The 72,089-nt window shown below is 41.3% G+C and overlaps 1 protein-coding gene across 1 annotated transcript; it reads right to left on the bottom strand.

Moving 5' to 3' along the window:
* Positions 1-13,170: 13,170 nt before the first annotated feature.
* SLC35B4 (solute carrier family 35 member B4) lies at positions 13,171-47,640 on the bottom strand. Its single transcript, XM_055307390.1, has 10 exons — positions 46,735-47,640; positions 41,904-42,017; positions 29,666-29,768; positions 28,259-28,308; positions 25,907-25,988; positions 25,627-25,687; positions 23,769-23,878; positions 22,269-22,344; positions 19,457-19,532; positions 13,171-18,608 (listed from the first exon to the last, which is right to left on the bottom strand). The coding sequence occupies exons 1-10, from the start codon at positions 46,809-46,811 to the stop codon at positions 18,362-18,364; spliced, it is 996 nt and encodes a 331-aa protein (XP_055163365.1). The 5' UTR covers positions 46,812-47,640; the 3' UTR covers positions 13,171-18,361.
* Positions 47,641-72,089: the final 24,449 nt, after the last annotated feature.

Genomic DNA, 72,089 nt, shown 5'->3' with positions numbered 1-72,089 from the left:
GAAGGTGAGACCGCCGCCTGGTCCTTGTTGGCTCCTTCCATCCCTGGGGCCACAGGCAAAGGAGAGGATCGTGGTCACTGTGAGGGGGAATTCGGAACCCGTCCTGGTCCTTACATGTCCAGAGGCTCAAGTTCATGGAAGGCGGCACCACCGGTACAGGTAGGAGAGGTGCCAGGCACTTGAGGATCGAAGGTTGGGGTCATTCCACCAGGCAAAGCCCCTTGAGGAGCTGAGGGGCAGACAGAGGGCAGAGGGAACATGGCATGGAAGGCCAACTAAGAAAGTTGTTTTTTTTTTTAATTTTTTTTTTATTTATTTATGATAGTCACACACAGAGAGAGAGAGAGAGAGAGAGAGAGAGAGAGAGAGAGAGAGAGGCAGAGACATAGGCAGAGGGAGAAGCAGGCTCCATGCACCAGGAGCCCGACGTGGGATTCGATCCCGGGTCTCCAGGATCGCACCCTGGGCCAAAGGCAGGCGCTAAACCGCTGCGCCACCCAGGGATCCCTAAGAAAGTTGTTAACACCAACTATGGCCTCACAGACAACTGCTACAATGCATTGTTATGAATGGATTAGTGCATTGACATTAGCAAATTAATTTTATTAGCAGTGACAGATCCCTCCCCCTTTGCATTTTCCGTAAGACATATGACAGTTGGCTTAATTTTTGGTTTCAGGTTACAGGATAGCAAAGGGAATTGTGACTGAAAAGGGTGGCGTGTTTGGATGAGGTGACCTATCACATTAGGCAGAAGCATGCTGCCTCACTCCACTGCCTGGACGTTAGATACTATTTAATAGTCCAGCCACGGGCCCGACTATGCTGGCCTGCCCCTGTAATTCTGATCTCTCCCCCGTGGCAGAGGGTTTGGGAGTCTTGCAATGTACATTCCCCAGAATATTCACCAGCAGTAATGGGGGACAGTTTCCTCGAACAACATGTACTTGGTGTGACATGGGAGGCAGAAATGAGAGGCATATAATCGATCCTCTGCAACAGCAGGCAGACAAGAGGGCTTTTGCAGATGTGTCATTGTATAATGGCTTCTAGATGCTTTCCTTGAGGACTTCCTCGAGTGGCTGAACTAGTCCCACTAGTGGCCTACCTCCTGTGAAAAATAAGCCATTAGATTAGGTTATGGTGGTCTGGGTCTCCATTACACACAGTTAAGCCTAATCCTGATAACACCTGTATAAAAGGGATGACAGGTTTTCATTTTCTGATACAATTACATATGCAAACATATCTACAGAGACCAATATTTTCTAGAATCAAAATTTGAGCAATACTGTAACATTGATTCTTGTGTGAAAGAGGGATATTGGACAATCCAGTGGATAATGGATGGTGCATTAAACTCCATTTGTGCCAGATAGTGAATCATTGAAAATGAAAACTCTTGTAATGATCCTTGTATAATGGTTGAAGGTTTATGATCAAAGTATAATTCAGGGATGGCACGTATCCAGGTAGATGAGATAACATAATTTAAATGCTTTCTGAGATGGGCCTTGGAGAAACTAGAAGAATGGTTAATGCGTACATTAAACATTCTGTAAATTACAGCTACTTAAGCAAATTGTTGATAAAGGCTTTGTGATTTAATTACCTAAGTTTCCATCTTGCGTATTTGATCTTCTTGATTAACCCAGAAGCCATGGGTTAAGCCATGGATTCAGATACCAGGAATACTGGGTATATTTGGATGTGTGAACATTTAAGAACCAGCCCCGTTTCAGGGTGCTGTTTTGCTATTAACTTCCTGGGTTTTATATTCTTGCTTGCATTACAGAACAGGTCATAAGTTCTCAGAGAAAAGGTAGAAAAGAAGTTGTGAATTCAAAGACGCATGTTAACATCATGGCAAAAAAAACAATTCAAGACTAATCACTGACTTTTAGCATATAGAGATCTACACCAAACGGTCTCTGAGATTTTAGTGCTGGCACAACACTGTGATTAAGACTGTAGATTCTGGGATCAGCCTACATGGGTTCAAATACCAGCTCCTTTGCTTATGATTAACTGGGCCATTAGTTCCTCTGTGCCTCAGTTTCCTGGCCTGTGAAACTAAGATAATTTTCTAACTTCAATGACTTTTCATGAGGATTAGGTGGAGCACAGTGCCTCATACATGGTAAATATAGGTTTACTATTAGTACCATGTCACCTCATTTAATTGCTGGGATGAAATCCATTCTCATAACCACGTTAAAGACTCCAGGAAATTGATGCTTGGTCTTCATGAAAGGAATATGTTCATGCAGTAAACTTCATTTGAAGCTATTATGGGAAATAATAAAACTCTAATAATTTTCACCAGAAGCTCCCTTAGCTTCAGAATGCATCTGTGTACCAGAGTCACGTGCAATAATGAAGCCAGATGCTAAATTTTTGACATGCTGATTAAGAAAAAATCAGACATGAACATAATTTTAATGATGGGACGATTTTATTAAGTTAATTTGCAGATAAAGAACATCACTGAAAAACTCTCAACAAGTACTTGCATGGCCAGATGTGCTTTCTTTTTCTTTGAAGAAGTTTTGACATTAATACACACTTAATTCATTGATCTGTGCTTATCTTTGATGGTTGCTTGAATGACGAATAGAAGCCAGGGACAAAGAAATTGGATCTTTTCTGTCTTCCACCTATATGCTCGAGCCCTTATTAATGAGAGAAATCTCAGGCTGAGACACTGCTGTGTTATCTGCAATTACACTTCCATACGCTGGGGTCACAAGCTGCCCTGGAGAAGACTGCTCCACGGGGGAGATAGAAAATTTGCTAAGGCATTGAACTAAACCATGATGTAGTCTCCTGGAGGGTTCTCTACGTTTTGGAGGCTTGCAGTTCACATTGTAGAATTCCCCCCCTCTGTTCCTGTATGACTTGAGTGTGAAGGGGTTTCAGAAGCAGCCAAGGCTGGTCCAGCATAGGCTCAGGGCCAGTTGAGAACATCAAGCCTCATCCTTCCAATACAGTTGTGCTGTGATTTTTTTTAAAGAGATGAATTTTACTTATCCTATATTTAAATACAAAATCTCCCATTTGTTTTTTTCTTTCAGGGTCCTGGATCTACGGGCTACTGGATAACATTAAACATAGATTAGGTGTAGCCAACTGCTTGGAAAGACGCTTTCATATTAAGATTTATGTAAAAGCAAAAAAAAAAAAAAAGATTTATGTAAAAGCAACAGACTGTAGATAAAGAGAACTGGCCATTGCAGTATTACCAAAAAAATCAACATGTTTTTATTAAAGAAGATTTGAGAGATTGGCTATAGCAACTTACTGCCTGAGCCTCTAAAACCTCCAAAAGTAGACAGATCTTCCTTAAATTTCTAAAGAAGAAACAGACTTGTATGTAGCCTGAGAAGTGGGTTACGATTGATCCAGCTGCTAGGCATTAGGAAGACAGGTTGCTTACGATGTTTGTAGTGAAAGGCACTACCGCCACTATCCAAGGCGAAAATTGGAGAGCTTTTGAAACAGTACACGAGCACTTGAAAGGTAATGGTGATGGGAAACACCTGCAAGAAATTTATCACTTTTATTAAGAAACAATGTACAGATTCAAGATAAAAACCAGGTGTCTGATAAGTTGTTTCAGAAGGTAGAAAATTACTCTTCATAAGAAATCATGGTAAAAAGACCCATTCGGTTTGGCAAAACAGTTTATTACAAAATTTCCCTTTCCTCCTGAACTTTCGGCTCAGATAACTCAGAAGGCTGGAAATCAGTGTTGGTATTTATAAGCTTGAAATCTGAATATGAACTCATGTCTTTAAGCTGGCCTACTGCACACCCTACTGCACCCTACTGCCTTCTCCTCCCCCAATCTTTGTTCTTAAAGTATGATACTGAAGGAAGAGCAAAGAGGCTGGAAAAATCAAACTCCCCCTGTCCCTTCCCACCTCTCCTCCACAGAATTCATTCAGAAGTCCCACTTTATAAATCATCCCTTTTATTGGAGGATGAGGCCATTCTCTAGATGAGAGCAACTAGCACAGAAATGATCTGTGCTTGCAAGTGATGCGTAGACGTTTTCATTGTGCTGAGGAACAACCATTGCTTCTCCCCTTGGTTCACGGGCATTTTCTCACATGTCAAAAGATATAAATAATTCAAGAAGCCAACAAATTATTACATTTTTTTTCTTAAAAAGTATGAGTCTTCTTTTAAATGGAGACCAAGCTTCCCCCCACCCCAACCCCGCCAACCTCTGGTACACTTGCAGCCTGCCTTCCTTGATTCAAACTGAGGATTATTTGGTAGAATGGCTAGCAATTTAAATAGGTAAATCTCAGAGGAGGTGTCTCAAAATGGTACTGAGAATAGACAGACAATGAACTCCAGGCATCAGCCAATACCAGCTCTGAAGATGTAAGCTTCACCCTGGGCAGCCTACTTCAAAAACTGGAGAGTCTTTAATGCTACCCTGAGAGGCATCTTCCTGCACCAAGCATCAAAAGACACAAGGTGCTAAATACAGAATGCTCTTCCCCCCGCAACACCACTGGCAATCAGAGAGCAATCTCTTGCGTGTGTCCTCCATTCCTTCCCAGAAATGTTAGAAGTCTTGTAAATGAGTCTCAGAAATGTTTCCTCTTATTGTTTCCTTGCCAAACAGCTAATGGAGAGCGGGAACAGGTATCAGGAACCAATAAAAAGTTTCTCAGAAACTTGATGGAGTAAGAATCTGGGAAAAAGTTCACTTGTTCCATTAATGCAAGTCAGACACTGGGCTGGGGCTGGGGCTGGCACTACAGCACTGAGTAAGACTGGTCCCTGGTGCCTCCTTTCTCTGCAGTGTCTATTGGCAGGAAGCTGCTGGAAAGAGAGCACAATACAGTCTCCACCCTAGCTTGGTACATAATGAACATATCCCAACACTTATGACCACTTTTTACTTACAAATATTGTTCATACTCATGTTGAAACATCGATCAATAATAAGGTGTTAATGGATTTTATCTACATTGACAGTTGTTTCAACCTAAGAATGAACACACAGGTGAGATCTACTTTTCAGAATAAAGCTATTGAGACCAAAATGCTTTGTTCCTCAAACGGCAGAATTACTCATGATTCTATTTACTCCAGGCTGAAGAGAAACAAACTACAATAGTGTAGGATCTTGATTTCTAACCTATATGATAGAGATCTTTTCAATGTGTATCTGTGCATTTGCCCAGGTCTTTGCCATGTTCCTCTGCAGGGGCCAAGGGCAGGCCGCCCATAACGTAGCACAATGGCATAGTCATTAATTTGAATTGAAGCTACTTGGGGAACCATAGGTCCAAGGACACTCAGACCCTCTCCTGTCCTCCTGAAGCAGAAAATAAATCTCCCATATGAAAGGTACTCTCTCTGTACTGAGAGCTAAAAAGATATCCTCATTACCAGAGAAAAGGATTTTGAAGCCAAGAAAGCTATGGAAACAAACTTTGTTACTTTTCCTTTACTAATCTACTACCTCAGCCCAAATTCCACTTAGAATTCCCTAATAAAACTCCCAAATATCCATTTTCTTTATGCTGTCAATTTCTCACAGATTTACTGTCTCTGTCTAAAATGCACAAAAACTCCCCACCTTGCTCATTTATTTACATCTCAGTTTCATTATTGGGTCTGTGTGCACAAAATAAGATGTTACTTTCTCCTGTTAATTTTCTCCTATAGATTTCGTAGTCCAGCCAGAAGAACCTTGGAAAGAAGAAAAATATCTTCCTCATCTTCAATTGGCCTAGTTGGCAGGTTACACTTCCACTGGATATTTGCCGTGAAAAGTTCTGCAGCTTTGAGATCTTGGGACATCGGACAGATAGCTGGTAGAAGGTGAGATTTCTTACCACACCAGCTCCCAGAATCTCTGTCAACAGAGTCCAATGGAGTGAGAGTGGTGACAACCTTAATTTCTCTAAATTTAGATTAGGAGAAAATATTGTGGAACTAGTTCCTTGGGCTTGCTACTCTTGGTTTTACGGATTTATTTCCTCCAAGAGATTGTCACTCTTTTCCTTTGTGTCTTTTGTGTCATCATAAAAAGGAATTACCAAACCTTGAGGAAGGTTCATACTTTTGCACCACAGCAAAACCACAAAACCACAAAAACTCCCCACCAATTTACATTTCCACCAACAATACATGAGAGTTCCCTTTTCCCCACATCCTAACACTTTTTGTCTTTTTTATTTTAGCATTCTAGCAGGTCTAAGGTGATATCTCATTTCAGTTTTGCATTTTCTTTATGATTAGTGAGGTTGTGCATCTTTTCACGTATCTGTTGGCCATCTGAATGTCTTCTTTGGAAAAAACCGTTCAAGTCCTCTGCCCATTTTTACATTAGATTTTTTGGCGTGTGTGTGTGTGTGTGTGTGTGTGTATGTAAAGTTGTATAATGAGCTCTTTATATATTTTCGATATTCATCCCTTATCAGGTATATCATTTGCAAATATCTTCTCCTATTCAGTAGGTTGAACTTTTTGTTTTATTGATGGTTTCCTTCACTATACAGAAGCTTTTGAAGCTTTTTATTTTGATAAATAAAAATTAATTTTAATTTTGTTTTTGTTTCCCTTGCCTGGGGAGTCAGATCTAGAAAAATGTTGTTAAGGCCAACATCTAAGAGATTACTGTCTTAATATTTTAAGGAGTTTTACTGCTTTGGGTCTCATAATTAAGGCTCCAAACCATTTTGAGTTTATTTTTGTGTATGGTGTAAGGATGTTGTCCAGTTTCATTCTTTTGTATATACCTGTCCAGTCTTCCCAACACTGCTTACTGAAGAGACTGTCACTTCCCCATTGTATATCCTTGCTTCCTCTGTTTTAACTGACCATATATGCATGGGTTTATTTCTGGGCTCTCTATTCTGTTCCAATGATCTGTGTCTACTTTTGTGTCAGTAGCGTATTGTTTTGATTACTCCATCTTTGTAGTGTATCTTGAGTTTGGGATTGTGATACCACCAGGTTTGTTCCTTCTCAAGATTGCTGTGGTTATTTGGGGTTTTGTGTGGTTCCATACAAATTTAACTGTTATTTGTTCCAGTTCTGTGAAAAATGTTATTGATATTTTGATGAGGATTGCATTAAATCTATATACTGCTTTGGGTAGTATGGACGTTTTAACAATATTAGTTCTTCCATTTTATGAGCATGGAGTATCTTTCCATTTGTTGTGTCATCTTTCATTTTTTTCAATATTCTATAGTTTTAGAGTACTAGTCGAGGTATTTTATTCCTTTTGGTACAATTATAGGTAGGATTGTTTTCTTTCTCTTTTTGCTATTTATTAGTGTACAGAAATGAAAGATTCCTGTATATTAGTTTTACATCCTGAGACATAAATGAATTCATTTATCAGTTCTAATGGTTTTTTTGGTGGAATCTTTAGGGTTTCTATATATAGTCTTCTCCAAATACTGAAAGTTTTACTTCTTCCTTACCAATCTGGATGCTTTTTTATACCTTTTTCTTGTCTGATTGCTGTGGCTAGGACTTCCAGTATTATGTTGAATAAAAGTGGCTAGAGCAGACTGACATTCTTGTCTTGTCTCAGGTTTTAGAGGAAAACCTGTTAGCTGAAAGCTTTTCCTCATTGAGTATGTCAGTTGTTTGTCATAATAGCCTTTGTTATGCTGAGATAGATTTCCTCTAAACCCACTTTGTTAAATCTTGTCAAATGCTTTTTCTGCATCTCTTGAGATGGTCATATGGTTTTTATCCTTCATTTAAAAAAAAAAAAAGATTAGAGAGAATGCAAGCAATGGGATGGGCAGAGGAAGGCAGAGAATCCCCAACAGATTCCCCACTAAGCATGGAACCCTCAACACAGTGCTCAATCCCAGGACCCCAAGATCATGACGTGAGCCAAAATTAAGAGTCAGACACTTAACCAACTGAGCTACCGAGGTGCCCCATCCTTCATTTTGTTGATGTGATGTAACACATTGATTGATTTGCAAATATTGAACCATACTTGCATCCCTAGAGTAAATCCCATATGATAATGAATGATTCTTTTAATGTATTGTTGGATTCAGTTTAATATTTTGTTGAGGATTTTTCAATCTGTGTTTATCAGAGACATTCGCCTATAGTTGTAGCGTCTTTGATTTTGTTATGAAGGTGATTGCTGGCCTTTAAAATGAATTGGTAAGATTTCCTTCCTATTTTTAAGAATAGTTTTACAAAACAAGATTAACCCCTATTTACTTATTTTTAGGATTTGTTTATTTTATAGAGTATGCAAGTGGCAGTGAGGCAGTGTGAGAGGGAGAGAAGCAGACTCCCTGCTGAGCAGAGAGCCTGATGCAGGGCTTGACCCGAGGACCCCAAGATCATGACTTAAGTGGAAACCAACGACTGGAGCTTAAATGACTGAGCCACCCAGGTCTCTTAACTCTTCTTTAAATGTTTGACAGAATTCATCTGTTAAGACATCAGTTCCTAGACTTTTTTAAGATTTAATTTATTTATTCATGAGAGACACATAGGGAGGCAGAGGGAGAAGCAGGCTTTTGAGGATTTTTTTAATTACTCATTCAGTTTCACTACCAGTAACTGGCCTGTTCAGATTTTTTTATTTCTTCCTGATTCATTTTTTGGAAGATTGTATACATCTAGGAATTTATACAGATTGCCCAATTTGTTGGCATATATTTTTTGTACCCTCTTATAATCCTTTGTAATGTTGTGATGTCAGTTGTTACTTCTTTTGATTTTAATTTCAGTCCTTTTTTTGCTTATCAATTATGTTTAGCTTTTCAAAGAACCAGCTCTTGGTTTCCTTGATCTTTTTTATTATTTTTACTGTTTCACTTATTTCCACTCGTTTATTATTTCCTTCATTCTACTAACTTTGGGCTTTGTTAATATTCTTTTTCTAATTCCTTTATATGTTGTTAGATTATTTGAAATTTTTGTTTCTTGAGGTAGGCCTCTAATGCTATACATTTCCCTCTTAGAAGTGTTTTATTGTGTCCCAAAGATTTTGGACTGTTATGTTTTCATTTTCATTTGTCTCCATTTTTTCATTTCATTTTTTTATTTATTCATTGGCCCACTGGTTAGTAACATGTTTAGGTTCCATGTGCTTGTTTTTTCCATCCTTGTAATTTCTAGTTTCATACCGTTGTGGTCAGAAAAGACGCTTGATAGGATTTCAATCTCCTTAAATTTATTGAGACTTGTTTGGTGGCCTAACATGTGATCCATTCTGGAGAATGTTTTATGTGTACTTAAAAAGGTGTATTCTGTTGTTTCTAGATGGAATGTTCTGTATGTATGTATAAAGTCCATCTGGTCTAGTGGGTCATTTAAGCCCACGGTTTCCTTATTTCCTGTCTGGATGATCTATCTACCCCCTTCACTTTACTCTGTAAATAGTCTGAAGTATGTCTCTTATAAGCAACATACAGATGGATCTGGCCCTTTTATTCATTCTGTCACCCTATGTCTTTTTTTTTTAAAAAGATTTTATTCATTTGAGAAAGAGAACACAAGTAGAGGGAGGAGCAGAGAGGAAGGAGAGTGACAAGCGGACTCTGCTGAGTACAGAGCCTGATGCAGGATTGATTCCAGGACTCCAAGACCATGACCTGAACTGAAGGCAGATGCTTAATAGACTGAGCTACTCAGATACCCTCTTTTATCTATCTATCTATCTATCTATCTATCTATCTATCTATCTATCTATCATCTATTTTTTATCTATTTTTTAAAAGATTTTATTCATTTATTTGAGAGAATCCTATATGTCTTGATTGGAGAGTTTAAGGTAATTGCTAACAATATGTACTTAGTGCCATTTTGTAGTTCTTATAATTGATGACTTTCTTTAGTGTTATACTTGGCTTCCTTTTTTATTTTTTTGCATATCTATTATAGATTTCTGGTTTGTGGTTACTATGAGGCTCATATATAACATCCTAAGTACACAGTCTGTATTGTTGATTGTTGCTTAAGTCGCTCAGCGGTTGAGTGTCCTTCTTTGGCTCAGGGAGTGATCCTGGAGACCCGGGATCGAGTCCCACATCAGGCTTCCCTGCATGGAGCCTGCTTTCCCTTCTGCCTGTGTCTCTCTCTCTCCCTCTGTGTCTCTCATGAATAAATAAATAGAAATCTTAAAAAAAAGTCCACATAAAGAACTTCAGTTTTACACTCCCTCCATATTTTATGTATATATATTTTGTATCTTTTCATTTTGTGAGTCCCTACTTAAATACAATGTAACTATCAGATAAAACTGCTTTTACTACTTTTGTCTTTTAATCTTCATCTCAGCTTTGTGATTGATACACTATTTTTACTGTATATTTGCTTTTACTTGTGAAATTTTTTTTCCTAATTTTCTTCTAATTATGATCTTTTCTTTTCCACGTAAAGAATTCCCTTTAACATTTCTTATAAGGCCAGTGTAGTGGTGATAAACTCCTTTACCTTTGGTTTGGGAAATTCTTTCTCTCTCCTTCAATCCTGAATGACAGTCTTGCTGGGTAGAGTACTCTTAGTTATAGGTTTTTTTCTTTTGAGCACTTCGAATGTGTCATGTCTCTCCTTTCTGGCTTGCACAATTTCTGCTGAAAAAACAGCTTTATGGGAGTTTCTTCATACACAACTAGTTGCTTCTTACTGGTTCCTTTTAAGATTCTCTATCTTTAATCTTTGACATTTTAATTATGTATCTTGTTGTGGACCTCCTTTGGTTCATCTTGTTTGTGGCTCTCTAGGCCTCCTGGACTTGGATATTTGTTTCCTTCCCCAGGTTAGGTAAGTTTTCTGCCCTCCCCCCCCATCCCCTTCTGGGAACTCTCTAATGTAAATGTCAGTAAGCCTGATCTTTGTCCCAAAGATCCCTTAAGCTATCCTCATTAATTTTTTTTTCCCTCTTCACGTTGGGTGCTTTCCATTAGCTGGTCTTTCAGATCACTGATCCACTCTTCTGCAACCTCTAATTTGCTGTTGATTCTAGTGTATTTTTCATGTTATTGTATTCTTCCACTCTGATGGCTGCTTTTTTGTATTTTCTCTTTGTTGAAGTTCTGAGTTCATCTACTCTTGTGTCTATTCTAATAAGCATTTTTCTAATCATTTCTTTGAACTGTTTATTGGGTAGATTTTATTTAGTTCTTTTTCTGAAGTTTTGTGCTTTTGTTTAGAGCATGTTCATTTAGTTTGTGTTTATTTCTATAAAGTAGATGGGACAGCGACTTCCTTTCTAAACTTGAAGAAATTGTCTTGTGTAAGGATATCTGGTATGGACTGTGTGCCTAGCTGTTTGTGCTGACTGGAGCTGTAGCAGGTGGGTAAACTGGGAATCCCAGGGCTCTGCAGAAAGCACTCTTGCAGGACAGCTGAAGCCACAGGAGGCCTGTGCAGAAAGTCCCACAGCAATATGTGTAGGGGGTGCCCAGGCAAGTCATCTGGAGCATCCCAGGATGGTTTGCCCCTGTGTCACCTTGCTGATACAGCAGGCCAGCCAGGATCATATCTGTATCTGCATTACCATCAAGGTGGAGGAAGAGTGTAAACAGTGGCATGTTGCAGCCTCTCTGACCCCAGAGAATGTTCTAGCAGGACCCCTACCGCTTGGTAGAGAGCTATTTCTTTAAAAAGCCATGGCTTAAAACAGCAACTAGATATTATCTGCATCCCAGGGTAGATAAATCGGCTCACAGTCCAATTCTATCCCTCCCCATTGCAGTTTATAGTGTCGGGGTTCCCAGTCGTCACCATCTCTCTCTCACCATTCTGTACGTGGTCCCTCCATTCTCTGTTGTGCAGAAGTTGTCCAGTCAGCCCTCAGTTCTTAAGGAGGAACTATAGATATAGTATATATATCTATATAGCTATAGATTCACTGTGTCCAGAGAGAAGTAAGATCAAGATTCTACTTCACAAACTTCAATTTCTAGTGAAAGCTATATAGTAAGTGAAGTTTTTTTTTTTTTTAAGATTTTATTTATTCATTCATGAAAGACCCACAGAGAGAGAGAGGCAGAGACATGGGCAGAGGGAGAAGCAGGTTCCTTGCAGGAGCCTGATGTGGGACTTGAACCCAGGACTCTGGGATCACGATCTGAGCCAAAGGCAGATACTCAGCCACTGAGCCACCCAGTGTTAAGATAAACCAATGCTAAAGTTAAAACTTAACTATCCTGTAAGTGAAGTTTTTAAGTGTTAAGAATTCAAATCAAATGGGTTAAAGCTACCCCCAAATAAAGGAAACAACTCTGTACATAAGAAAATGTTTTCAATAAAAGAAAGGTATGAAGACTAGAAAGACATTTTGAGGGAAAACTTAGAACAAGACCTGAATGAATGTAAAAAAGAAAGTTGTAGGTTTATAGAAAAAAATTTAATATATGGTCAGTAATGCCTAAGATCAGAATTTAAGTTTTAATATTACATAATTTTGTTTATAACTTATGAAAAGCAAACCAATAATCTAAGATTCTATGTCTTCATCAGATCTTTGATCATTCAGGAAAACTGAGTCTTCAATATTAAAAGAGCCAAGTTGTGCTCACAATTATGTAACCTTTGGTATTTGCCTTTAATATCTTATTATCACTTTGGTTAAATATTTCATAATGATTAGGAATCCTATTTAATAAAATGTTCAAGCCTTTTGATATTTATTGACAAACTTTCCAAAATCAAATTCTAAAAAGTCCTTTCATCACAATCTAATAGAAATTTTCAAAATATTTGGTCTCCTTATAAAAAGATTACGCTAGTTAGGCTTAAGTTACATGGGAAGCTCTGTCAACTGATACTGAAACCCTCTCAGATTATATTTATGTAGAAGTGGTATTAAGAACTCTATGAAACTCTTAGAAATCAGGTATGTCCTAGTATGTTATCTTAAAGTGCTGTGTCACAGAAATAACCAAATTTCCTTGTCAAGTGCATGGTCATGAACTCTAATCAGATTTTTAACCATGCCCACTTTTGTCTTTTGTTGTTTCCAGACAGTTAGATGCTTTTACAAATCCTCCTGCAAATGTTTTGTCTGCATTGAGATTCGTGGAAAGAAATCTGAGTACACGTGTCTCTGATAATAATTAAGATCACGCAACTGAACTCAGTAAGAATTTCCAGAACTAATGAAAGAATTAGATTTAAGCAAAGTAAGAATAACATGGAACTGAATGAATTGAGGATGATTGTAATTTTTATGACTTTTTGTTAAACACTGATTTTTTTCCAGCTTTAAAGAAATTTTTTCTTAAGATAACTATAACTTACAGCAATTTGATAAAACATATCTTTGTGAACAAAACATTTATCTTCTCTACCTAATCCCTTCAATATTCTTATATTTTCATAATATACTCATTTGCATAAGTTCAATAAGAGTAATAGGACACAACTGGAAACACTGATTATATTACCAAGGCTTTGACTAGAATGTCATATTTGAGGGAGACCGGCACAAACTCAGATACCACCAGACAGCTTAAGGAAATAAGGTTGACTATACAGAGCCAATAAAGCCCCCTGTGCCCCCTGGAAAAACAGCCTGATACCTTGCTTACAGGGTTCCCAGCAGATTTACCAGGTGAAGAGGGAGGATCATTTCCTGGCAGGTCCAAGAACTTCGGGACACTTTTGGGGCTTGAGAAAGAATTAACCAAACCTACAGCTGTTACAGGGGAAGTCTGAGCAAGTATTTTTTGTTTGGCTTCTCACCTTGAGAGGCTGTTAAAAGTTCAGTCTAGAAAGTCCTTTAAAAAGGGCCTATAGGATCACTTACTATTCTTACTGCACTCATGTAAATAATCAGGTCAAATTTTTAAACACTAGACTTATTTTGCAAACCGATTAGTCTTAATTGGGCTATCTTTGGTAAAAGTTAGTGTGATTATAAGGAGAAAAACTATTTCAGTAACATACCCTTTGTGAATACTATATTCTCATACATTTCATTATGAACTGGACAAGATCTTGATTTCTTGTTTTCTCCAGTGTCTGGCTACAACTTCCTCAAAGAACACCCCCCCCCCCCAATCTTTTTTTACTTGGAATAACTTGATTAAAAAAGCTGTCCTTTTTCTTGAAGCCCTGCAAACTACACATAAACAACTTCGGAGAAATCAGAACAGCTCATATGTAGACAATCTCCATGCCTTTTGCTCTATGGGCTACTCAAAAAGTTCACCACAAAAACTCAAAATTACAAACCAAGAAAATACATCAGATTGCCACTGCCTGCTATCCAGAAATCCACTTGGCTGGCTACCATCAGAAACGCCTCTCTCTTACTCATTACCTGATTTGAATCAATGGACTAATAACTTTGAGAACACATAGCCACCTCCTATAATGAGTTTAACGAAACTGACATAGCTATTGTCAGAACCCAGCAGGTTCATTGAAATGGAAAAATCTATCAACTTTTAATGTGTGAAACTTCTTGCAGAGGAGGGAACTGCAGGAGCCAAGAGCAGACTACCCATAATGTACCACAGTGGCATACTCGGTATTTTGAATTGAAGCTATGTGGGAAGCAGCAGATACAAGGATATGAGTATCCTCTGTCCTTCTAAGAACAGAAAACAAAACTCCCATTTGAAAGGTATGCTCCCCCTGCACTAAGAACTAAAAAGATGTCTTTATTTAAAGCCAAGAAAGCTACAGAAACAAATCTGGCTATATTTTTACTAATCTATTACTACAGCCTGAATTCCTTACTAAAACTCCCAAACATCCATCTTCTTTATCCTGTCAATTCCTAACAGATTTATTGTCTAAAATGTAGATTTTAAAAATGCCTGCTCTAGTCCTTTGTTTAGGTTTTGGGTGCGCAAACTCAAACTTCGATATTTTTTTTTTCTCCTGTTAATCTGTCTCATGTAAATTTTAATTTGTAGTCCAACTGGAAGAATCTTGAACAGAGGAAAATTTCTTCCTCTCCTTCACTCTAACATGCCAAGTGGTCCACCCATGAGCACATCTCCCAGCCCACAGCTAATTCACTGGCTCTGAATAATTCCTGAGGTTTTCCACCTCCCTTCTCCATAGGCATTTGGCACTGTTGAACAAAGTGAGCTCAACATGGGGTGAAAAGAGCAAACAAGAACATTATTTTCCAAATATAGAAGGGCATGGTGGTTAAGATTCTCAGTTCCAGTTTCAGGTAACAAAATAAACATTTTTACATTAACCCTCATGTTTATACTTATCTATACATATATTCACATATGGGCCACATCTTCTCGCACTCCAAGTATCAGTGCCTGTAACAATGTCTAACAAAATACCTTGTAAAAATCCACAAAAACAGCCGAGAGGCCCCAGAGAATAGAGGCATAAACAGATGCAAGATGACAGGCACAGAGAACTATGCAAGTTTTCAGTGGAGAAGTGCACAGATGAACAGAGACTGCAGTGAGGACAATGGAGGTGGGGCTCAGGAGGAAAACAAAATAGGGCAGGAAAGAGGAAAGCTGCTTGCGAAATGACCCCAAGTTATTAGAATCCTTTAAAAATGTCAGGTAATCTTCTCAGAAGAATACGGTTGGGTAACTGGAAAGGAAGAAGGGGGGAAAAACTAGATTGTGTCTAAAGCTCGACAGACACTTACCAAGTACGTTACTGATTGGTTTAGATGAAAAGGAAAATAAAAGGGATAAAAGATAAAGCAATACAAAAACAAAAGAGAACATAATGTGAGGACAGAATTGTGGTAAAAGCTAACTAGGTATTACATTAATATAATTCAAATATCCACCATCTTCTCCTGTTACTTTATGGTGCTGGTCAAGCTGTTAAGTGGGTGCACAGATATGTGTACACATGTACACACACACAGGACAGTTTCTGGCTAGTGTCATCTGCTATGATCTTCAGTCTAAGGGCAGAGTTTTGGATGTCTTAAACATCAATCCCTTTTGCAAACTATCTCTGGGGTACAAAGTTATTACATAGTCGACCCAGAGAAAGAGGAGAAGCATTTTAATAGACATTTCTCCTCCAGCTGCATGGGTCTGGTCCTCTTCAAAATGGTTTATTTGCCTCTTTAATACAAGTTGAAATTAATCTCAACCTTGATTGAAAAATCAGTTATCCTATGGAAAAAACTGTCAAAAAAAGAAGTTGCTAATGAAAGTATTAGTGTCCATTAGACATATTTTCTTACATCTGGCCACTAGAGAGAAAATCAACTCATAAGGCATTTCAGACATTCTGTTCTTATATTTCTTAGTGTAAATGCCATAATCTGTCCATATGTAATCTCTTATTAATAAAACCAGCAGCAGTATTCAGCCTGAGAGGAATAGGTACTTTCTAAATCCAGAATCTAAAACCTAATAGACACAGTTAAATGCCTGTGTACATTAACACATCTCAGTTACTAAAAATGTTCATCAACATAAAAAGGAGGACACTAAGTTATGTAAGGCTCCAGCCTGCGAAGACTCCAGATACACAGAAATCTAATAGTCCCTAGGGACGGGTTCTTCTATCAAGTGATTTTTACAAAGTAGTTTTATTTTGTTTTTAAGAGGATATTTAATTCATGCTTATTATAGCACCATCAGTCAGAGGAACTCTACATATTCCAAAGAAAATACCTTTTGATTCCATGAATGGGTTCATACCAAATTTGGCATTTTTTAGGACAGACCAATTATCAGCACTAGAAATTTGTCCATGTCCAGAACAACACTGTCTGAAAACCCTGTGACTTAGATGGAGAAACAGTATCTACATTTTATGGAACAAACAATGAGGCAGCTTAAGTTCTTTCCCTGAGTGACCCAATGGTTCTTGGACACTTATCTCAGACCCCATCAGGGAACAGCTGCAGGCAGAAGAGGAAAACAGGCCATACCACAGAGTGAGCCAAGGAGATCTCGAGAGCCGCATCACAATTTAAGAATACAATCTATATCCAAAGGGGCGGGGGGAAGGAAGGCTTTTTTCGCATGTGAAAAAGAGAGAAGAGCACGGACTTGTGCAAGTTTAATGAAGGTTCGGGGCTGAGTGAAGAATGAGGAAATAAAAGAATAGACTCTCATGCTATTTCCTCCTCTAATATTATCGCAGAAACTACACAAACGCATAAACGTGCGTGCACACACACAAACACACGTACCTACATACACCATATTGACACTGTTCCTCTTTCTCAAAATTATCCCAGGAAGAAAACCACACCTCTGAAATGATCAGCCTAAAGGGGCATCACGCTTCCTCACAGAGTAAAACAAATGACTTCCCAACCACCTGTAAATACCCATCAAGAACACTAAGATACCTTATAGGAAAAAAAAAAAAAAAAAAAACAACAAAACGAAAACACACAACTTTTCATTTTAGTTGTGACTGGACCTGATTGATACACCACACCCACATCCACCGTATATGAGAGTCTCTACTCCTTAGCCTGACTGGCCACGAAGCTCTCATACTGACAGGCAGCACTCAATCTCTCTGGTTAAGAAGCCTTTCAAACACTGAATGCACCCACTTGGAACCAGCCCCGTGAGGGCCTGGCTGGGCCCAGAGGGGAGCTGTGGTGCCCTGGGTGCCGACGAGGGCCAGCTGCTCCCAGCCATCCTGGAATTACCATTTCAACTGTGGGCTAAAGGGCTTTGTATAGAAGACTGAGGGGGAAAAACGTCCTGCCTGATTCATACACAGCCTTTCTTTCTTATTAACTCTGTGCCATACAGATATGCTGATGGTCTAAGCACAGTAAGCAAAAAGACTTGCACATGGGGTGCGGGGAGGGAAGCAAGATGTGGGAAAGGACGACCACCAGTCTTGCTCCAGTGTCACCAGGGCTCAGCTCACACAGACAGCCGCTTCCTTTCCAGTCCCAATGTCACAGGGCCCCTCATAGTTGCTTCCTGGTGATGATGCCTGGAGCATCTGACTGGCTCCAGTGCTGCAGAGGTGGTAGGGGAGGGGAAGAGTGACAAGAAAAAGGGTGGTGGGCACGGGATGAGAATGACCGTATGGCAGAGAATCGTCAGAATGTCAACAAGAGAGAAACCTGTCTGAGACCACGGATAGAAAACTAGTAGCTGTGGGGACTGAGAATTCAATAAACAAGTAACGGTACTAAATATTTTGGTAAACAAAACAAGTAACAGACTGGCTGTTCAACAGTAGAGAACTATTCTTGTTTCTATTTCGTGGTTGAGGGGTTTCCATTTGGAGTCTGCAAACGTTGGCCTGTGCAGCCTTAAAAAAATCTGAGAAGTCCCTCCTTCTGAGGATTCTCTGGAACATGGCTGGTTCAATACTTCAGCATTAACAAAAGTGAAATGGCGGCCAGACCTTCACCAGCCCTGGCACATTAGCATACTGGTCTCTCTGCTCCAGGCAGACCTCAGTTTTTCTTGTCCTCCTTCTGCAGCTGGCTTTTGGTGGTCCCTAGGTTGTTCCACACTTCTGTGTACATGAGGGTCCCAATGAAGACAAACAAGGTACCCAGCCAGTGCCACACAGTGAAAGGGTTCTGGAAGTACAAGATGGAAAAGATGAGGCTGACAAACTTGCGGAGAGTCACAACAAGGGTGACAGTAAGGGAGGCGCATTCTGTGGTGAGAATGAAGACGCCCCGGATGCACACATACCTGGGGTAGTGGGGTTAAGGTGGTTTTCTGTAGACTATCGAGAGAACATTCTGGCATCGCTCTTGGTTTAAATGTTCATATTATAAGAACCAGAAAACATGGGGGTGCGTTATGGCTACTCTGAGGTTCTTCCTTAGCAGAACATCCAGCAGGTGAACGTCCTACCATTCGTGTGTGGATCCTAACTTGAAACTGCCTGCAGACCTCCCACCATTCTTGTTCTGAATTCTTCACACCGTGTACAGTGAGGGTCCCCTCCCCGATAGTGAAGGACGGTGGGAAACACTTTCAATACAGGTCAGCAAACCCACCTTATAGGACCCGGGCCTCACCTACTCATCCAAAAAGGAGCTCTGTGGGCAAATCTATTAGGTGATGTCAGAGGAATGAGACCAATCTCAACCTGTTTCATTGTTTCAAAGCCTTAATGACTTTTATAACGTACTCAAGGCTGTTCAAAAGAACCTTCATTAAAAAAATTAGGTTTTAATTAGTTTGAAATTTCTTGCAGAATTTTGTGGTGCCTTATGACGTATCCTGGGCTACTGAAAAACCCCAGCTGAAATCACAGAGCATTCATGTCATCTATTAATACTTAATTATCCAGTGATTTCTACCCCTCCACCCAGAGCAAGTTCCTTATGGTGGCCAGTGACTTCCTGGCCTACTGCACCACTAACATTTGGCCCTCCACGAAGGCACTAACTGGATGGGCACCTCTGTCTCCGGTAGTCCAGAAGAGAACAAGGCAGAAATGAAACTCCTATCATGGCACCATTAGAAGAATAAACATTCCTATGTCAAAGTAACACAGAGCAGACCATATGGCAGAGGACTGCAAAGGATACTGAGTGATGACATTCATCAGTAGGTAGAACCACATGATGGGCACTGTCACACCAATGACTGGGACTTGATACAATTCTGCAAAGATTAAGAGGAGAGATCATCATATATTTTTGACAGCTTAATGGAGACTGAACAGAATAGAGATCGCAGCATTACTTCCTTTGCAAACATCTGGACTGTACAGCACAGTAAAACTTGTCTTGATTCCAGGCTACATCGGTCTCAAGAGTTATTACATTGGTTTCTTAAATTATGATTTCTTTACACTGTAAAATAAACTTTCTACCATATACCTGAATAGGACCTCATTTTACAAAGAAACACTGTGAGGCACAGAGAAGTTAAGCATGACATGGTCTTAACACACAATCAACACAAGAGTAAAGACAACCAGTAACTAAATGCCATTTGGAAATACATGCAGTCCTACTAGTAAATCAAAGAATGCAAAATTAAACAAGACGCTACCATTTTACAGCTATTAAAACAGCAATTAAAAATTTATAAAATCCTAATCTAGAAAGGTGCTAGTGAAATTGGTAACCACTCAGTTGGTCGTAGTATCAATTGGTGTGTGTTTTTTCTTAAATCACTTTCATAATGCTTATATTAAGGGGCAATAAAAGTATTTATAGCCATTCTTAGGAATTAATCCTCATTCAGAAGCAAAAGAAAGTCCTCCATTGATTGGAGTACTATTTATAATGAGGAAAAACTGAATCAATCTCAATGGCTAATCTTAGAGCAATGACTCTGTAAGCAAAGGGACTTTCACTAAGTGAGGCATGACACATTTGAATAAAAAAGAATCATCAAGATTATATGCAGTCACATAAAAAAGAAGGAAAGTGAAAAATCAAGTATAAAATCTTATCTGCACGAAGATGACAACTATGTTGGAATATACAAAACAGTCTGGGAAGAAACTGTAAAATGAAATTAGCAGCCATCTAAGGCAATGGAACTCTAACTTTTCTTCCTTTAAATATATTCTTATGTTTTATATAATGATGCTTACACAGTAAATATTTGGGAGGAAATAAAATATTCAAGATCAAAGAGTAAGGACATACTGATCCTTAAAGGATCAGTTTTTAAAAAATTCCCAGGTTGTTTGGGAGGTTGAACTATACAGTATAGCTACTTTCTCTGGCAAAAAAAGAAAAAGCCATATACATAAATGTAATATAACTGTTTGTCTGGATTTGTGGGAAATTCCCATAATCTGGTTTTCTGTTATCTTTAAAACACATAGGACATACTGAAATGAAAAGAAAGTTAACAAGTATTATTACTGTTTAGTAACTTCAGAGATCCACTGAATTAATTGGCTGGGGAAGAGCCAAGCTGTAGGACTCAGAATATTTAGAGGGATATTCAATTCTCTTAACAAATTCAAGGATAATACGTTCATCTGAGATAACCTCAAGGCAAGGAAGAGAAGAAAAAGCATATTCTTAACTAAGGGATGATTTTGAAGAAGTTGAAAGATTTTTTTTTTTAATGATTTTATTTATTCATTCATGAGAGACAGAGACAGAGAGAGAGAGAGAGAGACAGAGAGAGAGAGAGAGAGAGGCAGAGACACAGGCAGAGGGAGAAGCAGGCCCCAGGCCAGGAGCCCGATGTGGGACTCGATCCCGGAACTCTGGGATCATGTCCTGGGCCGAAGGCAGGCGCTAAACTGCTGAGCCACCCCAGTGTCCCGAAATTGAAAGAATCTAAAAAATATTTTATATAAAGACCCATACCTGTGACTTTCAGAAGCAGCATTCTAGTAACTATATCAAAATCAATCCCAAGGGATCTGATAATGTTTATTTCAGTAGCCTGACACTATGTGGAGACTCACAAGAGACCTTAAAAAAATCATTGTGTCAAAAATGGCTATGTGTCAATTTTATCTTTAAAAAACAAGTCAGAAATGATTAATTCAGAGACAGAAATTTTCTGATACACTTTTTTTGTGGGCGAATGGGACAGGCAACACTGCAAACTCAAATAGAAAGCATTCACAACTTCACAACGCAGGTTCAGATGGCAAACCTGTTTATAGCGCACACACTGCCATTCTACAAAATATACTTACCATTTTAGGCATGAGCAATGGAAAGCCTTATTTTTACAAATGTTTATTTGTTCCTGTGTGTTCCTCTGTCTATATAAACTGTATGTCTTTTAGTAGATAATCACATAAGTAATTCCTTTCCAGTTAATTGGCAATTTATAGCTAGTTTATTAAAAAGCCACTTTATAACAAGAGCTAACTTACCCTGTAGACATCTAAGCAAATTTTGCTTATTCCTGCTGCCTACTTATCCTGTACCTCGGAAAAAAGCCCCCTCGTGTTTTTGTTTCCCTTTGCTCCAAGGGAGCTAGGACTTGGGTGTGCGAGCAGGTCTGTCTTCACCAGCACAAGAGGTATAGCGGCAGCAGAAAGAGCTGGACTGCTGCCCAGTTTCTCACGGTCCCATCTCTGCAGAGTGTTACTGCTATTTTTTTTTTTTTTTGCATTCTCAAAACATCAAACATTCCACATGCAAATGCAAAAACAAATTCCAAAGCAGAAGACAAAATCTGAAGATACTTTGACATCACTTGCAAATAACTGAGAAAGCACCTGTATAGAGCTTTCGTGGCTGCAACTGCTGACTAACAGCACTATCTTTCTGGGAGGTGGATTGAGGATGGCTTCCAACAGGGCAGGGATTTGGGTAAGATCATGAAAAAAGTGGTGGTCAAGTCAATAGCAATGCTGAGAGTTGGCCTCAGAATCTGTCAGGTAATTCTACTGGATGACCCCACACTCACCTGACTTATTGAATAGAACTGCATGGTCATAAATATCAGAAGCCAGGAAGATGAAGCCAGGAAGTGGAAGGGCATGCTACGAGAAAAAAGATTCCTGTAAATTTAATTAGCAATAATTGCGGCTCGGATAAACCTCATTGGCTACGATACTGCCACTGTGCAAAGCTCCATGTAAATTTAAATACAGACACTTACTTCACAGAATATGTAGAGTGGCTTTACAATGACTTACAGTTTCATAAGTTGTTTGACAAGCAGTATCAAGAAAAGCAATTTAGACTCATTAGGTTAAATGTATACGGTGCTCTGGACCACATGGCTTTTTCAGTGTGCCATCGGCCACATGCCACAGTTTTTGCCCTTCAGAAGTGGAGTCAGATGATCATCACACACTAAACAAATAAAAGGAACCAGCATCCTTCCGACAAGAGGGAAATTTAAACTTAGTCATTTGGCCCACAGGATTTCCTACGTTTTGCTCCTTTTGAAAATAGCAAATATAAGGACTTAAAAATTATAGGCAACTGATGAATTATTGAAATCTACATCTGAAACTAACAATGTACTATATGTTGGCTAACTGAATTTAAATTTTAAAAAAAGTAGAAACACTTCTATTCTTGGAAAAAATTTTAAAATAAATACAATTTATGAAGAAAGCAAAGGCAGATCTCAGGGCATTCAGGTAACTTGTGGAAAAATGAGATTTGAGGACAATATGAGGTCAGGGAAAATGAAGATAAGAATCAAAAGAGGATGAAGGGGAAACAACACAGAAGCACAGGTAAACGGGCGTGACAACAACCTGGCACCACCACTGTTTGGAATCATAGCTAACAGTATGGGGCAGCCATTTTGTGCCAGGTACTGTCCTAAAAGAAAGATGTGAACCACATAGACTGTTCCTTATTTTTTTTAATGCCCAGCCACATACTCCAGCTCCAATTAAATATCTCAAACTGATTTTCTGCAACTTTAGTGCTCCTAGGTTGGACGTTCTCCCCATAGGAGAGAGGTTGGAGGAGGAGGAGTTAGAGGAGGTGGCTCCAGCTCAGCAGCTTCCAAAAAAGAGGTGGAAGTGCACAGCATTAGCTAATGAAACTCTCCATCATATACAGCGCTCCCCGGAGAGACTTCTCTCACCCTCCTTCCCCTCTCCCTGCCTGCCTGCCAGCCTGCCAGCATCCCCCTCAGCATGTTGTTTTTGGAACTTATTTTCTTATTCTAAGTTCCCATGGTAGTTTTAACTTGACTTTACCTACAGGAACACTGGGGGTAAAGGTCCTCATTCCCAGGGATTGTTCCTGGTTAGCAGACATGCTAGCTTCATGCTGACTGATCATGATCATCTCACGTAGAGAATCGTGGCTCAGAATACAAGTAGTAGCCTATTAAAAATACTTGGTCCTTTAACTACATCAGAAAAATGCATATTTCATTTGAAATAACACACTACAACTCGGTACTTTCTATCTTCCCCAGGTTTAAGAAATTGCTTACGTTATAAAACAAAGCCTCCTTGGAGTGCTTCCCAAATTGTTTGTATAGGGTCTCTTGGAAAATACCCATCCTTGCTGACATCAGAAGTGCAAAAGTCAGTGCCCCAATCCCTAAAAAAAAAACAGAAATTAGGCTACAAGATACTAGATTTGCTCACTTCCAGATGTTTTCCTAAAGAACACTGACTGTTCTACATATATTACAAGATAGTTGTAGAACATACACAACATTTTTAAAAGAAATGAAGTTCAACCACAGTATACTAACTACCCAGTCCATAATAGTTTGCTCTCTCTCTATATATATATATACATGTATGTATGTATTTTTTACGCTAAAATAGGATCATAATGAATACACAGTTGTATCTCTTGCTTTCTTCACAATCTTTTTCTTGGATTTTCCTTCAAGTCATTCATTAAAATTTTTTCAAAGGTATGAATTAATGGCTCCATGACTCTATCACGTGGAGGGACCATATTAAATGTCTTACAACATGAGAATTAGATTACTTCCAATTATTTCGCCATTAAAATCAATGTACATCCTTGGACATAAATCTTTAAACAAAATGTTGATGATTTCCTTAGGATAAACTTTGCTAAATGAATTACCGAGTCAAAAGGTACAGACATTTTTAAAACCCAAAACATAAATTTTTCCAGAAAGGCTGTGTCAATTTCTACCATAAACAATTCATACAAAAATGGTTGTCTTCCTGCACCCTCAGCAATGAAAATAATCATTTACTCTTGCCTTAAAAAACGGACCGAAAATAAAAAGGTACTGCATTTTAGTTTCAATTTGCATTTCTCAGATTCTAAGACTACTGAGTTTGAACGTACAATGATCAGACATTAATTTTTCCCTGTGAGTTGTATGTTCATATCCTCTGCAAATTTTTCTTATTGGATAGAGTGTTTTCTAACAGCTCATACATATCTATGTTAAGAAGAGCAACCTAGGAGCGCCTGGGTGGCATAGTCAGGTAAGCTTCTGCCTTCGGCTCAGGTCGTGATCCTGGGTCCTGGGATCAAGCCCTGTGTTTAGCGCCCTGCTCTGTGGGGAGCCTGCTTCTCCCTCTCCTTCTCCTTCTGCGCACCACACCCCCCAATATGAATAAATAAATACAATCTTAAAAAAAAAGAAGAAAAAGAAGAAGAGTAACCTAAAGGGATAGTTTCCAAGCCAAGCAACAGGGAGAATGGAGTTTTTGTACTATTTCTCATCCGCTTCATCTTAATCTGGTACTGCTGCCACCAACTACACTTGGAAAGAGTTCCACTCCTATAGAGCTTTGAGCTTTGACCTCATGTTGTAGGATATGGATATCCTACAACATGAGGTCAAAGCTCTATAGGAGTTGTCTAATTAATTCCACAAAGAGATACTCTTATTTTTAAAAATTCCCTAGGAGATCCTGATGATTAGGCGGGTTTGGGAACACTCATTATGGAACAGCTAGCTTATAAAGAAAATGAATCTAAGACTTAGAAATGAGTCCCCTGGAAATTTACTGCTGCACCTCAGCAGACAGATCATGAAGAAATGGATGACACTCGAAACTCTCGTTCCCAGGGAGAGTGACGGGCAAGCGGACATGTACGTTTCCTTCTAGACCAATGGCAGCCAAGGAAACCGTGGCCCCGTGTTGTCATACACACTACCCCAAACATGGACATTGTCTTCTTTTCATGTTCAACACCAAAGTTCAAAGCTAGATGATCCCAGGTGCCTCTCTCTTCGGTGGCATAATCTGTTGAGCCAACGCTTCTTGCCAAGAAACTTGTCCCTCAGGAGAAAACTCAGCAAACAGGACTGCAGAAGCTATTAGCTTTAGTGTAATTACTGTACTTGCCTAGTAGCCACCTTAGAAATGCCTGGAATCCATCATTCTCACTTGAGCTGGACTCGGAAGTCTAGGAAATAAGAAAAAACACCAGGTACTGAGGCCAAAACTTCACACAAGGTGCTTGGGTACAAAGGAACCCTCTGTGTTACCCACTGACCTCCACTTTTCTCTTGCAGAGACCCGAATCCTTCTATTGCATAAGCATGTGCATGTATTGCATCAATAAAAAGTACTGGGGCCCCCACGGCAAGCAGTGAACATAAAGGATTTGTGAAGTGATTCTTACCACCTGCTTGGCTGACATGAAAGTGCAAATAAATATCCCCACAGACACCAGGGCAATAGAGGTATATTTGAATATGCTGTATCTGCAAAAACAAGAACAGACCACCTTAGGAAAACAAATGCACAGATACGAATTTCCACATGACATTCACAGTTAGATGTTGGGTAAGAGTACAAATCCCCACAATATAGCCAATGGAATCAAGCACATGTGTGTGTGAAAGAATCAGGATGCTGACTGAGGACTGAACACCCCTTCTCAGTGTTGCCTAAATAGTCTGTGGACCGACAGATTGTTTCACCAGAAAATAACAAAAAAAGACATAGAGTAGACATGACATTCCATTCTGCTCAAGAGTTCCAGTGAAAGCCAGACAGGTCTTCACTGGCACCTGTTGCTCTTCCTCTTTAAGGCCCCAAACCTGAGCGTCAGAGACACGCCACGCAAGAGGAAGAATGGAGCATCAGGAACAAGGAGCAGGATTCAATGCTCGGAGCAGGATTCAATGCTCAAGAAATCATTCAACTGTCCATTTTCAAGAGAGGATTTTTTTTTTTTGTAACATCTCTGAATGACATCGATGTTGTTTTTAAATGCTGGCACATAAGTTGGATAAAGGGAGAAATATTACACTAAAAGGACTGCTGGCGGTAAGAACAGTGGTGTTTCATATGAACTAAAACAACCGCATTAACATCCCTCCTGTGCCCTTACTGATAAAAGTGAAAGGCCTCGGGCAAGAATGAAAAGGAATTAAATGGATAGGATGAACCTCCCGAGATTTCCTGTCAAGTACTTTGTACAGTTCTGGTCACATCACCTCATAAGGGGCCAACAGAACTGGCTAGCGGCAGATCTGGGGCCAAGAGCAGGACACCAGAGGAGAGAGGGGCAAGGCAGGAAATGATTCAGGCCTAAGAATTAACGAAGGGCAGGCTAAGGTAAGTAAAAAGTTGGTCTTCAAATCCTGGAATGAGGAACCCACTATGGACCAAAGGGGCTCTACTCAAGATACGCAAAAGGAGACAGCAACTTACTAATTCATATTACATAGTTACCTTAGGGAAATCCCTGCTCTCTGGGTGATACGCACTAAGGAGAGTCACACAGGCTTACGTGGGTAGACTCAAGGGGTCAGACCCAAAACAAGTTCTTCAGGGAAATGGATGTTTAACAAAGGCCCCTGACATTTCAGAGCACTATCAGGAGAATACATTCCTTTCATAATATGATCCTTTGTATCCCTATTATGCACAAAATTAAGGTTGGAAGGACAGCAGGTCTGTCCCAACATGAATTCTATACCACCAAGAAATGTAGCAGTCACTTCAACGTGACAAACCCGAATGCAGTTGTACTCATTTGGTGAATGCATAAGCCTCAGAAGATAATGGGTTCATGAGCCTAAGCAGGAGGGACAACTGTCCTTCTTATGACACAGCTCTTATTACTTAAAAACTCTAGGTTCCCACACTCTTAATTGACAGCACTTTTTAAGTTGGTCTAGAGTTCCAATACTGGGGCTAGATACTGAATACACAGAAAAGCTGGCGTGAGCTTGTGCAGTTGTGATCTTAACATTGAGGGTGAACTTTCCCTGTGAAGTGTTCCAGACAATGTGCTGACTCTCCCCAGTACCTCTCCTCCCTGGGAGTAAGGGGTAAGGCTCAGAAAGAAGGTGGAAGATCCATACTTTGAGAAAGTATCCCAGATACTTCTGGTATTTCCCAACCATATCCTAGAGACCTCCACTGGTGACGGCCACATGGAACAGTCCTGAAAACTTCTTGTTCCATCTCGTTGGCCATTTGGGTCTTCATTAGGAATTTTCTTCCTAATATGGATGATTATCATTAGTTCATCACATTGTGCTGATAAACTCCTTCTAGGACAGCACTGTCCAAGAACTTCCGTGAAGCTGAAAACGTTCTGTATCTGGGTTCTCCAACATGGTCGCCACTAGCCACATGTCACTACTAAGCACTTAAAATGTGAGAAACTAATTATTTGAAATAACTTAAATTTAAGTGTAAATAATCTCATGTAGCTAGTGGAGACCATATGGGAGAGTGAAGTTCTAGATCAACTGGCTTCATAGGTTACTACAGTATTAAAGATTCATGATGACAAGAGCTATTTAGTTCTACAGAGAAAATGCTGCTCCAAAGCCACAGGTGGGGCTCCTTACCTGGCCCACTGCCTCAAGATACACAGCACTGCCACAGAGAACACTAAGAAACAAGCTAGATGATCACAAGCAAACTTATCACCTCTACGAGAAAAGGAATCCAGCTAATGGACAGGGCTCTGGATATCCTTCTTGTACATAAAATTTGAAAGTGTACTGTTTACCTCTTCTTCAAAATGATAATTCCTAGGATCATGTTGGCAATTAGAGAACCCTGTAAAAGGAGACAACAGTAATAGAGGTTTAGTGCACCAGAGAAAGAAAATAATTCAAGATAAATAGGAACATGCACAAGCAAGAAAAAGAGCCAGAAAGGAGGTTAGGATGAATAATTAGTAAGCTTCACTTATTCTTATAATGGCAAAAAGCATAAACCATACAAATGTTATGTAAAATAAACCTTCTGAAGATAACGAGAATAAAAATGGTCAATTCTCTAAATATTGGTCAGAACTGAAATTAAGGCTAGCAGAAACAAATTATACTGTAGATTTAATTTTAATTTTCCATCAAATTTACAAGAGCTTTTACTAAGCCTTTTTTTCATTAAGCTTTTCCTCATCCCTGGTTTTAATTAATAAAAGAAGGCACGCAGGGATCTTTCTCTTCTCTGGAAAGGTGTCGCTCAATCAGCAAGAGTTTATTGAAAGTCTATTATGTGCTTGGTACTTTGAAAGTCATTTTTGTAATTATAATTAGCTCTGAAAAGTTCCTTTGGGGATAGCACCTTTAGTCTCACAGAAATCTCAAACTACACAGAAATGTTGTAATTCCAATGGTCACCAATTTGCATTCTTCTGCAATCCTAACTACATTCCCCTTGAAGTTTTTCCTGCTCTTCACAGAGTGCTCTGTTCTTATTTATTTATACACAAACTATTTGCAGATCTGCCACCAAACGTGAGAGGAAGAAGAAACCTCTGCTGCTCTGGGACAAACCTTACCTTCAAGAATTTCCCTTTATTTAGGGCACCTGGGTGACTCAGTTGGTTAAGCATCCGACTCTTGGTTTTGGCTCAGGTCATGATCTCAGGGTGGTGAGATTAAGCCCTACATCAGGCTCTATGCTCAGTGGGGAGTCTCCTTGAGAGTCTCTCCCTCTGCCCCTTGCAGCACGTGAGTGCAGGCACCCAACCCTCTCTAAAATAAATAAACCTTAAAAGAATTTCCCCTCATCTTAAAAGTCTCTTGCTTTAAAAAAAAAAAAAAAAAAGGCATCAGAAAAGGGAAGTGTTTATTTTATGTACTAGAAGTAAGTGTAATTTTAGGATAGAAACCAAAAGTAATGAGAAATAAGTTAAATAACATTCATAGCAAGCCTGACTATAAAATCAATCAGATGAAGGAAATTAAATGTAAAATCTGTTTCCCAGGGAAATTTCAGCTTTTATTGATCACCCATAAGACCTCAGAGGGATAAAAGTCAACTGTCCACTTTCCTCATTACTGCGCAGATGAAAGCCAACCTTTACTCACACTTTATTTTCTTTCTACTTTTGTCAAGTATTCAATCTACCCACTTAGCTTCATTTCCTAGATGGAACATATGCATGTGAGCCAGCAGCACTTACAGATCTAAATATCATATGCAGGGGCATGGCAATGTTGAGATTCAGGGCATAGTTGTTCACCACGCTGACAGTGAAGAACATCGTTACCATCACGGCATAGTACCTAAAATGCAGAGATCACAGCATATCACACAAAGTCTACTATTTCAAGAAAATCAAGTTTAGAAGGAATAGTCATTTTTGGTTAGAAAGGTATTTTGTTTTAGTCCCTACAGATTAGAAGATTCTAATACTACTATAATGTGAAGTCAATATCAAGCACACATAAAAATACATCCAAAGCCAGACTAACAAACTCCCCTATCTCAAAAGACTTATAAGTATAAAAATTCTGACTTTAAGGGAGTAAGAGTCCTTCTAGGAGAAACTTGTGTTCTTTCCCTGTGGCTTTAAGATGTAAATATTCAATATTCTACTGGTCTTCTCTAGGAAATCCTTTCTAGTCTATCCCTTTAAAATACAAATTTCAGAGTGGTAATTCTTATCAAGAAAAAACACAAGGGGGAGAGGTCATTTAGAACTTGACTTGCCAAGAAGAAATTCAAATCTTAAGTGTCTTCACAAATACTAAACAAAGCTTTAATCATCTAGACTGATAGCATTATTCCATCTACCAGAAAAATAACAGATATTTAACTTTTATCATTATTACCATAAATCCTGTACCTAACCTATTTCCTGGCAGTAATTTAAAACCTGAAGCTATAAAGGCTCTCTCTGTCTGTATGTTCATGTCTATCTATATTTACGTGGTGTAGCTCTGTGGTATTTTCTACTTCTGGGGGGTTCTGCTAAAATTAATTTGTAAAAGCTCTATTTAGTTGGTTTGAAGGCAGGCACTTGTAAGGATTAAGCATTCTGCAATTCTCAAAAAGAAAGAAACTAACCCACTTTTCAAGTTCACATGGTTTGAAAAAATATTCAATATAAATGCTAGTTTAAGGTTGATGGCTTAATTAAAACAGACATGTCTTTAGAGTTACCAACACTAAATATGTAACTGTTATTCTAGTTCAGTTTACTAGCCTTCAAATAAGTTCATGTTGTCCTTTTTAAGATCTGTCAACAAAAATTAATACCTTAGGATAATGGCTGACTTCATCTAATGTTTAATTTAGTTTTTATAGGTCATCTAAACATAGTTATTAAAGACAAGTAAGCTAAATAGATAAATAAAAGTTCATAAATAAACTTTCAACAATATTTATGTCTACTTAATAGTTTTCTCAATTTCTTTTTGGTTACCTAAAACCTTAAAGTTTTGCTGAGTTAGGTTAAATGATGAATTAAGTTAAATTCATTAGATATCTAGATTATTTCCAGAAGTAGAAAGACCCTAGGCTGACTTCATACCAGATAACTATCAAATCAACCTATATACCCCAGAAATTGACCCAAAGACTAGCAGAACAAACTCCAACTAAAGGTGGAGAAGAGGCCACATCAAGGAAGGTAGGAAGTGCAGATATACAGTTTGAGAGAGAAATGACTCCTGGAGCTGTTGTTGCAGAGAAGAGCAAGAGACAGACTAACATACATGGAGCAACAGAGAAAACAAATCCCCACAGTGATTGGCTTGGAAAGTGAGAGGGGCTGAATTTCGTGAGTTCTTGCAGTCAGTAGAGCTTAAAGCCTGGAGGTCTAGAGGCAGTGGGTTTCGTTCAGATAGAGCCTTGAGGCACTGGGGCCACTCTTGGAGAGAAGGTAGGGCAAACAGCCGGGGGAAATACAATGTGTGGCACCAGTGACTTGAAGTGTACCTGGGAGTTCTGCAGGGCCTTGGTTCCAGTGGCAGTGATGAAAGGTCTCATTTCATGGGCAGACCAGTGCACAACTATCTAAAATGCAGCACATTGAGGCCAGACACCAAACACTGCCCACAAGAGGCAAAGAAAGCCTCTGTAGACAACTGGCCTGAAGGATAAAGTGGCCAAGACACAACAACAGACCACATGCTGTACACATTAGAGATACTCCTTGAAGTGGCAGGGTAAGAGGGGACACTACACTTCAGGGCACTACAGGACCTCTTCTTCATAAAGCCATTATCCTCAAGAAGAGATGTAGCTGCCTTTCCTAACACAGAGAAACAGGTGTAGAGACTTACACAAAATGGGAAGACAAGAGGAATCTGTCCCAAATGACAGAATAGAAAAAGGCCATGGACAGAGATCTAAGTGAAACAAAAATAACATGCCTGATACAGAATTTAAAGTAATGATCACAAAGATACTCATCAGGCTTGAGAAAAGAGTGGAAGACATGAATGAGACCCTTAACACAGACATAACAACATAGCAGAAATAAAGGGCTCAATAAATGAAATGAGAAACATGCCTGATACAATAAATAGCAGGGTGGAAGCAAAGGGATGAATTAATGACCTAGAGGATAGAGTAATGGAATGTAATCAAGATGAACAAAACAGAAAAATGAATTATCCAAAATGAAAACAGACTTAGGGAACTCAGTGACTCCATAAAACATTGTAACATTTGCATTACAGGTGTCCTACAAAAAGAGAAAGAAAAGAGAGCAAATAAAGAAAATTTATTTGCAGAGATAATAACTGAAAAGTTCCCTAATTAGAGGAAGAAAACTGATATCCAGGAAGCATGGGAAATCCCCAACAAAATCAACAAAAGAAGATCCACACCAGCATATATTGTATTAAAATGGCAAAACACAGTGATAAAAAAAATTTTAAAGCAGCAAGATGAAAGAAGACAGTTACATATAAGGGAAACCCCTATAAGGCTATCAAGGGATTTTTCAGCAGAAACTTGCAAGCCAGAAAAAAGTAGCATGATACATTCAAAGTGCTGAATGGGAAAAATCTGCAGCCAAGAATACTCTATCCAGCAAGGCTATCACTCAGAATAGAAGGAGAGAAAGAGTTTCTCAGATGAACAAAAACTAATGGAGTCTGTGACCATTAAATCAACCCTGCAAGAAATATTAATGGGGACTCTGAGTGGAAAGGAAAGACCAAAAATGACAATATGAAGGTAGAAAACACAAGAGCAGTAAAAACGAGTATTTCTGTAAAATATCAGTCAAGGTACTCACAAAATAAAAAGATGTAATACATGACACCGTATACCTAAAATGTGGGGAAGCGAGGGGTAAAGAATAAGTTTAAATTTAAACAACCATCAACTTAATATGGATGGCTATATGCAGAAAATGTTATATATAAATACAAACCTAATGGTAACCACAAATCAAAATCCAATAATAAATATGCAAACAATAAAGAGAAAGAAATCTAAATACATCACTAAAGAAAACCAGCAAACCATGAAAGACAAGGATCAGTGAAAGTCTTCAGAAACAATCAGAAAACAAGCAATAAAATACGTATCTAGAAATAATCATTTTGAATTTAAATGTACTAAACACTCCACTCAAAAGATATAGGGCGACAATATGGATAAGAAAAACAAGACCCATCTATACATCTATACAAGAGATTCATTTTAGACTTAAAGATACGCACAGATTGAAGTGAAGGGATGGAGAAACATTTATGCAAATGGATGTCAAAAGAAAGCTGGAATATTAATACTTATATCAGACAAACTAAAACAAGCACTGTAAAAATAAATAAAAACTATAACAAGAGACAAAGACAGTAAATAGTAGTAATAGTAATAATAATAATAATAGTAATAATAGGGACAGTAAATAGTAATAATAGTAAATAGTAAATAATACTAAAAATAGTAATAATAGAATCTAACAAGAAATAACAATTATACATACTTATGCAACCAACATGGGAGCACCCAAATACATAAAACAGTTGATAACAAACATAAAGGAACTAATTCATAATAATACACTAATAGCAGGGGACTTTAACACCTTACTTATATCAATAGATAGTTTAAACAGAAAATCAACAAGGGAACAATGGCCTTCAAAGACACACTGGAACAGATGGATTTAATGGATATATCCAGACCATTCCATCCTAAAACACAGAATACATATTCTTTTCAAGTACACACAGACATTCTTCAGAAAAGATCACATATCAAGGCCACAACGCAAGCCTCAACGAATTAAAAAAGACTATTCGAAAATAATCCAATGCTATGGTACTAAAAGCCAGCTACAAGAAAAAATCTGGAAACGTCACAAATACATGGGGGTTAAATAACATGCCACTAAACAACGAATGGAATCAATCAGGAAATAAGAAATTAAAAAGCACACAAAAACAAATGAAAATGAAAACACAATGGTTTAAAATAGTGTGTAACAAAAGCAGTTCTAAGAGGGAAGTTTATAGCAATACAGGCCTACCTCAAAAAGCAAGAAAAATCTCAAATAACATAATATTACACCTAAAGGAGCTAAAAAAAGAACAAATGAAGCTTAAAGCGAGCAGAAGAAGTAATAAAGATTAGAGCAGAAATAAATGATGTAGAAATTAAAAAGACAATAGAACAAATCGAAACCAGGAGCTGGTTCTTTCAAACAATAAAATTGATAACTCTCTAGCCAGACTTATCAAAAAGAAAAGAGAAAGGAACCAAATAAGTAAAATCACAAATGGGAGAGGAAAAACGACAAACACTACAGAAATACAATTATAAAAGAATATTATGAAAAACTATATGCCAACAAACTGACGTTTGTTGTTATCCATTTCTTTCAACGTAAAAGAAATGGATAAATTCCCAGAAACCCATAAATTACAAAAACTATCAATACTATCAATAAACAGATCAATATTAATAATTTAAAAACTCCCAACAAACAAAAGTCCAGAACCAGATGGCTTCACAGGGACATTTAAAGAAGAGTTAACATTTATTCTTCTCACACTAGTTAGTGACATATCTGATAAAGAGCATCCAAACACATAAACAACTTATAAAACTCAACACTCAAAAAACAAATAATCCAATTAAAAATGGGCAGAGGACATGAACATTTCTCCAAAGACAACATATAAATGGCCAAGAGACAATGAAAAAATGCTCAACATCACTGATCATCAGGGAAATGCAAATCAAAACTGCAATGAGGTATCAACTCACACCTGTCTGAATGCCTAAAAATCAACAACACAAGAAACAACAAGTGTTGGTGAGCATATAGAGAAAAAATGAACCCTCATGTACTGTTGGGGAATGCAAACTGGTGCAGTCACTGTGGCAAACAGTATGGAAGTTCCTCAAAAAGTTAAAAAAAGAACTATCCTATGATCCAGTAATCACATTACTGGGTATTTACCCAAAGAATACAAAAGCACTAATTCAAAGAGATACATGCACCCCTATGTTTATAGCAACATTATCTACCATAGCCAAGATATGGAAGCAGCCCAAGTGTCCATCAACTGATGAATGGATAAAGATGATGTGGTATCTATATATATCAGAATATTTTTCAGCCATAAAAAGAATGACATCTTGCCATTTACAATGACATGGATAGAGCTAGAGTTTAATGCTAAGTAAGTCAGAGAATGGATATACCACATGATTTCACTCATATGTGGAATTAAAAAAAAAAAAAACAACATAAATAACCAAGAGGAGAAAGAGAAAAACTAAGAAAAAGACTCTCCACTATAGAGAACAAACTAATGGTTACCAGAGGGGTGGGGGTGGAGGGATGAGTGACTTAGGTGACAGGGATTAAGGAGTGCACCTGTCACGATGAGCACAGGGTGATGTATCCAAGTGCTGAATCACTATATTATCATACATGTAAAACTAATATAATGCTGTATGTTAACTAACTGGAAGTAAAGCAAAGACTGACAACAAATCTAGAGAATTTCCAAAAAAGAAAATACTAAACTGTTAATTATTAAACTAAATTTATCTACTTTTGGTTTCTTATTACAGAGAAACTAAAATATTTGGATATGTTAATACTCCACTGGGAAATTTTAAAAGGGATGTGCTTTTAAAATTTTTGAAATGGGGATCCCTGGGTGGCGCAGTGGTTTGGCGCCTGCCTTTGGCCCAGGGCGCGATCCTGGAGACCCGGGATCGAATCCCACGTCGGGCTCCCGGTGCATGGAGCCTGCTTCTCCCTCTGCCTGTGTCTCTGCCTCTCTCTCTCTCTCTCTCTCTCTGTGTTACTATCATAAATAATTAAAAAAAAAATTGAAATGTATTCATAAAATCCAAGTTAAAAAAATGCTGGTAACACTGACAGCCCCCCAATAGCTTACTTCTTAGTTTTCATAGAAATTAAGGTTGCTCAGGATTAAGAATTCTAATTAATAGAGGGCATCTGGGTGGCTCAGTGGTTGAACATCTGCCTTCGGCTCAGGTTGTGATCCCAGGGTCCTGGGATCGAGTTCTGCATCAGGGTCCCTGCAAGGAGTGTCTGCTTCTCCCTCTGCCTGTGTCTCTGTCTCTCTCTCTCTGTATCTCTTATGAATACATAAAATCTTAAAAACGAAGAATTCTAATTAATATGTAATTAAAGCTAGTAGAAATAATAAGGAAAACATCCCTGTATGGCAGGAAAGTAGGATGTGTTTTTAGGAGACAAAGCAGTGAGAAATGGAGCTAGTTTAGCCAGGGCGCAGGAGCCCAAGAACACCTGGCTCCAGGGGTCCTAAACAGACCAGGTTTGGCCATTGGCCGCTCACAAAATCTGAAGGAAGAAAAAAAAGTGGTGGTGAAACAAGGAATTTATTTCAGTGAGGCCAACATCCAGAAGATAGGGGACTAACATCTGAGAGACTGTGTCTAAAGTGCCAAAAATACTTCCAGGTTTATATTTAAGAAAATGTGGAGCAAAGGTACACGATATGTACATGTAGACAGTGAAAGTCAAATTAACCATTGTCTTCAGGTCGGTCATGGACAGGACCTTGCTAGCCCAGGGCAGTTCCTACTACTGGAGGGGGTAGCTTCCGTTCCCATCACAGGATGCTTTGCCCTCATGGTCTTCAGCCTGAGCCAAGAGACAAGCTGGAAAGAAGAACCCGACTAGAATGTCTGAGGTCAAAATGGAGGCAGCTAAAGTCCTCTTTCAATACACTTTTTGTTAAGGGGAAAAAAAGTAATTTTGTTCTAAAATGAGGTTGGTTGTTTAAAGGGAAAAAACATAGAACAAAACTGGGATGCAGGGGGGAAAAAAGTAGGAGGTTTGTGGAAAAATAATCTTTAAACAAGAAGTTTCATGTGTGGTCAAACTGGTTACGATTAAAATAAATTTATTTTTAAAAATGAGTTTTAATATCAAAAGTAAGCTAGTGGAAAAGTAGAATTTGGTTTTATCTCAATTAAAAGGACAAGATTTTCTTAGGCTTTTGGTCTCATTTGGCTAAGACTGTAAAAATCTCTTTCACTTTTTAAGTATTAGATTTTGTGGTAATCTGTGATCCTATTTAGGTAAGAACTTTAAAACCTTTTTTAAAAATATTTTTGACTGGGACTCCTGGGTGGCTCAGTCAGTGAAGCGTCTGCCTTCGGCTCAGGTCATAATCCTAGGGTCCTGGGATCCAGCCCCACAATAGGCTTCCTGCTCAATGGGGAATCTGCTTCTCCCACTTCCTCTGCCCCTCTCCCCTGTGCTCTCGCTGTCTCTCAACTAAATACATCAAATCTTAAAAAAAATTTTTTTAGTAACTTCCTCAACCAAATTATAAGTGAAGTTTTTTGACCCAAACATTCCAAAGGACTTGTTAAATGAATTAGGCTCATTTGATGTGTAAATTACATGGAAAACACTGTCAAAAAAATAACACCAAGCCTTCATATTGTATTTGTAAGACTGTGGCACATGTGGATAAAATCCATTCTGCTTCCACAAAAATAGCCCCTCACTGCCAGATTTTGTTGTCTCAATGTCCTTATAACACAGCAACCTCTGAAATTTAAACAACCCTTTATTTCAAAATAGAAAAAAATCTAACTGTGCCCCCCCCTAACTTTTCACAGATAAAATAAGACACTTCATTGGTCGACTTCCCTAAATTTACATTGTTGAGTTAGAAAGGGCCTATCAGGGTGCCTGGTGGCTCAGCCAGTTGGGTGCCCAACTCTTGATTTCAGCTCAGGTCATGATCTCAGGATGGTGAGAATGAGCCCTGCATCAGGCTCCACATTCAGTGGGGAGTCTGCTTGAGATTCTCTCCCTCTACATGCCCCCTCTAAAATAAATAGATCTTTTTTTTAAGAAAAGGGGAGGGGGCCTACCAGAAGACATTCATGATTCAGAATTCACTCCTTTTCATAGGTCCCTATTTCCCAGATAACAGAACAGCTATTATCTATTAGCTGACAAAGGAGGTACCTGTGCTGTGGCCAATACCACCTGGTGTGCCTGGACAGAACACACGGGGATGCTAAAACTCAGGTAGGATCACAGAACAAGTCACTGGGCTTAAAAAGGTGACTCTTCACAGAGTCTTGGACTCGTTTGATTTTGATTGGTCTGGGTCTTGGGGACAATGGTTCTAAAGTGCACTCCAAATACTGGGATTTATCCCACTTATGGTAATGACAATAATCTCTCTGGTGCATTGTATTCTTTCACAACCCTGAAATACATGTAGGCACTAACCATCAAGCAAACGATCTCCCTAAAACTGGAACATCTAAGGAACAAAATAACCAATTTAAGGAGTGGTAATCTGAAGTTGTGACCTGTGAATACTACAGAGGTTAAAGAAAAAGGTTACAATCTATGGATATCACACAAAGGAACAACAGAAACTTAAAGAACTTCAGGGCAGTAACTGGAGAGTGGTGCTAAGGCCTTACATGTTTATCACATCTCTCAGCGGAGCTGAGAGTCTGACTGAAAGGGGGTAGTGCTCAAAAGAAAACCACAGGCCCCAAATTGTGTCACTTAGGTTAACAACCCAACTCATTAAACCAAGACTTTATTCCTCCCCCCACCCAATGTCACCTTTAACCAGCCAACGTAGAATTCCCTGGTCAACACTGAGGAATTTTCTGATAGACCCCCTTCTGCTCTCCTTTTGAGGTGACCTCACCTAAACAATGCATATCTTGCTAATAAATTCCTTTCTTCTTTTTTTTTTTAATGCTCTCTGCCTTGAAGAGCCTTTCCCTTCTTTAGCTGAGGTAGAGGTCCTCTATTCTTGGTAGATGGATACTGCCTGATTCATGAATCATCTACTAAAACCACTTAGATCTTCAAATTTACTCAGTTGACTTTTTTTTAACACCAAGAACAGCTATTTCACAGCTTCTAAAATACTACAAGGTTTCTTGCCAAATTTTCTTAAAACAATGCCATTCGGAGATAGAGTTCATGAAGGCCTTATAGAATAATGAATTCCAACTATTCCACATTGTGCCTACATAGAATGGCCTAGAAATTGTTCCTCGGGATGAATGGCATTTCCATGATTTCAAGATTTTGACTGCAACTTCACAGATAGAAAATAAAATAGCCAGCACCATGGGAACACATGGAGGTAGAAGTTTTGGGGCAAGATCCAGGGGAGCCTCAAAGGGCAGGTTAGGGAGCTGGGCTCCTCTCTGAACCTACTGGTGACCCCCTGAGTGCTTGTGAGAGGGGGATGTCACAATACAACAGTAGGAAGTCAAAGCACAGGGATGGAGGCGTGGCATGGGAGGCAAGAAACGCCAGCTAGGACACCTTATAAAAGTTAATGGTTGAGAGTGAATGGATTCCTGAATTGTGCTAGTGGCAACCTGAATGGAGACAGTGGGAAGAGGGGGAAAAGGGTCAGAGGAATCAAAAATGTGTGTGTGGGGTGTCCTTGTTCTGTGCCAGTGCCATACTGTCTTGATGACCACAGCTTTGTAATATAGCTTGAAACCTGAAATCGTGATGCCTTCAGTTTTGTTCTTCTCTTTCAGGACTGCTTTGGCTATCAGGGACACATAGATCATTGGAGCAGAATAGAGAATCAAGAAATGGACCCACAACTATGTGGTCAATTAATACTCAAAAAGCAGGAAAGAACAGCCAATGGAAAAAAAAGAGTCTCTTCAACAAATGGTGTTGAGAAAACTGGAGAGCAGCATGAAGAAGAATGAGATTGAACCACTTTCTTACACCATACACAAAAATAAATTTAAAGTGGATGAAAGACCTAAAAACAGGAAACCATCAAAATATAAAGGAGAAAATAGGCAGCAACCAACCTCTTTGACCTTGACCATAGCAATTTCTTACTAGACTTGTTCACCAGAGGCAAAGGAAACAAAAGCAAAAGTGAACTATTGGTAATTCCTCAAGATAAAAAGCTTCTGCACAGCAAAGGAAACAGTCAACAAAACTAAAAGGCAACCTATAGAATGGGAGAAGATATTTGCAAGTGACATATCTGACAAAGGGTTAGTATCCAAGATCTATAAAGAACTTATCAAACTCAATGCACAAAAAGACCCAAACAATCCAGTTAAGAAATGGACAGAAGACACGAATAAATACTTTTCTAAAGAAGATATCCAGATGGCTAATAGACACATGAAAAGATGCTCAATATCTTTAATCAGGGAAATACAAACCAAAACCACGATGAGATACCACATCACACCTGTCAGAATGGCTAAAATTAACATAAGTAACAACAGGTGTTAGTGAGGATGTGGAGAAAGGGAATCCTCTTGCACTGTTGATGGGAATGAAAACTGGTACAACTACTCTGGAGAACAGTATGGAGGTTCCTCAAAAACTAAAAACACGGCTACCCTATGATCCAGTAACTGCACTACAAGATATTTACCCAAAGGATACAAAAATACAGATTTTCAGAGGTACATGCACCCCAATGTTCATAGTAGCATTATCAACAATAGCTGAACTATGGAGAGAGCCCAAATGTCCATCAACTTATGAACGGATAAAGATGTGGTAAATATATGCAATGGAATATTACGCAGCCATTCAAGAGAATGGAATTTTGCCATTTGCAACCACGTAGATGGAGCTAGAGTGTATTATGCTAAGTAAAATAAGTCAGTAGGAGAAATACTAAATACCACATGATCTCACTCATATGTGGAATTTAAGAAACAAAACAGATGAACACATGGAAAATGGTGGGGGGGAAGAGAGGGAAGCAAAACATAGGAAGACTCTTAACAATAGAGAACAAACCGAGGGCTGATGGAGGGAGGTGATTGCAGGCTGGGCTAGATGAGTGATGGGTATTAAGGAGGGCACTTGTCATGAGCACTGGGTGTTGCATGTAAGTGATGAGTCACTGAATCTACTCCTGAAACCAATATTGCACTGTATGTTAACTAAAATTTAAATAAAAATTTGAAAATAAAACAACAGAGCAATTAAAAAAAAAAAAAAAAGAGGCTCCTACCATGATGTAAATGCTGGTCTAGGAAGCAGAAAGTTTTACGTAGATATTAAAGCTAATGAAAAACCTATTCAGAATACTGAGCATCACGCTGGGAAATTTAAAGTCCCAAGATTAATAACAAAATTCAACCAGATTTTCTGCAGCAGGCTACTTAAGAATGTTGCAAAAGAACACCAACCACTATGAGCCCTAACCAGTCTTTGGATAGGGTCACACCAGGAATATCCATATCAAAGGGATTAAGTGACCTGATCTTACTACAGACTCACATTTGGATGCCTTACACTTTTATTTCAAGTTCTTCTCAGCAAGAATGCTGAATTTTCAATACACTGTTTATTAGAACTGTCTTGTTTTCTATTTGGCCCCCTGAGTACAGTAATGCAAATTCAGACTAATGGGTAGAGGTCTGGAATCAACAATTTTGCCTTAGCTTGCCATTCACTTTCTTTTAATTGAGAGGAAATGCACATAACATAAAATCAACCATTTTAAAGCGAACAATTCAGTGGCATTTAGTGTAACACAAGGCTGCATAAGCACCACTTGTTTATTCCCCAAAACCATTCATTTTTAAAAGGGAACAATAATGCCACTCTTAGTGCTTTTGATAACTTTACCAACATGAGGCTAGCATACATAACTACTAAAAAACATCGTGGTCACACTAAGCCAACCATGTATTACACACATACACATTGTTGTCTCTGTCATAATTATTGTGTTGCGGTGGGAATTTTATTCTAAAAATAGGCTCCCTGGGGTTTTACAACATATTAAATTCAGAAATTGAATTACATTATTCTACTAATATCTTTTTACACAGATTGTATAAAAGGATGTCTCATATTCCTTTTATCTAGGTACCAGAAAAGCCCTGTACTTCTTAAAACACAAAAACAAAAAACGGCTAAAGGAGACTTCAATGTGCCATACCTTATTGGGATCGCTGGCCGCTTCCTTCCCAAATCAGCTTCAAAGAGAAAGCCTTCCACAGCAATAAATAAAAACTGTGCAAATGTCACAATGTTCCCGCATCCTGGATGCTTCCTGTGTAGTAAATATCAAAAAGGCAAATAAGGTACAAAAAGTTGAGATAAAGGGCACCAAGACTTGTTATACTGAGAATCTGAAGTAACAGGGAATATTGATTTCTATTACCCACTGACCTTTATCTCAGATCTCATATCCCATGGATCACACACGACTATCAACAGAGCTCACAGGGAAGAATCCAAGCTTATTTCACTCTTTCCTAGGTGTAGCAGGCCAGGAGTAAGAATCACGCCAATAACGCTCGTTGTCAGAACTACGATACAACTTTTCTAGTCAACTTGGGAAGTTGATCGTATGTACCTGGGATATGCACTTCATCTAAAGGGCTTCAGTCAGGTTACTAGTCAGCTTCAGCCGCAAAGCCCAAGCACAACAACAATATGCTCAGGTCTCCTGGAATGTTCACATAGCCTCCTGCCCCAGAGCCACCAAGACTACTGTCAATAGAAGACATGGACCCATTGTTGGTGACTGGAACATCACTTAGATAAGGTCCCCATGGGGGCAACAACTGATTCTTGGGGTGGGGAGATGCAAGCTGTATTTCTAAGTATCAAGCACATGAAAGAATATAAAATGTATCTGTGGAAGGGTGATTAGGAAAAAAGTGTCCAGAGACAAAGGTCTTTGACAGGGCTAAGTCGAGATAAGGAGCAATAATAATAACCATGGTGGTTAAAATTACACAATGGCAGGCAGGATCCAGTTTTCTAGAATGGAAGTGTGAGAGTGGAAGTTAATTACCCTATCCATATCCTGTTTACTTATCTTTAAAATGAGAACAGTATTAGTGCCTGTCTCGAGGGTTTCTTGCAGAGTAAATAAGCCAGTCCCTGGAAAGTACTCGACAGTGTGCCACAGAGGGGGAAAAAAGGTAAAGACTAGAACATCAGGATCTTGCACACTGGAAGGTCTTCAATTAAAGTATAGTAACCCTTTTAAAGACATTTATCTTGACCATTTTTTCTCACCTATAAAAAGGTGATAAATTTTTAATTCTGGAGTGAGGATTCAATGAGAAAATGTCAAGTGCCAATCACAAGGCTTAGCCCAAATGCGGTTCAACAAGCTTCCTTGCTTCCCACCCAGTTTCTCTTTACCAATAGATTAAGGCAATTCAACTGAAGAACAATCATGGAGAACCTACCAAGTGTAAAGTTAGGTGCTAGGGAGCTCCCACTGTGGTGCCCGATGATCCCTGAACCCTTAAGGAGATGACAACGTAATGAGGGCGACAAACAGTAAGTGGGGTATGAAACAGTAAGAACCTGGGGCCACACAGGGAAGGTCAGGGGACTGACCACGTCCAGTTCATCTTCGTGTCCCGCATTTTGGGCGCAGTATCCAGACTTCACTCAAGCGGCTGAATGAATATGAGGGTGCCTCACTTTAAGGAAATATGACTTCAAATATTAGTATTGTGTGAAAGATAAAAAGAAACCATTTATTTCTAAAAATGATTCACTTTACAAGTGTATTTCTCAATTTTTTAAAAGGCATAATAATTTTTAATTTTATCTTTATTTGTATTTTTACAGAGGTAGTTATTATGCCCATTGCACTGCTAAAGACACTGAGGGTCACATGGCACTGACTCAGGTAAGTCTCCCAGAGCTATAGGGCAAATAAGTGATGTCTGCAGGCTCCCTTTATATAACTGTTTACAATTCAGTGGGTTTTAGTATTTTCAGAGTTGTGCAGCTTACCATTTTAGGGTATCCCCCAAAGAAATCCCATACCCATCCGGGTCCCTCTCCATTGCCTCCTCCCTCATCCCTTGACAACCCTATTCTACTTTGTCCATTCCCATAGGATTTAAAAATATCCCTAATGTACTCACATAATTAAATTTTTTTTAAAAAAGTCATTTTAGAGAGCTCTTTTGGGGAACACGCTGTTGTATGGCTACCAATGGAACTATTTGTTTTAACTTGAGTAATTCATTTTAAAACTTCAGTATAAAAGCTTGTGGGTCCTTTTCTCTAAATCACTTGTTTCCTTGAACTTTAACTTCTTAACAATTATAATCAACTGCAAAGTTTCTTTTACTTTGAATTCTCTTTGTCAAGAATTCAAATTTTTACTTGAAAGACAAGCAACTTTGAAGAAGTTTATGCCTTCTGTAGTTCTCCAGATTTAGGAAACTTCCTTGAGTCAACATTATACACTTGATTGTGAAATAAAATAGGAAAAAGAAAATGTTTCAGATTGCTTTCCTGACGTAAGACACACACTACCTTGGCTAGCTAGATAGCTGGTGTGTGCGCATCTCGTTTCCAAGCTCTTTCAAGAAGGACATCAAGGAATTCATTCATGACTTCATGTCTGTTCTGTATGGCTGGGTGGTGCTTTTTATTATAGGTCCCAATTACAGATATAAAAATCAGAAAGAAAAACCTAAATCTGTTTTCCAATTTGGGGGAAATGGATAAAAATGTTTCCTTCTCCCTACAAGTCACTCTACCATTTCCATTTATATTTAGTGTTCTAGTTGGCACTTATTAGGGCACATAATGGTTCCAAGGAAGCCATATGAGAGCACAGTTCCTGCTCTACAAAAATTTACGAGCTTTCCACTGTAATGTCCCAGGTTAAAGTCAAAATTTATGAGGAGGCCAAATCTACAAAGAACCTTAAAGACCATCTGGTCCAACCTGCTCTTATTTTATTGATCTTTTAACAAGGTACGTTGTGAGTTGCCCAAGCAAATCAGGAAAAAGCCACTATTCAGTCTGGTGTACACCAGTCACTAAATTAATAAATGCATCCCTCCATCACTTTATGAAAACCCATTGCTGTATGCAGAAAGCTAGATTTACAAAAAAAAAAAAAAAAGGAGGATTTATTTATAAATTCTTCCAACTGTTCTACATAGAAGCTGCTATATTTCACCAAAACATTCCATAACGTTAGATTTATCCACGACTTTTCAGGAGTAGCTCGTTAATACAAGGTTTACCTGTACTGAAACAGAAGTTGTTAGAAGAGGAAGTCAATGTGCTTCAGGTGCTTTGCGCCTGGATTTTATGGAATCCTTCAAAACCCTGTGAGGCTGGAGCCACCACCTGCACCTTTCAACTAATTTAGCCAAGAGCCCCACTTGGTAAGGAGAGCTTTCAGGTGCTAGCATATGATGATGTTATACAGCCTTTGGCATGATTTAATTTAATGGCATATTCAACGCCAAGTATTCTATTTATATATATTTATAATATAACATTATTCTCTGAGCTCCATTTCCATGGCTGCCCCAATCGTACCACTTTTTTAATATTTTTATTTTTTTATTATTTTTTTAAGGTATTTTTTTAAATTTTTTTTTAAATTTATTTATGATAGTCACAGAGAGAGAGAGAGAGGCAGAGACACAGGCAGAGGGAGAAGCAGGCTCCATGCACCGGGAGCCTGACGTGGGATTCGATCCCGGGTCTCCAGGATCGCGCCCTGGGCCAAAGGCAGGCGCCAAACCGCTGCGCCACCCAGGGATCCCACTTTTTTAATATTTTTAAATCCATTTCCAAAGTGATCTTCCTTTGAAGTGTACCAGACTGACAACGGGATGCTTTTTTTTTTTTTCCATTTTTAAACCTCTCTCCACCTACTCCCAAAATAGGGGACGGATCTTCATCAACACTTTCTGCATAAGATTTCAAGCTCTGCAAGAGCAAAACTTAACCCACACCCTGAGCAAACTGATTGCTTCAGAATGACTAATCGCGAAGGCAATTCTGAATTGTAACGCGAAGGCAAAACACAGTCGTAGCGGGCTGCACGTGAGGAACTGACCAGAATTCTGTGGGCGGCTTAAGTTCAAAAATAACACGGAGGTCGCAAAAGGTGCCGGGCTAGCCCTGCCACCTCACCTAACTTCTTGGGACCTGTTTCACTTTCAGTAAAGAGACTGTAACTCCTGGCCTGCTTGGTACACAAGATCGTTCTGATAAGCCTGAAATCTTACGCCCTTACAGAGCTCGAAACATTAGGCAGAAATCCTATGAAGGCCATCGGATGTCCTGCTGTGTTATAGACACACATACACGACCTTATGACACAGGGCACTAGGTGACGCCACAGACAGCTTATTCCTCACTCCGCCCAGAGCAGCTAAACGAGGAGGACGCCCAAAGCAAGCCTGGACAGTTTGGGGCGAGCGTGTGCTGGCCCGCCTGCCTCCTCTCGGTACACAGCAGCGCCCATCCGCTGAACTCTGCCGCTCCTCAGCGCTGAGCGCCGCCTCTGTAAAGCGGACCCCGCTTCCCTCTGGGGAAGTGTCACGATCAGCCCCAGGGTATACCGCGACAGCGCGGGATGCGCGCCCTGGATCCGCGGGCTGTGCCGAAGTCCTGTCTCTGGTCAAGGGGCCAGGCTCCGGACCGAGCCTCCGTCCCACGCCGCCGCCGGGAGGCGCGCCTGGGTCAAGTCCATCTCCAAGGCCAAGAGCACGAATGCCTTGGCGGCCACCTGAAAGAGGCCTTCTCCTCGGCGAGGACCCATCCTCTGCTCAAGCCCGGCGGCGGCAGGGACGCGATGCAGCCACGAGCTGGAGGAACGCTGGGTGCTGCCACGACCCGCGGCCGACTGGGGCCCGGCCCAGGGAACCCTCTGCAGGCTTCAATCCCGTGCGCGGCTAAGGCGGTGGGGGCGGCCGACCCCGCGTCGCCCTCCGGGGATGCCGGGTCCCCAGCGGCCCCGCCCCGCGCCGGTCACTCACCGGGCCAGGAGCTCCAGGAAGACGACATTACTGCAGCAGCCTGCGAACACCAGGCCCACCGCGAAGGCCGGGCGCATGGCCGGAGCGCGGGAGGAGGCGCCCGCCTAGACCGCCACCCCAGGAAGCCGCGCCGCCGCGTCCCCCGCCGCACGGAACATCCCCGCGGGGCCGCCGCCGCCGCCGCCGCCGCCGGCTCCCTTTCCCCCGCGGCGGCCACCGACGCAGCCGGCCGAGGAGCTGTAGTTCGCAGTCCGCCTGGGCCCCATTCATCCGAGGGGGCGTCCCGGTCGGGGCCAGACTACATGTCCCAGGGCGCCGCGCGCCCTTGCGTCCGGCCACGTCGGGTCCCGCCTCAAGGTTCTTCCGCCAGAGAGGAGAGCGGGCCGAGGTGCCCGTCGTGCCTCGCGCGGCAGGAGGCCGCTGGGCTTGCTGGGAAGTGAAGTTCCGGTGCGGAGAGGCCGCTGGAGGCTCGGAGACGGTTGTGCTGTGCGGGTCGCCGCTGACGGCGCCGGAAGTGCGGCTCTGGGGTCGATTGTGGGAGACGGCATCATCGGAAACAGGCCCCCCGCCAAGAGCGGGGGTAGACACGGGGCCTGTGGACTTGCTTGTCTACTTCTTGGAAAGAACTTGAGGCTCGGGGGTAGAACCTCGGCTCAGCCCCTCCTCCGCTCCGCGGCGTCGGGCGACTTCCTCGAGCCGCGTGTCGCCCTAGGTGAGGGCGGGAACGGTAATGCCGGTCTCACCTGCTTCCCTGGGCCTGGCTCAGCTGCGGGCTGTGATCCCCTCGGCGCCGTGCTGTGCGTTCCCGGGTGACGCTCCCGCTGCTGGTCTGCGGGCCTCGTTTGGAAGAGCAGGCGCAGGCCTGTGAGACCAGGGACTTTGTGCCGGCCAGCCTGCCCCGAGGCCCCCTCCCCCTCCCCACGGAGGCCCCCTCCCCCTCCCCACGGAGGCCCCCTCCCCCCCCCCCCCCCCCCGTGGCTTGCTATCCTGCTCAGACGAACTTATCCTTGTTTTCCATTTCGCCACCAGGTATCTTTTTTTTTTTTTTTTTTACATTTTTGATTTAAGTTCGATTTGCCCACATATAGTATGACACCCAGGGCTCATCCCATCAAGGGATCCCTCAGTGGCCACCAGGTATCTTTAAAGAGTAATCCCTTCTCATAGTCTTTGCTTTTCACTCTGATCAAAGGCTGACACTTGATGACCTCTTAATTGTCAAGACCATACACCACATCCTCACCTTACGTGATCTTGCAGTGGCTTTTGACAATGAAAGCTCCATCCTCTTGACATTCTCTTGTCCATTTGCCTATAAGACACAAGTCTCCTGCTTCTCTATTTCTCTATTTTTTTTTTTTTCAGTTTTGTCTGCGGGCTTTTCCTCCTCTGCCCCAAGCCTACCAAAGTCCGAATATTTGTCCCTCCTCTTCCTGCCCGAAACACTTTCTATAGGTGATCTCATTTCCATAACTTTAACCATCATTATATGTGACTCAGAGCCCTTGTGTGTATATATGGGCAGGTACAGCCCCAATTTCCTCTGTGCCTTAAACTTTCCAACTGCTTATTTGACTTCTTCAGCAATATGTCCTTGTAAACCCTTCAGCTTAAGTATATACACAGCTCATCTACGCTTCCATATAGGCCTTTATTTCTTTTTCTAAAAAGATTTCATTGCTTTATTTGAGAGAGAGAGAGAGAGCACAAGCAGGGAGAGGGGAAGGGGCAGGAGGAGAAGGAGAAGCAGGACCCTGGGATCATGATGAGCTGAAGGCAGATACTTAACTGACTTAGTCACCCACGTGTCCCAATAGGCCCTTATTTCTACCAAGGACATTATCTATCCACCTATTCTCTTTGGGCACAAACCTGAAAGATTTTCACAGTCTTCCTCTCCTTCCCACCACACATTTATTTGATATCTATCTACATCCTGTCAAGTATGCCTCACAGATACTTCTAGATTCCAGCCTCTCAATCCACTTCTCCTCTTGCAGAAGCCTTTAAACATGTCTTGGTGCCTTCAACCTCTGCCTTCTTCAGCCCACCTTCATGCTGTCTCCAGACTGTGTTTCCAAAAAACAAACTCAAAACTCTCTGTGTCGCACTGCTATGCTAAAATGCCTTTTCTAGTTGTTTAGTTCTGTGTAATAGACCACACTGAAGTGTAGTGATTCAAAATGTAGTGTAGAGCCAAAAAAAAAAAAGAATTTCTTTCCTGCAGTTCTTTATATTATACATGCTCAACACACAGCTCCACTGGGGTTTTCTGAGGTTTTCTGATGTAGTGGTTGTCAGATGTCACCTGAGGTTGGAGTCCCCTGAAAGCTGGGCTGAGGAACAGCCCTCTCCACATGGTCTCTCTTAGGCTGTGCTTCCTCTCAATGCTGTAGTCTCAGGATTGCTGGACTTCTTATATGACAACTGTCATCCCTTGAATGAGTTTTCCAAGAAACAAAGGCAGAATCTGCAGTGGTCTCAGAAGTCACATAGTGTCACTTGCACCAAAATCTGTTGGTTCCATTGGCCAACCCAGATTCACTGTGGGAAAGTCTAACCAAGGCATCAGTTGGGTGCGGGCCAGGAGGGCATCTTTGAAGACTAGCTATACGGCACTTCTTGGCTCCTTGTTTAAAAACCACACTTGCAGAAGGTAGACAAGTATGTCACAATTAAGTCATAGTTGATCTCTGTAGTTTCATCTGCTACTGTCCTTCCCAGTGATCTCCAGACTCTTACCACATTAAACACTCTGCTTTCTGAGTTTATGGTGACTTTCAAAATTCACGTCTCTGCACATGTCCTCTCTGCTACCCCCTTTCTCCCTGGTCATCTTCTACTCATCCCTTCACAGCAGTGGAGGACAGTGGAGCAAGCACATACTTCTGCACCATGTGGAGGGACAGTCCCCTCTCAGATACCACCTTTCTGTGTGTAGCTTTATAGTCTACCATTCCCGGCTCCTTCCTCTCTCTGCAGCGCTTCATCCGTTCCTGAACGAATCCATGAAACCTGTTGTGTTGTAGTTGTCACTTTCAAGTCGGTCTCCCCTGTAGACCATGCTCCTTTGCAGACAGAACCAAGAATATTGGATTCATCCCTTGATCCTCAGTATCATATACAGTGACTGATACTGTACTATGTACATATATTTTTTTGTTGACTTGAATGAGCTTTGCTTTACTACTTGAGTCAGATAATTAATAACTTGTACATTCGATAAATATGTATGTTTTTATTAAACATTTTTATTACATAGTACATATTTTCAGCCATGACTCATTTTTAAACATCGAAAGTATAAACACAAAAAATGCACTGCTCAATTCATTTGCATAAACAATGATATACATAACCAATACCCTGGCCAAGAAACATTCCAGAATTTCCTTATTCCCCCTCCCAATCACTAATCCCCTCCAGGAATAACCACTTTTCTTCCTTTCCAGCACCAGAATTTGTTTTGCCTGTTTTGGGACTTCACATAAATGGAATCATACAGCATATTTTCTTTTGTTTCTGTTTCTTTCATTCAACATTCTGTTTCTGTTTGTCTGTGTTGTTGCATGTATTTGTAGTTCGTTTACTCTCATTGCTCTCCAGCATTCCTTGCCATGAATATACCACAAATTATTTCTCTCCTTTTGGGAATGGACAGTCTGGCTATTACGAATAGCACTACCATGGAATCTGCCCCACTTAGCTTCTGGTGAGCTATTAAGCACGCGATTCTGTTGGATGTGAATATATTAATCAAGGCCTAGTCAGGAAACAGAAATCACACAGTCGTGAACGGGGAAAGTTTGATCTCAAGAATTACTAACTAGTAACAGAGAATTCGTGACTCTAAGGAGTTAAGGAACTCCCAAGATTGTACATATAGCAGATACGAGGAGCAGACTGAGGCAGACAACCCAAGGAAGGAACAAATTTGGAAGACGGCCTTCTTGAAGGCCAAACTGAGACCCGGGCCTTACTGAAAAGGGTGTGGTTATGGCCATCTGGCTAGCAGAGTTCTGTGAGCTGCCAATCAAACTCACTGTGAGCCACCCTCTGGAGTCCAGCTGGGTCACTGGCCAACTCATCAGGAAGCTGCTTGGGGATATGGTACTTCCTAGGAAGCCGGCTCTGGCTCTGGAACAGGACTCTCTAGTAGACGCCTGCAAAGGTACTGCTGAATTCTGCGTCCTCACAACACTGCTCTTGCAGCACATCCTGTGACAAAGCTCCTCATTGGGTCACCTGGCAGAGGACAGATGTCCACAGGATCCAGCGCGCCAGCACCACATGCAAAACTGTGAAGAGTGAATTTGGAGGTGAGAAGCTGTAAATCAACAACTGGGACAACCTGTTTTTTTTTTTTTTGGGGGGGGGGTTGTCATTTCAACTTCAATCTTTCAATCCTTTGATTGTAAAACCAAAGTTATGCAGTATAGGCAAGGCTTCATCTCCCAGACGTTTTCTTCTTTTCTTCTCTGAGTTCAAAATTCTGGCATCTTTGAATGAACAGAATTTCTTAGACAGCAGCTGGGCTCAATGTGTTAAACCTTCGCACAACCCCCTTCCCTTGTGAAGAAGGACCTATCACTTTGGGAACATTCATCATCTCTTCCCCCTTGTTTGTCAACAGGAATCGCTGTCAAGGTTGTTTGAAAAACCATTTTTGCTTCTAGTTCCAGCCACTCAGACATATTTTGAATCATTTATAAGATCCACTTAACCACGTTGTTGACAAAAAAATTAAGTAAGATGACTCCTGTGGGATACTGGTTGACAAGTGTCCTCAAGTTGATTATCCTACAGAGGTTTGTCACTTGATTTTTTTTAAAACCTATTTTCCATACATATCACACAAGGATGATTTTCCTCTCTATATATCACATAAATCTTGAGGTTCTTGGAGCTGTGTCCTGGAAAGACACACTATAAATATACTTAAGGCATTATTTATAAAGTCAAAATATTTCTGTTGCTTGTTTCAGAGGTCAGGTTCAAACAACGCCCCAGCGTATTGATGGATTTATGTATGCACTCTAGCTTCTTCAAGGACATTATTCAAGGACAGATTTTTTTTTTTTTTTCAGAGCACTACCTTCAGACACATAGAGTTTTAGAGTTTGGGCTAGGAAGGCAATCTTCCTAACCAGGATGTTAGTGGGAAAAGGTCTAGGACTTTGTCTTAGTAGCCACAGTATCTTCTACTTTTAGATATGTCTGGCTTATAGCGGACGTTTGGTAAGTGATGGTTTTGGCAGCAAGGTGGAAGGAAATAAAAAAAGGAATGGAGGGATGGAGGGACAAGCAGAGGGAGGGAAAAAGAGAAAAAGAGGAATCTTTAGTAAAACCAGCTCCTTTTTAGGGATCTCTTATACACAAACAGGAAAGGGGTTGAAAGTGCTACCTGCCATGGAAGAAATAAGTAAGAATCATCATCTGAAGTCCCTAAGTGCCACTCAGTGCCAGTCCTTCGTGCCTGGGGCTGTGGGCCGGCTCCTGAATTGCAGAAATCTTGTCCACTTGATCTATGTACCTTACAGTTTCCTCCTTCATTCCTGTTTAAGTTGATATTTTGTTAAATTGTATTGTTGAGTTGAGGTGGAAAATCTAACCATGAGGAAAAGACACTGTTATACCACTTGTCCTAAAAATGATAGCAGAGAACCAGGTTTTCTACATGGTGTGACATGTCTCAAAGTTACATACCAGGCTTCCCCCTGTCCCCGCCCAGCCCGGAATGACTGATAAGATTTTAAGGAGGAAAAAAACAAAAACAAAAACAAAAAACAAACCCAAACCCATGGGATCATTTCATTTCAATTTCCCTGTACTGGTTCTGTCACCTTTTGCCCAGCTGAGGTACTAAAGTGCATGTGAAGCTGTCACTAACCCATGTACCAAACATCTTCGATCTGTTGCAGGGGGTGAATGCAGTACATCACAGAGTCTGATTATTTCAGCTTCCAGACGCTTCCACACATCTAAAAAGGTTAAATACATTTCCTAAGGCTCACAAACTTAGATGCATGTGGGGCCAGGGAGGTGAGGTAAATGTGCAAAACTCATTTTTCATGCAAATGTGTGAGTCTGGCTACAAAACATATGAATTTGGTTGAAAAATTGGGAAGTCTGTCTGGATACATCCAAATTCACATTAAATTTTTTTATAATTATTCAATGTACATATAACATAAAATCCATCATCTTAATCCTTTTAAGTGTACAGTTTAGTGGTATTAAATACACTTTCATGCTTGTACAACCATTACCACTGTCCGTCCCCAGAGCTCTTTTCATCTTGCAAAATGGAAACTCAGTTCCCACTGAACATCTCTCGTCTTCTCTCCCCCCAGCCCTTAGCAACCATCCTACTTTTTTTGGCTCTATAAATATGACTAGTCTAGGTACTTCCGTTAAGTAGAATCACACAGTATTTGTCTTTCTGTGACTGGCTTTTTTCACTTAGCATAATGTCCTCCAGGTTCATCCCTGTTGTGGTATATGTCAGAATTTCCTCCCTTTTAATGACTGGATAATACTCCATTGTGTGTTTTTACCACATTTTGTTTATCCATTTATCCTTTGATGGACATTCAGGTTGCTCTCCCCTTCTAGCTATTGGGAATCATGCTATCATGAACATAGGTGTACAAACATTTCTTTGAAACTCTGTTTTTAATTGTTTTGGATACATACCCAGAAGTGGAACTGCTAGATTGTTGCACTGGATCATGGTAATTCTGTATTTCGTTTTTTTGAAGACTATCATACTATTTCCACAGCAACCATACCATTTTATAATTCCAGGAAAGGACACAAGCGTTCCTTTTCTCCATATATCTCCCCAACTCTTGTTATTTTCTGGGGTTTTGCCTATTTGTCTGATAGTAGCAATCCTAATCGATGGAATATAGTATCTCATTGTGATTTTGATTTGCATTTCCCTGATGATTAGTGATGTGTGGCACCATTTCATGTGCTTATTGGACACTTGTACATCTTCTTTGGAGAAATGTGTGCTCAGTCCTTTGAATCCACATTTTTAAAGCATGGAGCACACCCATCTTGGAGACAGATTCTCTCTGCTGACTTATGATCACTGATTCTACCCCAAATGACAGCGCCAGGACAGCCCTCGCTTGACACCTTCTCAGTGTGTAACACCATCTTACACCCAACATGTTCCCTCTGGAATTGGTGATACTTTTTACTTTTTTCTTCCTTTAAAATTTTGTTTGCAATTTGTTTTTGAATTTGTAATACATAAAAATTTACCAGTGTAATGTGATTTTCCTTCCTCTCTTAAACTCTGGTCACCCAGCACCCCTACTTTGAGACTCCCATTGTCACTAATGTTTTGCGCATCCTCCCATTCATTACAAAATAGGTTTTATTTTTAAAAAAAGATTAGAGGGCAGCCCGGGTGGCTCAGCGGTTTAGCACCGCCTTCAGTCCAGGGCGTGATCCTGGAGACCCGAGATCGAGTCCTGCGTTGGGCTCCTTGCATGGAGCCTGCTTCTCCCTCTGCCTGTGTTTCTGCCTCTCTCTCTCTCTCTCTCTCTCTCTCTCTCTCTCTCTCTCTCTCTGTGTGTGTGTGTGTCTCATGGGTAAATAAATAAAATCTCAAAAAAAAAAAAAAAAAAAGATTAGATGCAGGCACCCCGGGTGGCTCAGCAGTTTAGCGCCACCTTCAGCCCAGGGCCTAATCCTGGAGACCCAGGATCGAGTCCCATGTCAGGCTCCCTGCATGGAGCCTGCTTCTTCCTCTGCCTTGTGTCTCTGCCTCTCTCTCTCTCTGTGCCTCTCATGAATAAATAAATAAAAATCTTTAAATAAATACATGAAAAAAGATTAGATGCTATTTTTTTCCTTAACATGTATCTTGGAGAATGTTCCATATAGCATAAGCTTATTCTTTTTAATGATTGCGTAACATTCCATTTATGGATTTGCCATCTTTTATTTAACCAGTGCTCTGTTATTGGAGTTTTAGATTATTCTCAATCTTTTACTCTAACAAACAGCATTGCATTGAATATCAATGGCGTGTATTTCTGAGTAAACCAAACAGGTGGACAACTGGCCATTACTTAGTTACGAGTCATAGTCAAGTTAACAGACTTACTTGTGTTCTAGATTCAAAAGCGTACCAAGTACCAAGCTGGGTAGTACCAAGCTTTCATAGGACTCCTATAGTGAAGAATGCTTCTTCCTAAATCCTCTCCGTATAACCAGATACTTAAAAAAAAAAAAAGACCAAAGCAGATATTTAATTTAATACTTAGGTATAATACAAAATATTACACAGTATACCTCATACATTGTCTGAAAACTACAGCCTAACAATAATTCCTCATAGATTGACTCTCACTAGGAAATAAATGTTAGTGCCACAAGGGCAAGAGTCCAACCTAGAAATTAAGCCAAAATTTCCAGGTAATGTGAACTTCAGAACTGAAAGCGAGCTGAAACTTGTACTAAAATAATTTTGAATGGACGTCTTTGTGTAATTCCCCACCTTATCAAGTGTAGCACAGTGAACATTGGTTGTCTTTATCTTGTGCATTCAGCGTCATGGTTTTGAGCACCCATGACTGCAGCATGATGATTCTCACTGAGTCACTGAATGAACCACAGCCTGAGTGCCCTGATATCGATGGCCCTATATTTCATCCAGGAAATGGTCTCTGGTGGCCCCAGACCAATCGGTGCTTCTCCAGCTCCCTCTGCTCTCCAGTACTGACCCTAGCCTAGCACTCAGCATGCTCTTGAGTCAGATCCCTTGCTGAAAGAAGCCCTGTGAGGGCAAGGATGATGTTCTTGGTACTTTTGTGTGCACAGCTCTCAACAACAGTGCCTCGCTGGCAAGAGTCCCTCATAAATATTAGTCAGGTGAATGAGTTATTGAATAAATAAGGCAGTGCATGAATAGTTGGAATTCTCTCTGCTTTTTTAAAGCTCTGATTTTGTCTTCTTTTGTGCTCTTGGCTCTCTGGACATTCAGCATCTTGGCCTTTGGCCACCGTCCCTTTCAACCCTCTGTGACCTGAGAAAACCTGGCCGACTGAGCATGTGATTGAGTTTAAAAGCACGGAAGGAATGAAGAGCTCGCCATGGTTCAAGTTTACAGCTTTAGTGCATAATCGTTTCTGACGCGTGTTTTGGGAATTCAAAGATTTATTTTCTTTCTGATTCTTGGGTTCTGCACAGAGTGATCAGTCTAACCTGATTGCTGGGTTAGAAAGTATTGCTGTCTTGTAAGTCTATAAAAATTAATTAAGAGTCAAGTTATGTGCCCAACACACACATGGGAAGTACGGGATTATATATCACAAAGCTTGCAAAAGGTAAGATTTTAATATGTGTTTGTTGATTGATAAAGGGAAAGTGCAGAGAATGGTCCTGCTGCCCTCAATAATAATAGCTAACATATGGAGCACTTAATGCTGGGCACTTTACTAAAATTATCTCATTTAATCATCATAAAAATCCAGGGAGGTAGGCACCATTCCATCTTCCTTTTATGGAGGAAGAAACTGGGGCTTAGAGAGATTTTCAAAGCGATATAAAAAGCCTGAGCATGGCTAACACCCCAGATATGAGAGACCAGAGTCATAACTGCGCTGTTCCACTGACCCAAGAGATTTTCAGTCTCATCATAGAGACAAGATAAACACACATGAAACTACTAGCACTTCTCAAAACACCCCGGCTTATGACCAGCCCTTGGTATCTCTCCTCCACTCATCCACTGCTCTTCCCTGAGAATTTGCTCTCTGGGCCACACTGAGTTCCTTGCTGTTCCTGCGATATGCGGAGCACATTCCTGCCCCAGGGCCTTTGCACTTGCTATTCCTTCTGCTGCAAACACTCTTCCCTCAGCTTTATCTGTGGCAATCATCCTCATTTTGTTAATGCCTGTGCTTAATTTACTTCCTTGGAGAGACCTTTCCTGACCACGGTTTCTGAAATAACATCCTCTGACATTCTTCCTGAATGTAGCCTGCTTTATTTTCTTTATGTTATTATTCCCTAATATGGTATTAGCTATCTTTTTATATATTCACTTTTAATCACTGTGCCTTCCACTAGATAGTAGACTCCAGAAAACTAAGGGTTTTGTATGTTCATCCAGCAACTAGAAGAGTTGCCTGGCACATAGCTTGACTCAATATATACACCTGCCAAATGAATAAATTACTTTGTCATATGGCAATTATCTTTCAGATAATTGATAAGTATTGAACAGCAGCTCTGCACCAGGCATTTTGCCAGATGTTTTGCATTAAACTATCTCCTGTGTTACACCCCGATGAGAGAAGCAGATCATTTTCTTCTCGTTTTACAGACACAGATAAGAAAACCGAAGTTCAGAGACGTTGAACACTGTGCTCCTGGGCTCATTGGCCGAGCTGGGATCTGGGTGTGCTCTTTCCCACTATGGATCATGTCCTGAGAATTCATCCTCCCAGGGCTTCGCTTCCTTGCACACTACAGTCTATACCTGCAAAACTTTGAGCAGACAGTTTCTCCTTTGTTTTGCTCTAATGGTATTTTAACAAGTTCTAACAGAACAGAGAAGAATGGATCATTCTTTTCAAGCTCCGACCTAACATCTATAGCACAACCTCACAAGGGTCAGATCATGGGGCAGCTCTTTATGTGGCACCAAGTTTCCTCTAGAATGCTTCAGATCCCCCAACTTTTTTTTTTCAGTCATGACAAATGGCTCAGAAAGAACACATAACTCATCAAGCAGTAACAAGGAAGAGTGGTCAGAGCAACTCCGCGGCAGAGAAGGTTTTGTGTCACTGCCCACTTCCCTGACGCAAGGAGCGCTTATTCCTACACACAATGTTTTCCAAAGTTTTCAGTGATGTAGCAACAGGTTTGTGTGTGTGTGTGTGTGTGTGTGTGTGTGTTTTCAAGTGTGGCTTTTGCAAGTGGCCCAACTGGCATGCCTCTGATTGCTAGATGTTGCATCATGCCCTCAGAACATGGAGAGTCAGCCCCTGATCTGCTAGAGAATAATACTTAAAATGTGGACCTGGAAGATTTCACCTTTAACAAGCCTACCCCCATTCACTTTAGCTGGTGTTTGGGGGAAGGGGTTAAGGAAGACAGTTCTTTCGTGCAAAATCTGAGCAACTCAGAATTCATACCAACTTGGTTTCCCATGAGGCACCAGTGTGGCGGCCTGGGGTTTTACTACAGATAAAAGTCTTGGCATTTCTTTATTAACAAATTCTCTAACGATCAGATGCTTTTTGTCATTGTTCCAGAGTGAGCTTTGGTTTCCTCCTCAAGGCCCCTAACACCCATGATTTAGTGGAATAGGGATGTTGGGGGTGGGTGTGGATTTGAAAAGAAGATGTTCCAGATGGTTCAGTGTCAAGGCCGTGGTGGTGACAGCTAAGAAGGGGAAGCTACAGCATGTTTTGAGATGCCACGGGTGACAGGGAGGAGGAGGGGCCAGGCAGCCCCTCTACTGCAGGAGAACTGTGTGGCCCTCATGCACACCTGTGCAAGGAGCCTCATTATCCTTGCTTCGCAGTTCCCTAAACATGCAATGGAAGTTCAGAGAGGTTGATAGCTAACTCAAAGTCCCACCTAAGATCTGCTGCTCTGTGTAAGAGCCTACATTGACCCCCTACCTCTTTACAGGAAAATCCCCAAGCTTCCTTCCAGGGCCTGCCCCCATCCCGGTCTCTGGGGCCTCATCTCATGCCCACTGCCTCTTGCATCAGAACCTGGTTTATGGAAACTACCTGGGACTCCCTGAGCATGACAGCTTTTGTCACTTTGCACCTGTCAAGGTCTCTGGTGCCTTCAGGGCCAGCTGAGAAATGTCTGCCCATGGCTTCAGGTCAGCTCAGGTGTGGCCTCCTCTTCTGTAATGATCCCTCCACCCTCATCCTGAGTTGGGGCCCCATCTTAAGAGCTTCTGCGGCACCTTGTGTTTCATCCTCCACATGCTGCAATTTGCCATGAACACAACTTTGACCATGGGTCATTTCCAGACTAACACTCTTCAGTGGCTTCCCGTTGCCCATTGAATATAGTCCAATTGTTGGCCTTCTTGCTGTGAACCACGACCCCAACCTTTTCTTCTAGAACTGTGTTGTCCACCTGATTTGGTAGCTACTAGACCCATGTGGCTATGTAAATGTAAAGTATTTAAAATGAAATACTCAGTTCTTTTTTTTTTTTTTTAAAGATTTTATTTATTCACAAGAGACACACGGAAAGAGGCAGAGACACAGGCAGAGGGAGAAGCAGGCTTCCTGCAGGGAGCTCAATGCGGGGCTCAATCCCAGGACTCTGGGATCACAACCTGAGCCAAAGGCAGATGCTCACCCACTGAGCCACCCAGGTGCCCCTGTACTCAGTTCTTTAGTCAGATTAGCCACTCAACAGAAACAGGTGGTTGTGACTGCCATTTTGGATAGATTTATAGAACCTTTCCATCATCATAGAAACAGGACGGCACTCTTCTAGAGCCTTTTACCCCCACTTTTTGCAGCATTTTGCTTGTGCTGGTCCTTCAGCTTGGACTGCCCTTGCCATCCTTATTCTTCTGCGTAAATTTTGTGTATCTCTCTCCCAACAGAATTCAGGAGTTATATCCTTCAGGAATCTTTCCATTAATCCTGACTGGGTTAAGCACCTTTTGGGTGCTTATAGCTTCCTCTGCCTACCTGTCTCATAGCACTTACTCTCTTGGGTACTCAATGTATCTGAATTGGGGAGACCTCAAGGTGAAGGACCCTGGGCCTCATTTATCTATTTCTGGTGCCTCCATATAAGCAGGGCTGTGCTAATCTTTTTCAGCACTGGCAACCTAGTGCTTAGCATCCTAATTGTTTCATAGTAGATGCTCAGTAAATACTTGTGAAATGAGTGAGTGAATGCATTAGTGACTGTGTGTAGGTAACAGTAACACATCCTCAGGAGAGCCTGGAATTGTAAACCTTGACATTTTTTGGAACAATAAAGTATGTTATTAGGACAGATCTCCCTTTTTTTCTTCTTCTTTTTTTTTGGGGGGGTGTCTTTTTCCTGCTTACCACAGAATAAAAGGAAAATACAGAAAAATATCAAGAAAAAAATCACCCAGAGGTCACAACCTTCTAGCATCTTCTTTTTTTTTTTTTAATAATGTTATTAACTCTCTCTTGGTATTCATTGATTCACTATGCATTGTTTGGTTTTTACCTGGTTTCACGTTTGCATTCAGAGACACAGGGCAACTGTACATAAGGAAACTTTTCCAGTATATCTGTAGAGGGAACTGCAAAATTATTCTCCAAAAAAGCTACCATCTGTAGGACCACTAGTAGTTTGTCCAGAAAATACCCTTTTCTAGTTTCTTGGCCCAAAAAGATATGGGGAAAAGGAAGTATAGAAGAATATTGGTTTAAAAAAAAAAAAGAATATTGGTTGATTCATGAAAACTAGTCAGCATCTTAGTGGAAGAGCACTGCTTAACTTTAACATAGAAAACTGTGATGATCATTCTCCATTATCTTTCCAGATCCTTCTTCCACTCTTCTCTGTCCTGCTTTGAGCCCTGGGAATTCTACTCTACTGGGCTACACACCAGGCTCCATTGCTTCCTGGTTTCCAGGTGAGTTTGGCAAGTAGAAGGCCAGGAGATCAGAGGGCACAAAGTGAGAGAGGTTGGGTCTTTAGTCACCCTGCCCCTCATCTCTTGGGCCATGGTTCAAGCAATGGATCCATCTTTCTATCTAGAGCCACAGTTCCTTACAGAGAGCTCCTTTCCCATGAATATGGTTCATGTCATGTTCCAGTAATAATGTTCTTCCCTTTGACCCTTTAGGCCTAGGGTTGGTAACATCTTCCCAGTGTTGCTGGTCCCTGGACATTTCACCATCCTTCATTGGTCCTCTTATCTCTGTGCACATTTCTGGGTGAAGTCCTGCCACAAAACTCCATTTAGTTAACTCATTGAGTGTGTTATCTGTTTCCCTCTGGGATCCTAGAGAGATAGTGTCAAATTCTACTCCATCTTCTTTGGGGTATACCTGTCTTCCAACTTAATGTAGCCATTGATTTTGTTGGCAATACCAAGAGTTGGCAAATTCCACATGGGGAAGGCAATGCAGATCCATCCACTACCTGCTTTTGTTAATAGAGTTTTATTGGACTTAGCCAAATTGCAACAGCAAAGATGAATAGTCATGACAAAGCCTACAACATATTAACTATATAGCTCTTTACAGAATGTTATATATCTCTTCTAGGCTTATCCCATATTGGAATTACTGTTTGTATCCACAGACTTGTGTATAAAAGGCCTTGGCACATGCTGACCCTATTACTGACTCTAGTGCTGTTCAGCAAACATTTCACTGAATACCCCAGAGTGTGTAGCTTCAACACAGATTATGGCATCAGACAGACCTGGATTCAAGTCTCAGCTCTGACATCTACTGGGTGACCTTGAACACATTTTTAGAACTCCCTAAACTGACCTCAGTTTCTCAACCTATAAAAAAGGAAAGTAATAATACTATTTTTTTTTCTCTCCTAGACTTGTAATGAGAAACGGATAAGATGATATGACGCAAAATGCTTAACATAGGACCTGGTGCACAGCGAAGGCTTCAAGATTGTTACCCACTGGGCACCAAGCTCTGTGCTAGGAAACGCAGGGAAAATAAAGACCTGAAAGACATAGTCTTGTGCCTCAAGGACCTGCAGGTACAATGAGGTAGAGAGTTGGCTTCACTGCAGAGATTTTCTCACATTCAATATGTGCACAGCCTGAACAGCCTTCCCCTCGACCCCAAAGTTTTTATCAAAGTCCCAAGTCTGCCCTTTCTAGTCCCAGCTGGGCAAACTGTAGAACTTCATGCTTGGGAGAACAGTCTTCATTTTTGCCACGGCCCTATTTTCATCCTATCAGGTGGTAGAGGAGCCCTGCTCTATTAATTTATGTTCTATTTGGAAGTGATTATTTTAAGGCCACCAACTTCCACTGGTTCCAATGGAAAGACACAGCCACTGTGGAATGTTTCTTACTTTCTACTGACCTGCGACCCCATGATTCATCTGCAGTGGCAGCTTCCATACCACAGTATCATCAAAAAAGATCTCAGCATACTTATTGGCATTCTATAAGAGTGTTAGTGACAATACAGAGCTGATGGAAGGGTCTTATGCGTCATGAATATGAATATCATCATTCAAATTACTCTGGTGGATGTTGAAGATAAAAGGAAATGTTTTATTTTGTGTTCATTAAGCACTAGAGGGTATGTTTCCCCTGGATGCCAACTCATTATATCTGTAACGGTTAATGGGAGTTAAATTCCAACATCACATCAAGGGGGGAAAATGATCCCTCAAGTATTTGGAAACTCCTTCCTCTAAATTGCAGATCAAAGCTAGGTTATGAACTTCCAGGCTGTCTTGCTAATGGATTTGACTGACTGTATTCTTTGAATTTTTTTCCCTCCAAACACTAACTTTCCGTAAGTAGAGATAATTACAGAGATTTTATAAGCACAAAATGTCATGAGTTCTCCCAGAACCAGCCCCCCATCATAGGTTTCCCTCCCAGAGAAGAAACACTAACAGCAAATAAATGCCTGTGAAGTATTAGGGGCCTTCCTTATGCCCCTCTCCCTTCCATTTCACAAAACCTCAAGAGATGCTTCTGTCTTGCATATGGGGAAACTGAGGCCTGGGTTGATTAGATTGCCTGCCTTAAAGCACACAGCTGACAGGAGAATGAGGCCCCATGCCCAGTGCTGTCTGGTTTAAAAATGCATTCTAAGGTGCCTGGGTGGCTCAGTTAGTTAGGTGTCGGACTCTTGATTTCAATTCAGGTCATGATCTCAGGGTCATGAGATCAAGCCCCATGTCAGGCTCCAAGCTCTGCAGGCGGGAGGTCTGCTTGAGATTCTCTATCTTCCTCTCCCTCTGGGCCCCTTACCAGCTCAAGCATGTGTGCATGCTGTCTCTCTTGCTCTCTCTCTCTCTCTCTTTCTCTCAAAACCCAACCAACCACCAACAACAAAAAGACATTCTAACCCACTGCTTGGGGATGTCTCCCCAGCCCCCGTCAGATTCCTACCCTATAATACATGTTCTCTAGGGTTGGGGTGGGTGAACAAGATGAGGCAAAACCAAGCTGATACCATTGCCAGAGGTGTGACAGTCTCATGCAAGCTGTCTGCCCAGGTGGTTTTCTTCCCTTCCCTAAACCTAAACCTGCCAAGGAGAAAATGCATCAGTCCCAGGTCATGGTCTGGCCCGTGAGCAGCTAGGAAGCTGCGCTCTCCATGACTGAGGAGAGGAAGAGGACGGCAGGGAGTGGGTGGGGCAAGAGTGTGGAGAAGGGAGAAGAAGCATGCTGGTCCTGGGACGGGACACTCCTCCTTGTGTCCCATCTTACCGAAGAGGAGCTTTCTAGTAACTTCTGGGAGGAGAGGAACCCCTGAAAGCTCAGCCCCAGGCAGATTTTAATAACATTTAACACAAGATGTGTCCTCTGTTGGAGTCAAATCTGCTCTCTTGTTACTGAAGATGAAGGAGAAAATGACTCCTTACTCTCTTTATATCATCTTGCTGGGACTGCTTCTGGGCTCTACACAGAACAGGGCCCAGCTTTGTAATCTTCCTCCAAGGACCCATTTTCTGGGTCGGGGTAATATTTGTGTTGTTCTCCTTGGGGTTCCCTTTGTATTACACTGTCTGGGGTGAAATGTGGGGCCCAGGAGGAGGTGGAAATGGATCTGCTAAGCAACACTTGAAGTAACATACAACCCTGCTGAGACCCCACCTGGAAAGCTGTGCTCAGCTCTGAGCCTCTAATTACCAGCCAGGTACAGACAAATGGGGCTGAATGTTGGGGGAAAAGCAACCAGCGTGATGGAAGAGGACAGCTGGATTTATGAAGAAAGATTAAAAGAGCTGAATAGGTAAATGATGTTCTGGGGGGAACTTAGGGACCATCTACTTATATCTGAAGGTTGTAAACAGCGGAGCAAGAATTATCTTGGTGAGACCCACAAAATATAACAGAGAGTAATGAAAAGAAATATATAATAATAATGGACTGTAATGTTATACCCATTCCCATCCCAAGAAACCTCAAAGCATTTTATGGCTTAGGATAATATACGCACTACGGTGGGGTGCACTCAGACTGTAAAGGGGCTTGTCATTTTGCTGAAGCCCTTGCAAAAACAATATTTAGTGAGAGGGTAATGGGCACTTGGTGTATGAAGACGGGACCCTGGCTTGGCGGGGCTAGCTGCCCCCTCACGTGTGTGGTGTGGGTGGGGAAGGGCCCTGTTTTGTGTCAGGCCACTTACAGAGCTTCCTGCTGCCCTGCTCGGTGGCACACACAATTCAATCCCCATTACAAATAATAATTAATAATAATAATAATAAAAGTCGAAGGATCTTCACAGAGAAAGATGGGTCTCAGGGTGGGAGGCTGCTTCAGCTTGCATCCAAACATGGCATGCACGGTCAGCTGCTGGATGGAGCCACATTCACTGCCACCAGGCCTCCTCTGTCTTCACCCGCTCCCGGCCACACTGTGAAAGCCTGTGGACTCTGTGGAGTCTCTGCCTCTCCCCAGACCTCACCTTCTCGGCCTCCATCTGGGGAGGCAAATCTTGGTCTCTTTCCTGACTGCAATGCTGAGCAACAGGTGAGCTGCTTTTGCATTTTGTGGGTTCCCCCGGCTTCGAGTGCTCCTTTCTCAAATGTCCGTGTTGCTCCCACTCATTCGGGTTTCTGCCCAAATACCAAATTGTTAGAAAGACGGTGTATGGTCACCCTGTCTGAAATAGCATCCTTACTCCCTCATCAGCCTCCAGTCCCTTGATCTTTATTTTTAAAGCATACTTAGCAATACATGAAATTATTATATTACACTATGTTACATTATGTTATAGTTTGTTTTCTGTCTCCTCTGAGTAGCATATAAGCTTCTTAAAGACTCGAACTTAGCTGTTCCCTTTACTACTGCATCACCAGCGGCCCCTAGATCACTTCCTGGGCACCCACAGCCTGGGCTCAGTAAATAAGTTGAGTTTACTTGAGTGAGTTTACTTAAAGTGCCTCGGTTGTCTCAGAATAAGGCAACCTTATAAATTGCATGTGTGCTTTGTGTCTGCACCATGTTCTTAATCTCTTAAAATTCTTATCCTTTCGATCCTACGGGATTCAGGAGGGCTACAGATAGGGAAACTGAGGCACCAAATTGCAACCTGAGAAAGCTTCATCCTGCAGGAGTCCAATTTAAACGTGTAGCTCCTGAGTTTTCAGACCATTCTTGGGGCCCAGAGTCCAAGTTTTAGGTGTAGACGCCCCCTGCCTCCTGCCAAGCATAATGATCCCGTCACCAACTTCCTAAAAGTCTATGCTTGGTGAAGGGATCATAAAGAAACTCCTCACGCAGAATTGGATCAGTGTAGAAAGTAATGATCTCATTAGAGGGAAGCCTCTAAACGCAGGCCAACCCCCCACTGCGGCTAATTACAGGTACCTGAAGTCTCTGGCACGCGCTGTTTGCACAACATATAATTCAACTGGTTGTGTGCTTGGCGGTTGCAAGTAGCTAAGGGTGGAGAGAGGTGCCTCGCCTCTCCTTTCGCTGCCCGCCGTCTGGTTCGCCTTCCTACCGGCCATGGCCACACTGGTGATGTGTTCTCCAGCCCAGGTTTCCAAGGAGGGTCCTCAACTCGCCATCGCGGAGGCATCAGGAGGATTCTGAGGTTCCTCCCCTCTTGTTCGCTCATTGGCACGTGTCAGCCTCATTTTTATTTCTGTCAATACAGAGTCCACGATGCGCCAGAGAGCAACATATACACGGCGGACCCTAAGGAGGCAGGCCTGGTCCTTGGAGCCTCATGGGAGAGCTTCGCAGGAGCTTTGAGAAGCTGAGCCTCGGATGACACCTGTCGTCTCGGGGAGTGAGGCCATCGTGGGCTACGCACAGTGTGGGAAGAGGCTGACACCACTTTTTTCCCTTGCAAGGATTTCGAGGGTGATGGCTCAGCCCGGGGCAATCCAGGGTGGAGCCGCCACAGACACCAGACCTCCAGGGACGTGTTGTGAGGCTGTGTGACAGAGGGAACCCCGGGGCCCCGAGTTTTCCTCTCCCTTCTCCTGGGGGTATCCAGAGGGTTCATGCTTTGCTTCATTTTTGCCGGTTTCTCTCTGCCCAATGGCTCAGCAAGTCAGGTCAGGCCTCTTGGTCCTACCTATGAGGGTTTGAGAAATAATAACAGAACAAAGATTCGGGAGCCCGTTGACTTCCCTTAATTCTTCTCTTTGAGACACTCTACGCCATCTCCTTCTAGACCCTGCTGTCATTTGGGAAGGTCAAATCAGACATGTAAGAACACAAAAGCCACATGTCAGGAGGTTCATTTTTCATTTTTTTTTTTTTTAAGAAACCATTAATAGAGCTGCCCCAGACACTCTGCAGACTTCCCAGACTGGGCAGGTAATGATTAAGGGACTCCTCTTCTTCTTCTTTTAATCAAAGATTTTTTCCCCCTTCTTTTTGGTCTTTTCACCTGACAGTGAGGGGAGTTCATTAATGGGGCGAACAAAAGGAGCCCATTTGGGCAATGTGCTTTAGGAGGGAAGGAATCAGGTTCATTTGATGTTTGATTCTCCATCTTTTGGGGAAAAAAGAAAAAGAATTACCCAGATTTATTTTGGCTCCTGAGATGATGAATGGCAGCAGTGAACGCCTAATCGTTCAGTGTGATTTGGGTGCTCCGACTGTTTTGGCGAATGATCTTAACCGCTCGGAGCCTATGTTGGGCTGAGACCTGGACCATAATGTTCTCGAAAAGAGAATTTCCTCCTCCATTTGCAAAGAAATCCTATTTGACTTGCATGTCAGCTGTCACAGTCATTTGTCCGCTCTGGACATGGCCAGGAAATAAGTAAATCTACGGATGAAGACAGCAGAGGACAAGCAGAGTTTTGAGTGATGGGTAGATTGATGATTATAATCGAGCTCGGCATGTGTGATTGTTTCTGAGAAAATGATTCTTTGGAGGGTCTCTTCATCCAGCTTTCATTTACAAATGTGTAAGCTGGTCTGTAAAAGTTAAGGGGCTGCCATTTTAATGTAAAACCCTGAGGAAAGGGAACCTGCATGCAGTTACAGGAAAAGTAGCTACTTTGGAATCGGATGAATCTGGCTTCAAATCCTGACTTTGCTTCTTATTAGGTGTTGCGACCTCATGCAATTTGCTCGAACCCCTGCAGCTGGAGTTTCTTCAGTTATGAAAGGGAATAATAGCACTTACCTATTATAACAAGAATTCAGTAGAATCACATCTGCAGAGCCCCTGGCATATGGAATGCCTTCTAGTGAACTTCTGTCTCTTTAGCCTTCATCCACCTTAAAATACGTCTGATTAAATGCAGAGCCAAGGTTAATGGAGAAAGCTCTGGTAATGTATGAGAGAGCTGTTGCTAAGTGTTCTCCAGACACCCGCTGTCACTGCGGGCCCCATCACACCCAGTGCCACGTGAGGCTTTGAGGCTTGGGGCCCCTGAGGGGCTTTGGGCAGCTGCTTACTGCATACCATCTTTGTGGAATCCTCCAGATCCTTTAATGCTTTGTTCCTCTTTGGAGACAGAGGGTTGACCTTAAGGACATCAGCTTGGCCTGGCAGTGTGGAGCTGGATGACCAGTGGCACCACCAAACACACATTTCTTCCATGCTTTCTTCTTGGGGGTGGAGGGGTGATGCGAGTAATGTTCTCTGGGGTTCCCGGGTAGAGATGTGGGGTGCTCTCCTGCATTCTCGGAGCTTCTGCAGAATGCCTTGCTCTCACAGTGATGGTGGGAAGTAACCAGAGGCTCTGTGGAGCCTATGAAAGGTGTGCCACTCACATCTCAGTGTGACTGGTAACCCCACATTCCTCCCAGGGTAAACATATAGTCATTCCCTCCATTCTTTGGAAAGACAAGTGCCCATTCTGCCTTGCGAAGCAGGGGAAAAGCTTTGCCTTCCACCTTCTTCTATTTTCTCCTCCATCCTTTCAGATTCTCCTGGAGATTTTCTCTTTAAAATCCAGTTTTTGGGGTGCCTGGGTGGCTCAGTTGGTGAAGTGTCTGGCTTCAGCTCAGGTCATGATCCCAGGGTCTTGGGACTGGGTCCTACACTGGGCTCCCTGCTCCTTGGGGAATTTGCTTCTCCCTCTCTCTCTGCCCTCCTCCCCTGCTCATGCTCTTTCTCTCTCCCAAATAAATGAATAATATCTTTTAAAAATAAATAAAATCCAGTTTTGTTTAACACAAGTGGGAAAAATCACTTCCCTCAAGCTAACCTTCATAGTCCTTAGAGAGGCTGACAAATGCCTGGCATGGCTTGGAACCAACTCAGGATGCTCCAGGAGGAGGTTTCCTGGTGGCGGTAAAGTGGGACAGGGTGTACTGGGGGTAGTTTGGGAGTGAGAGGGAGAGCATGAGAGGGTGAAGAGGATTATGGAAAGTAGAGAAGTGGGGTTGTAGTTGAGAGGGGTGCTTCTGGGGAAGGAGAGGTATAATGATCCTTGTTGGGGAGCCCCACTCTCCCTCAATTGTGTAACACATTCTCTCTCTGCCTCTTTGAGACACTTTTTGGGAAGGTAAATACTACCTTTCAAAACCTTCCGTGGGAGAATTTGTATTTCTTTTGAATATAGCCCTGGGGCTGAGACATGCCTTCAATCAAACAGCCCAGCTAAAGTCAGGGGCTGGGAGTAGTTATTCCATGTTTGCTGGGCTCTGAACCCTGGTTACACTGGTTGAACATTTCACATTCATTTGCTCACCCAATCCTTGCAGCAATATAATGTTTAGTCCCATTTCACAGAGTAAGAAACCAAGGCTTAGCAGGATCTAGAAAAAAAAATTAAACGGCAGACATTTATTTCTGATTGTTCTGGAGGCTGGGAAGTCTAAGATCAAGGTGCTAGCAGGTTCAGTAAAGTTGCACAGCTGTGGAGTGGTGTGACTGGGGTTGGTTAGAAGGGCAGAAGCATCTGGCTCTAGAATCCAGACTCTCACCCTCTTTCCTGCTCTCTCCTTTCTCTGTTGTAGGATGTGCTATGTTTTTGGAAGACAGTCGTACTGTGCTGTGTCTTCAGAAGTCTCCCTAGCACTGGGCACAGCACATGGTGAGTGCTCAGTGATGTTTGTGGAGCAAGGAAATGGTTGGAGTCACAGCTATACCCAGTTAATCCATACACCTGGGCTGAGCAAGAGGGGGAGAATCAATCCTCTTTGTCTTTTGAATGTAAAAGGCTTCAGACCTGGTACACATCTGGGTTCATAGTTAACTTCTTAAGTGAAGAGTTCCACATTCTAAGCTATTTCTTGGGAGACTTTCAGTGGCTCAAATCCACTCAAAATTTGTAAGATAAACATTGGGCAAAGAAAATCATCAGGTTGGCAAATTCAAGACATGGCCAACTATGGGACTAGATCCCTAATTGCTATTCAGGGACAAAAATGAAAGGATATCAGGTTTCTAGATTTAATATGTGCCCCAGAGCATGCTTCAGATATGTTTTTGATGGATTTACAAGAAGTTACCTCACTCCATCAATAAAACTGGGGCAACCGAAAACACAGGTGGAGAGGGTGGGTGCAGTCCATCCCAGTATAACTTCACTCAGCCTTCTGAAATCAGAGGGCAGAGTCTGAGAGAGACAAATGGAAACTCAGCACTGAAAGGAATTTTGAAGAGTCATCTAATCTGTGCCCCTAAATCATCTGAAGCAGGTTCATTTTATTTTGAAAGACCCCCAGGGAAAGACACTCAAAAACCTCTTTTTGGTGGAGCCATTACTGTGTTAACGGCTCTCACTCACTGGAAATTTAATCCCCCCAATTCATCACCTGCCACAGCAAACACAAGCTGATTGAGTCTATCTATTTTTCTAAGGATTTACGTCCTTACCTGCTTTCCAAATGGGTGTGAGGCAACCCGCTGATGGAGTTGGTTCAGGGTTTAGGGAAAGGAGAATGTAAAAGAGCTGAGTGCTATGTGATATGAGCCCTAAAGAAAGACCAAGGCGGGCTTCAGCACATGAAAATCCAGGCTGGACTTGGCGTCATTGCAATGTGCCAAGTGGCAGTGAGTGGAGAGGCGGAGGGGCACAGTGAGAGAACCGCTTGCAAGTTGTTTTGAAACAGTCTAGAGAAAGAAAGAAGAAAGTGGCAAAAAAGCAAATGCTGACACTGTTGAAGATTTGAGGGCCTTTGTGTATAATCTGTGTCACGTAGGGTCCCTATGACATATGTGAGCCTATGTGGGGAAGCTCGGTGAAATCCACCGCCATTCTAGAGTTGATGGAGATGTGACCTACAAAAAAGGCAAATTTCAGTGGTGGTGGGAAGATGGGACCCACTGAGAAAGGGAGATCTTGTGTTTCTGGTGGTGGTGGAAGTTAGGGAGGACACTGGCCACGGGCAGAGGTGCTGGCTGAACCAGGATGGGCCCCTGCTGTGGGGAGAGAATGAGGCAGCACGACAGAAGATAGTCTCACAGCCTTTGTGAAGCTCTCTAACACATCACCATGTGATGTGGCCTTTAGCACAGCACCACACGAGGGGTTTTCATGCTGACAGGCTGAAAGAAAAAGCAAATGTTGAAAGAAGCTAAGTGAATGGAGGAAAGTGGGCTCAGATGCGTTAGAAGCAATCTAGACTGTATGAAAGCACAGTGAGGGAAACATGGACGCTGAAATATTCCTTGTCTTCATTAAAGGGAAGATTGCTCCAATCACGGTGTTACTATTAATGCTATTATTACTACTACTAACTCAATATAATTAAGCTGCGATCTGAGGCACTTTCCCAAGACCAACTACCAGAATGGATATCATTATATGTATGTGCGGCAAATTTTGTACAATTCCTTCAGAGACGGAAAACAAAAACCAGTAAAAAAAAAAAAAAAAAAAAAAAAAAAGGAACCTTGGAAAGGAAATAGGACTGAGGGCTCCTCCTAGTGGACGCTTGTGTGTCCTGCACCTTAGTGGGAAATTGGATTTGTTTGGATTTGAATGGATTGATGGATGGTTAGGTAAATGGATGGGTGGACAGGTGGATGGGGAACAGGTGGATGGGTGGTTGGATGGATGGATGGATGGATGGATGGATGGATGGATGGATGGATGGATGGATGGATGGATGGATGGGTGGATAGGTCGATGGATGGTTAGGTAAATGGATAGATGAATAGGTGGATGGATGGACAGGTGGACAGATGGATGGATGGGTAGTTCAATGGATGGTTAGGTAAATGGATAGATGGATAGGTGGATGGGCAGATGGATGGGTAGATGGGTGGATGGATACATGAGTAGAAGGATGACTGGATGCTTAACAATTTAGAGTTTAGAATAAAAAGTTTCCTTGAAATAGTTGTAAAACAGGAAGGGCCTGGAAGGAAAATAGGGATAGAGTCATCATCAGATAATGTATAATAGTTAATTAACACCTTCTGGGGCACTGACCAGAAGAGGGGTGGGACAACCCCCTCTCCTTCCTTGCTCTGTGACAGCCAGCTTGCCCAGTTTTCCTCATTCCTTTCCAGTTATTTCTTCTCAGACTTCCTAGTTGATTTTCCTCTCCCTGAGCTCCCAATGTTGGAGTCGTCCAGACTCAGCCTTAGACCCTGTTCTCACTTCATGCTCCACTCTCTCCTTGGGTGACCTCATCCATGCCCATGATTTAAAAACCCTCTTGATCTGAATGGCTCTCAAATGCAAATTTCTTGGCCAGATCTTCCTTCTGATTCATATATGTGATATACAGATACCCAATGACCCACCCTTCAACTCTACTTTGAAGTCTCAGAGGCAGCTGAAGTACAACACCAAAACAGAGCAGTTTCCCCTCCTACCCTATCTGCTCCTGCTGTATCCGGGGCTTCTGGTCTCAGTACCTGCACCTGCATTCACCCAGTTGCTCAGACCAGAAGTCTGGGGGAGCATTCTTAGTTCTACCTTTTATGTCACCTGCCTCCTCCCACCACACACACACACATACACACACACACACACTATATATATATATATATACATATATATATATATACTCCCAACACCTGCCATTTCTATTTCCCAAATTTATCCCAGAACCTTCTCTTCTGTCTCCACTGTCATTGCCTTGAACTAACAAGCCAGCATAGTTTCTCCTCTGGACCCTTCAAACGGGCTCCTAACTAGCTTCCCTGCTCCATTGTTGCTTTCTGGTTATCAGTTCATGCTGTTGTCAGAATGATCTTTTAAAACAAACAGAAAAGTGGTGCCTCTGCTGAAAATTTTTCATTGCTTCCCATAGTACTTCT

This window comes from Nyctereutes procyonoides, unplaced genomic scaffold (genome assembly GCF_905146905.1).
Source record: "Nyctereutes procyonoides isolate TBG_1078 unplaced genomic scaffold, NYPRO_anot_genome, whole genome shotgun sequence".
NCBI classification, from domain to species: Eukaryota; Metazoa; Chordata; class Mammalia; order Carnivora; family Canidae; genus Nyctereutes; species Nyctereutes procyonoides.
Note: the sequence above shows the minus strand (reverse complement) of the source record. Positions and strands in the feature narration are given on the sequence as shown.

Bases quoted from the DNA above. Each gene is read 5' to 3' on its own strand.
- SLC35B4 (XM_055307390.1), bottom strand. From the start codon at position 46,811: ATGCGCCCGGCCTTCGCGGTGGGCCTGGTGTTCGCAGGCTGCTGCAGT. The intron at 29,769-41,903 runs GTATGGCACATT...TCTGCATTTTAG, and splicing joins CGGCCAGCGATCCCAATAAG to GTACTATGCCGTGATGGTAA. The intron at 28,309-29,665 runs GTAAGTGCTGCT...CTCCTTTTACAG, and splicing joins TGCATATGATATTTAGATCT to GGTTCTCTAATTGCCAACAT.